Source organism: Dryobates pubescens, chromosome 8, assembly GCF_014839835.1.
Source record: "Dryobates pubescens isolate bDryPub1 chromosome 8, bDryPub1.pri, whole genome shotgun sequence".
Taxonomy (NCBI): Eukaryota; Metazoa; Chordata; class Aves; order Piciformes; family Picidae; genus Dryobates; species Dryobates pubescens.
This window is the reverse complement of record NC_071619.1, coordinates 16,225,814-16,297,658: the sequence shown is the minus strand read 5'-3', so window position 1 is coordinate 16,297,658 and position 71,845 is coordinate 16,225,814. Positions and strand designations below refer to the sequence as shown.

General features: G+C 43.3%; 2 protein-coding genes across 3 annotated transcripts; both read left to right on the top strand.

Annotated features, from left to right (window-relative positions):
* Positions 1–37,923: 37,923 nt before the first annotated feature.
* TMEM72 (transmembrane protein 72) lies at positions 37,924–45,695 on the top strand. 2 transcript variants are annotated; one of them, XM_009897717.2, is made up of 5 exons: positions 37,924–38,367; positions 42,304–42,370; positions 43,365–43,436; positions 44,154–44,293; positions 44,484–45,695. In XM_009897717.2, the coding sequence occupies exons 1-5, from the start codon at positions 38,298–38,300 to the stop codon at positions 44,942–44,944; spliced, it is 810 nt and encodes a 269-aa protein (XP_009896019.1). In that variant the 5' UTR covers positions 37,924–38,297; the 3' UTR covers positions 44,945–45,695. The 2 variants fall into 2 exon arrangements, with proteins under 2 accessions (XP_009896019.1, XP_054019591.1); XM_054163616.1 differs by lacking the exon at positions 43,365–43,436.
* Positions 45,696–58,340: 12,645 nt separating this feature from the next.
* LOC104297724 (lipase member M-like) lies at positions 58,341–69,206 on the top strand. Its single transcript, XM_009897718.2, has 10 exons — positions 58,341–58,357; positions 59,880–59,991; positions 61,057–61,174; positions 61,975–62,173; positions 62,830–62,939; positions 63,653–63,789; positions 64,338–64,484; positions 66,549–66,620; positions 67,920–67,991; positions 68,973–69,206. Exons 1-10 carry the CDS (start codon positions 58,341–58,343, stop codon positions 69,204–69,206), a joined length of 1,218 nt encoding a protein of 405 aa, XP_009896020.2.
* The last annotated feature ends 2,639 nt before the right edge of the window (positions 69,207–71,845 follow it).

Below are 71,845 nucleotides of genomic sequence, written 5' to 3'. Positions count from 1 at the left end.
TAAGAGCTGCAAGGTTCTATAAACCTGAGGAAAAGAACACATGATGTTACTAGAGAAAAATCAGAACTATTCTACTCCATTACAAGTGACAATCAGATGGCACTTTCTTGTGTGATTCCTCCATGCATAGCCCAACAAAAAGCTGTATGAATATTTGGCAGAAGATACTGATTTCTCCCACCTGGCATGTCTTGCAGGTCCAGTACCACCACTAAACCCATCCTTACTCCCAGCATTCTTGGAGCAGGAATATCAGACACATTCACTGTATCTCTGAAATCCCAAGGGGGCTCAAACCTTTGCAAAAATTAACAAGGTGAGGAACAGCGCCTCTCTGCTGCAGCTGGGATGGGGAGAGTTACCCTTGAGTGTAGACAGAGTCTCTCACCCCAGTCTCTGGGATCAATTCCTGAATTCATTCAACTGCTGCATGCATGAAGAAAACCTGTCTGACCCTGGCCTTTGCTTCACTCTCGCCTTAATTGTTCCAGCAGCCTTTTCCAACCCACCTGCCAAAGGCCTTTCAATCCTAGTGCTTCCTGGCCTCCATTCAGAATCCAGACTTGGCACGTTGCAAACATCATAATCAACCACATTAGTGAGGAATTGGGAAGCTGTCCTGAAAGAGACAAAAGTCATCCTTCCTGATCCATAATGCTCATTCACTGCACATGACTGTGCAAGTGAGATCAAATACTACTCAGAGGAACGTGTCACTGAAGGAAGAGGCAGAGCAAGACGATTGCAGGGAACCAGCTTGATTTGTAATTGCACCCAGACCAAGAAATGAACTACTTCATTATCAGCAAATTGAAAACAGGTCTAGCACTGAGCATGGACTTCAATCATAGTAGGAACCCAATGCTGCTCACAGAAAGCATGAATCTGGGGGAGTTCAGATAGGATTTGTCATGATGATAGATGTTGTCCCTAGATATTTACCCTGTGTTATTGAGCTGCTCACCAAATGCACAGAAAGCTTGATAGCCAACATTCACAAAATTCCTATTTGTGCTTCAGCATCACCCTTAAATCATCACAGCTACAGGGCCCCCACTGCCAGCAGAGGGGTCTTGTGCCTTCAAGGAGGGAAACCATTCACAGCCTCAGGGGTGTCCCATTTCTAGGCTATTTGCATGTTGCAAACAGACATCAGCTGATGTTTCTTGTGGTTCAAGGATGTGGATCAAAGTCAGGGCTGGTTTACCAAGGAGGGTCACTGGCTGGTTATTGAGAGCAAGGGCTTAAAAGCCATAAATATTTAATAGCTGCCTCAAAAGCTTGAGGTAGACGATGCCTGGAGGCAGGACATTTTTGGGTGGGCAGTGAGATTCCTTTGCCTGCCACAGAGGCTCTGAAGGCAGAATTCAGCAGTGTCCCCTACAGCCCCCTCACCAGGGATGTTAATGAATTCCTTCAATAGACCATCCACATCTTCCTGTTCTTCAGCCCAGGCAGTTCTTGTTCAGGGCACTGATTTTGACAAACACATAGGTAAGTAAAGTACACCTGAGATAATGTGCTGGCAGGTGGTAGTGTTTTCTGCAGAAATATGAATATTTGTTGACATAATTATATAAATATGCATTTCCCCAATTATCCCCCAAATTTAAAACTGTGGGAAAACATACCAAACTTGATTTTTTTTTTCTTCCCCCCTTAGGAAAATGCATCTTTCATGATAGATCCAGACCTGCTTCTGGCAGGTATCAGCTTCACAGCACACAGAATGAGATGAGGCAAAATGATGTCTCGAGAGAACTCTACTTAAAATCTCTTTCTGTAAGAGGATAAATGTAAGCTCTGGCAGGGTTACAATAGGCAGAATATAAGATATCTGAGTCTCTGCAGTACTACAGACATCTCATACCTTAATGTACATGTCTGCCTCGCCACACTCCCAAACCCCTGGTGCAGTCTGACCCCATTCCTTCGAGGCTCAAACCTCAATGCACACCAAGCAATCTGTTTCCATTCACAGCCAAGGTTTGCTGAGCTGCCAAATAAGCCACTTCCTTGCCAGGTCATCCTGAAGGAAAGTGGAAGCTGTAGATTGCAATTCCCACAAAACAATATCCCTGTTTTATATTCGTGTTAGGGACCACTTCAAAAAACATTACCTGAGAGAAGGCAGCCCATGCCCTGCTGTAAGCTATGGGGGTGGTCTGCTGGTGACCCATGGGGACCCTGGGGATCTCCCCAGTCACCCAGCAGCTCACTGGAGCTGCCCTTGGAGACTTCACATGACAAACAGGGCAGAACCTGCATACCACCACTGTGCTAGCACAACCCTTTGTTCTGATGGTGGGGCCAGAAACAGGGCTCCCATGGCCTTGCCACATCAGAGGATACCTGAATGCCTGCAGTAATTGCACTGCTCTGGTCTCCACAGTTGATCACGTCCAAGCTTGAATAACTGTATATCCTCTCTACAGCCTGCAGCATCACTGAGCTGCAAGAAGGGATTACTTCATGGAGCTGGATACTTACTGCAAGTTAACTGATAAGCATATAAAGAATTAGTGGCACATACAGAGGAAATCCCAGAAATCCTGAATTCTAATATTAGGTGACTCAGTCAAAGGAAGGTGGGTGTCTAATTCCTTTGGGCAGCTCTGGAAACCCAGGTTTCAACTGCAAGGGAGGCACTTGAATAGAGGTAGAGAAAAAGCGTGATGTCATCCAGGCCGCTCTGGACATCAGGGGCTCTGGATTCAGTTTCTGACAGTTTGTTTTCCTTTCCCTGTATGTACTCAAGCACTCTTTAATTTAGGTTGAGTGACAATTCCTGTCTCAGAAGTGCTTGGTGAGCAGCCAGCAGTAACCCAGTAATAAAACACCTTCCCGTTGCTGATAAGAGAGCATAAGGGAATTGTACTGGGAAGCGCTCGCGCTGGAGGAGGAGTGCAGGTAGCCTGCAATGGATCAAGCCCAGCTTCTTTACTCCTTTCTCTCTCTCTTAAAACAACCCAAGTAATGAAGCAGCAAACCCCTCCCTTGTTAGTCTTACTTCTTTGACAGCTGGTTTTTGCAATTTTGGATAGAACAGCACACAGCCAAGACATATGTTTGCAACACTGCCTACCTACCATATTTCTTTAGTCAGATGGGAAACCAAGCACCAAGAGAGATGCCACTTTACTCAGGGTCTGAAAGGACCACCTAGGAAAAAACTCATCCCAAAAACCAAGATATTTCCCCTGCTATGATTTCAGGGCTAGAATCAGTTTCTGTTCTGAGGCAAAAGCCATGTGACCACAATACACCACAGCCTAGAGCACAAAAATGACTCTGAGGGCACCAGGACATAGCACCCCTGGGGGCTGGCCCCACACCAGCCAGGATGGTAACAGGCTACCAAGGACTATTTGCAAACAGTGATGCCTGAAGTCAGGTCTCATGGTTGGCCTAAATGCTTCAACATTAGACTCAGCACTTTTAAATTTCTGAAACGCTGCAGATGGCAACTTTGGAAAGGAGAGAGCTCCATTTCTGACTCCAGTGACACAAAAAAAGCCTTGACACTGAACCACAGTTCCTTCTGAGCCACTGAATTTTTCAGCTAGCACATACTAGGGAACTGCTTCAAGATAGTAGATTTAGGCACCTGCTTTTTGGTCATCGAAGTACTTACCTTGTAGCAGTATTGGGGTGTGACCATGAGAGATCATTTGCCAGGAATGCAAGAGTTTAAGGAATTAATAAGTCAGGAGTATTTTTCAAGGGGAGCTAGGGAAAATACATCACTTAATGCCACAGCCCAGCTGCTGTACTGCCTTGCCAGGAAGCAAAGATGTTTTTTTAGGGATTGAAGGAGGAACACTCACTTGTACAGTTTTTGCAGGACAGATGTTGGCAAGAAGGGAACTACATCCCCAACTCCTTTAAAAAAATACTTACATCATCTACTTTTACCTCCTTCTTTCTAAACTTACAATTTTAATCACAGGGATTGTGTGGAAATTTTGACATGAATACAACATTATTCAGAGCTAACTTCAAAACATTCACATCACAGTTCCTTTCACATACACCTGTCTTTTAGTGTCCTGAAGAAGAAGTTGTCTCCAAAGGGAATTCATCCCACGTGGTGGGATCACAAAATACTGCCTACAGATCCAGCATCATCCAATGCAAATCCAAGTCTGGTATTTCTAGGAGCCACAATCAGACCACAGCAACATTTTTAGCCAAGAAAAGATGAAGTAACCAACTTCATCTGGTCCTGTTTTGCTTCAGTAACTACCAATAAAAACCAAGAATGCAGAATGGTCACAGACCTGCTGATATTTTGGTATGTTTCAATTTGTGAAACAAGCTCCACATTTCTCTCATGACTAGCCATGGAATAACAAACAGACTGATCTAGTTTCACTGCTGTTTGGATTGCCAGTTTGATTTGTTCTCAGATGTTATAGGTTACATACTGCTTTACAGAGACATTCAGCAAAGCAGAAACTCAGAGAGCTCCAGGAGCTAAGGACAATTTCCTAAGGATTTCAGTCTCATCATAGATGCAAGCTTTGCCTGAGGTTGCAGCATGGTACATTTCTCTTAAGCCCTTTCCCTATTTTTCTTTTCTTTTTTGGGGTGGTAGGTAATGCCTACTGAGTTCAGCTCCCTGAAGCTGCAACCCTTGCTCAAAATATTAAAAAGGTCTTGCCCCTCTCTTCGGGCATTTATGTTCAGAAGACACACTGAAACACAATTACCTTGAAGGAATGTACCTTTCTGGTAAAGGTGGGTGAGAGGCTGAGGGAGCTGGGATTGTTTAGCCTGGAAAAGAGGAGGCTCAGGGGAGACCTCATTGCTCTCTACAACTACCTAAAAGGTGGTTGTAGACAGGAAGGGATTGATCTCTTCTCTCTAGCAACCAACACCAGAACAAGAGGACACAGTCTCAAGCTACACCAGGGGAAGTTTAGGCTCGAGGTGAGGAGAAAGTTCTTCACTGAGAGAGTCATTCATCATTGGAATGTGCTGCCCAGGGAGGTGGTGGAGTCACCGTCCCTGGAGGTGTTCAAGAGGGGATTGGACATGGTACTTGGTGCCATGGTTTATTCATGGGGTCTGTGGTGACAGGTTGGACTCGATGATCTTTGAGGTCTCTTCCAACCTTGGTGATACTGTGAAATTAGTTGCCACAGTAAAAATACTGATGGGGAGAGATTGAAAGAAACTCCTACATGTACAAATGGTTTCATTTCATCACCTTTTCTTCCTTAGGAAAATGAAGTTGGGGAAAAAAAAAAAAAAGGAGAAAAAAATAAGCAAGAAAAAAAACCACACCAAAACACACACAAACAAACAAACCTTAAAAAGAAACAAGCAAACAAAAAAAATTAAATAAATCCAGAAACAAAACAAGCAAAAAATATCACAGAGAGGGAAATTACCAAAAAAAAAAGGTGAGACTGGAAACAAATCACAGCCAACACGAGTGCTGAGTGATCAACATTTCATTCAATGAATAAAGATAGAATGATGTGTTCTTTCTGTGGCTCACGTGAGTGTGGTGGGATGTTCTACTCTGTGTAGAACAGGCTCAGCTTTAATTCATTGCTTAATTTTTTTTTTTATTGTCAACCTGGATGGCCCTGGAAAGAAAAATGTTTAAATTACAGGGGAAAAAAATAAAAAGTTCACAGATTCAGCTAGCTTTGTGAAGCCATAAAACAGTTTGCAAGGTTCATAAAACCTCAAGAGCCAGAAAATGCTCTACCCCTGATTTCCTCTTACTTCAGCTTTAGTCTCACTAAACACATTGTAGGATGTTATGAGCTCTCTCTTCTAATGGATTGCAACTTTTACACTCAGAGCTGATTACATTACCTTCAACCTTTCTTGACATCTCCATGCTGGTTTGGAGCCTGCGCTTGAGCATAATCACCCATGTAATGGACCTGAGCCTCCTGCTTGCAGGCTGATTGTGAGTGAGCACTGGTGGGGTTAGTTGGCTTTGCTGTGATGCCGAGCAATTGTTTGCACAACAGCATATATGTCTCTGACACATAATTCTCTATTTTTCTTTTCCATTCTGATGAATGAAGAGAACTCTTATTCAGCTCCTGGGCAAGCAGAGTGCATCAATTCCACAGCACCTTCAGCTGAGTACCAAGTGATTTGGAAAAAAAGGAACGCTTCATATTTTAACCCAAGAGGCAAGCTTGACGTGGCCTCCAGCTCCTAAAGGCCACATTTTCTGGCTCAGTAATGTCCTGAAAATAAATAAATAAATTCAGAGGGAAATAATTTACACTGAAATAAATACAGCCTGTAAGAATACTCACAGAACTCTGAATTCCTGATGGATCCTATGACCCAGGTCCCTACATCCCATAGCCTGTGTAGCCAGTAGTTGTCAATTCATGCTTCTGCCAAATTCCATGCAGGCAGTTTCAATCCTCTTATAGAAAATGTGATGGAGTCACTGCAGCAAAAATTCTCTGGTCATTTTTTCTGACTGATATAGCTTAAAAAAATCAGATGAGGTCTTGGGTGTATATAGGACAGAGGGTCTGGATGCAGTCAATAATACATGAAGCTTTCATGGCACTTTCAGGGGCTCAGGCTCATATCACGGTATCACAGTATCACCAAGGTTGGAAGAGACCTCAAAGATCATTGAGTCCAACCTGTCACTCAATCCACTTCTAAAAGGACTACACTGAAAGCTATCTAAGGTTTGCTTTACCCTTTATGAAAAACTGTATGGTGCAAATGTGGGGAGATATCAGATAGAGTCCATGGAGAGAATCCATATGTTCATGGTGGTTTGTGTCATCTTAGCAGCAGGAAAAGGCATCATAGTGGATCTGGTGCCTCTTGGGTCACCCTGACAAGCACAATGGCTACTGTCTTGGCAGGTTCAGAACAGCTCTCCCACAGTGTTGTACAGGCTGGAAAAAAGGCTAGATATATTTCCATCCTGACTCCTTCAGAGCCCATAACGACACAGACTGCCAAATCCTGTCCTGTTCATGGCAAAGGCTGAAAACACTCTCAAGGGCCTTGTCCACACCATCAGTGGTTGCAGCAACCGATGACTGTGACACTGGTCACCTCTGAGCAAGGTTTGTGCATGGGGCATGGGAGTTGCATACAGATTAAAAACAGAGCCCTTGATCCCAGTTTTCTTGGTGAGGGCAATTCAGACTGACAGGGGAACTCAAACACTGCTGCCTCAGCCTTTCACACTGACAGCCCTGCCAACCTCCAGGGGGCTGCAAAGGAAGCCTGTAAGGGAACGGTGCAGGGAGACAGACAAAAAAGAGGCTGAATCACCAATGAGAAAACCCAGCCTAGAATGAGAATATCAAAGGAAAATCCTGCCACTCTTGAACACTGGCAGAGCTACAAACTTCCCCTAACCACCTAAAAAAATAAAATCAAACCCACATTATTTTTATTCAGTTAAGAGGAGTGTATACATTGGGCTGAAGCAGCAAAAGTCTTCAGCTCGAACAGCAAGAGACTGGCAAAGGCACTAGCAACTGGAAAACATCTCTTAGGGCAGAAGCTGTGCAGTCTACAGCCAGGACTGCTGCATCTGCAACCCACAGCACAGTGCAGCCATCCCACTGCACTTTGCTGGCCTGCCCTGGGGCAACCACAACTGCCTGGAAGTCATCCCTCCTTCTTTGGGCAGCATCTGAGGGAGCCCATCCTACGACTACCCTGCACAAACTGGGTACTTACTGGGTGCAGCCTGATGCAAAGGCATAGAGCCTTAACTTTGTTTTTTAACTATTTTGCACAGCAAAAGGACAGCAAGACCTTTTTGAAATAAACCCTTACATGTGTGCTAGGCAGCTATGGTTTAAAACACAATGGAAGTACTACATTCAAATACTTTGCAGTAAACACTTGCTAATCAGTCTTGATGAACAGCAGCATCCTTTTAATTGGAATTTAATTAGTGCATTAGTAATTACAAAGCACACATCTTGCATTAATGTTGGCTTTTCCCACAAAGCTTATTCAGTATTTCTCAAAAGACAAACAAATTCTTCTAAAGTCTTCTGAAGATCCAGAATCCTTCATGCACAGCAGCTCCCATTATGCCTGCAAGAAACCCTGAGGTGTTTGAAACATGGTACTAATCACAGTCGCTGCCAGCAGTCACAGCCCTTTATCCAAATAGGGAATGTTAACTCACCGAAACAAATGTTACTGATGGAAAAGGAACTCCCCATTTTTGCAACCACCACATCCAAACAGGCAGACAGACCCTCTCTGTAAACTGATATGGACAAGTGGCTGCAATTTTCCTAAGTTGCCTTTAAAACATGGGCTTTATTTTCAGTTCAGATAGAAATGACCTTGTGTGACTCTGGTTCTAGTCTCTCCTCCTCAGTCTGCAAATTATTATTCTGTAATAGACAGAAGGACCTCACTCAAATTACTGGTGTGCTGTAGCCAATGCGCTATTTCTTGGAAAGAGCAAGGCTGCCAGAGTCCAGGACTAGAGTCTGAGAGTGCTCAGTGAGTTACATTCATTACATAGCAAGAACAACTGAGAAAAAATAAACACTTCTCAACTCTATGACTAACTGAAGCTGTAAATTTCAAACACTTATTACAGAGTCACAGCCTAGTAAAACAACACGAGACGTGTTACATATCAGAAGGTAACCTTTAAAGGAGGAGTTGTGCTCTGGGGAAAGTTTTAAAACAGAACAGGATGAAGTTTATGTGCCTTTTTTCATGTGGTTCTTACAATTAACCAAACTGTCACAGAAAATCATCCTTGAGCTCTGGATTCAATCCAGCCTTCTCTAACACACATCCCATCACCCTCCCTACTACTGAAGTATCCATACCATATCAGTTAAATAATTAGAACTGGTAAACAGGTTTCCAACTTTTTTTCCCAGTCTTTGTTTACACATTTCCCCTACACAGGCTGCAGGGATTTATCCCTCTTTTCATTTAATAGAGCCAGACATAACTTTTCCCACGAAACCAAAGCACCAGATTTATCCCAAACTGTTCCTGACACACCTCTACCCAGTGTAAGTAATCTATTACTTAGGCTTTGTGCCTGGTCACTTGAGGCACACGGCATGATTTCTGATCAATGACTACATGGCCTTACTTGGCTTCAGTGTATTACCTTTGTTTCTAAATTAAACAGCAAAACAAAATCTATTTCTTGGCTAAATGCATGTTGGCCACAGGCTCCAAAACAAAATAAAATCACATCAACAATGTAAATCCTCACGTGCAAGAACTTGCAAAATGGCAAAAAGTAAAAGCTGCACAAAAGGACCAGATAATACTTCCGTGTCTGGTTCACCAAAGTGCTTGCACACTTGGTTTCAGTTTTTTCAAAAGGTTTAAGCTTTTCAACCACTTCTTCAAACAGCCATACCGGTCAGCCACTAAGAGAGCTAGGGTTGTATTTTTGTCCACCTTTTTTGGGCATTCAGACCTGGGTCTTGGCTTGTTCTATTATGAAGATACAACTTGCACATTGGTGAGAGGCTGAAGACAGTTCTTGGTTTGAGAAAGTTTAGCTCTGTCTGTTGGGGATGGTCGGTTATAAGTGAAGATCACATTTCATAGTATCCAAAACACTATCGTACATCATAACTACCTGAAGGGAGGTTGTAGACAGGTGGGGGGGCTGGTCTCTTCTGCCAGGCAACCAGCACCAGAACAAGAGGACACAGTCTCAAGCTGGGCCAGGAGAGGTTCAGACTGGATATTAGGAAGAAGTTCTACACAAAGAGAGTGATTGCCCGTTGGAATGGGCTGCCTGGGGAGGTGGTGGAGTCACCATTATTGGAGGTGTTCAGGAGGAGACTTGATAGGGTGCTTGGTTGCATGGTTTAGTTGATTAGGTGGTGTTGTATGATAGGTTGGATGCGATGATCTTGAAGGTCTCTTCCAACCTGGACTGTACTATTCTATTCTATTCTATTCTAATCATCTCTATTACAAGAACAGCTGGGATGAAAACATACATCAAGAGACTATGATGCACATTTTCATCTCCATTTTCTTCCTGGTTTTTGTTTTTCTCAGTCTCAATCAGTGAGAAATATCTGTCTGGGTGAGGAAATATGTAAACACATGTTAGCCCACACAAATATCTGGGAAATGCCTACTCTGTATGCAAAGAAAGAGTTAATGATGGAATGACACAGACACTGACTGTACCATTTGCAGCAAGATAACAATCTAAATTGATGATTCTTTTCCCTCTTAATACATATTATCTTAAAAGAAAAGAGATGTAATGGGTCAACAAGATATTTGTAGCTTTACATCAGTAGTAGATATATCAGTAGATATATCAGTGTAGATATATCAGTAGATACATCAGTATATCAGAGTTGCATGAATAATACCTTAAAATAACAGACTGATGTTGGTTATAAAACACTCACTGCTCAGCCTACTGGTGGAAAACACAACAGTGTGTCTAGCTGTAGCATGTAATTGTGGAACTGCAAGACTAGAAATGTTCTCCTTGTTCTTGAGTCAGGTTGTTGCCTTTCTATACACTGACAGGGCTATTTATTTTGATTATATAGAATAGTTTGAAAGGGCAACTAACATTCATGCTCTCATTCTTAGTTTTGGTTTTGATCCATGTTGGCAGTTGTAGATGTTCTCTGCTCTCCTGTTCTCCAGGTTTTCACATGGAAGTGATTGAGACATGCCAAATTTACCAGCAGCTTCTCATTAGTGGCTCTTCCTTGATTATGACATCTGGTAAGGCTGATGACAATAACAGAATAAAAATGTGAAGTTTAGTCATTTGGAAATGACTTAAGTGAAGGCTGTTTTGCACAGTATGATGCTGAAATGTTAGGAATGATTGAGGCCAGATTTATAGCTCAGGCAGTCTTGCATCTGTATTTCATTTATGAGCAATCAATACAAAAAACACCTATAAAAAAATCTTAATCATTTCCCAACTGGCCAAAAGCTCTGAATATTCTGTCAGCAATAAAATATACAACACAAAATGTTGTTCTTGTTGAAAGGAATTTCCAGTGTATTGTTATATGGCTAGTCCAATAAACCTGTACTAGTTAAGGTTGTCAGCATCCCACTTTTGGATCTACAGAATGATGTTCAACTGCTCATCAGTAGGACAGATTCATAGAAGAGTCCTGGAAAGGACAAGGAGACCACTCACAAACTTTTAGCTGTGAAGAACAGACACAGAATTTGGAAACAGCTTCCTATATAAGAATCTTCAATAAGTAATGGTCATTCTGCAAATTGGCTTGCTGAAGTAGTGCCTCCCCAGATATGTCAGCTCAGCGTGACAGAATCATGCAGAAACAGGGCAAGAGCTGAAAATTTGGTGGCTAGGCTGTTACCAAAGTACTACCTTCCAGAGTTATGCAAAACTCATTTCATTTGCAGTGACATTTTCAAAGTGCTGGACAGTTGATGAACATGCCTGATCAGTTTATGGTACAGTGAAGAAAGACAGATTAAACTGTATTTCACAGTAGTATCACAGTATCACTAAGGTTGGAAGAGACCTCAAAGATCATCAGGTCCAACCTGTCACCACAGACATCATGAGTGCCACATCTAATCCCCTCTTGAACACCTCCAGGGATGGTGACTCCACCACCTCCCTGGGCAGCCCATTCCAATGATGAATGACTCTCCGTGAAGAACTTTCTCCTCACCTCGAGCTTAAACTTACCCTGGCGCAGCTTGAGACAAACGCTACCCAAATATTCTTGCATAGCACAGAGCAGAAAGCTTAACACTGCCACACACAACCCACAATGGTCCAAGGAGCTCAGGCTTATAAAATAAATGAAAGCATTTTATCAAGCCAGCCAGTCTGTAACACACATCCATGTATTGCTTTGCAATGAAAGTTAAGCACCTAATTAAGTACCTAATCACACTGAGTGCTCAGCCACAAGAGAAACATGCATTCAAATGTCTGCTATGTCTTTGGAAGGATAAATAATAGTTCTTTCCCAACAATGTAGCTCTCCCTTGCTTGCACACCATGTAAGGCAAGGTGATAAGACAAAAGCCTTATTCCAGATAGAGCAGATAAGTGTGCTGAAAAGAGACATTTCCAAAAGAGTTGAGGAATCACTGCCAGCAGAAAAAGGAGTGGTTTATTTTTTTAAATTTTTGCATGCATCTGAAGTCCATGGTTGGGTCATAAAACAAGATGCTCTGATTAACTTCAGAATTCCTGTTTGGCAATGTTTTGACCTTAGAGCTAAGAATCATCCTTTTTACCCGCCTGCCAGACCCTCCTACAGGCTGATGTGGAAACTTGATGAGTTTTGGTAGGAAAGTTCTGACAAGATTTTCTGATGGATTGCTGTATCCCCAGAGCTATCCTCCTCCCCATACTCCAACAGTGCATTTGCAAGAAACAATCAGGAAAAAGATTCCAGCAGTCTCCCCTTATTACTCTCCTTTTCTTCTCCTATAGACTGGAAGGTGGACAACACTGGCTACAGTGATGGAAATGCAATGGACCAGGAAAGGGGATTCTTTGAACATTTGCCTGTTGCTTTTAAACTAAATGGGTCACTCTCTGATAAAGAATGAAGTACATATAATAAGCTAGGAAGACCTTTCAGTATGTATTTCTAACCCACACTGCTCTGTTCTGAAGGATTTCCCATCTCCTTTCAGAACCATAGTCACACAGGATTCACTTATCCTGCGCATTGGCTGATGAGTGGTCTGGCTGGATACTCTAGTTGGCTCTGGAAAGTCCTGAGCACAAGGGAGCCTGTTCTGGCTTACCAGCTGCCTTTTCCACCATAGAGAAGACTGTCCCTGCAGCTGATTTCTGCAGGGAAACTGGCAGAGAAGGAGACATGATTTACATCAGTATTGTAAGTGCCCTGTCACCCACAGGCCATTAATGAGCTCCTGAACTGATAGCATGTCAATAAGCAACCCAAGAGCTCATGGCCAGTTCTTGCTTACTGATCAAAAGCTACTGCTCTTGGGAAGACATTTCTGACACTTAAGCATACTATGGTTTGTCAGCAGCTTTCCTTGCTGACATTACCACTATTTACCAGGATACCTTAGGGCACCAGAAGGGAATAACAAGAGTTATACAACATCTCCAAACCAAGATTTAAATATGTAACATCCTACAATTGGACTGACATGAAAAGGGATTTTACCTCATACAACATGAGGGACATAAAATGCACATCTTAAAATGTACTTAATACAGACTCATGACTTAGCAGTCATGAGACCTGAATTTTCCACATTGCCTTGTTAAGTTTCATCCAAATAGAACAAGTTGGACTCAATGGATTAATGGATGGACTCAATTTTAAATGTCTTTTCCAACCTAAACAAATATGATTCTATGATTCTAGGCTGAAAACAATAGTCAGTTGCAGATAATGCAAAATGGCCTCCTCTCCATTGCAACATGGCTAAAAGGATCACTCCTGTCCTGAAGCATGCAAAGAGAAATACATTTACAGACTGTAAAAACAAGTTGCATATACCTCAAAGATCTTGTGAGCTAGTAATATTTGCAAGGCACTTGGAAGTTGAGTGCACTTATTACAAATCAAATGAATGCTTGAAGCAAGAGTTGTGGTTGCACATGTTGAATGTCATAAGGCAGAGAACTGAACAGAGTAGGTAGCCAGGAGCCTGACCTGGTTTTACCAGGCCAACTCTGTACACTGAGATAAATGCCTTCCTGTTGTCCTCATGAATCTTTCTGTGACAGGCTCCAAGTCTAAAGAAAGATTCTCTAGTCCATACCTGAGATAGACTGCCTGAGAAGAGCTCATATGCAGAGCTGATCCTGCAAGGAGCTGAATATCTTTTCTCAGACAGCCACAGGCACCAGACTGCTGAGCAGCAGTCCCAAACATCTAACTGGACTAATTCACACTTTTCTTTATAACCTCCAAATGACATATTATTCAGAACTGCATTTCCTGATTAGGCCACGGTCCAGAAAAAGACCATCCATAAACCTATTGAGTTTAAAGGAGACCCCTGGAGTCAATAACTGGTCTCCTATGCTCAAAATTAGATCATAAGTGCTTTGCTGAATTGATGGTGATTTCAGAGAAAGCAATAGCCTGCAGCAAAGGTAAAGGCCCCAGAAAGACACTAATTGTTGGCAAACAAAAGCAACTATTAGCAAACATGAAAAACGATAATGTCAATATACACAAAGTAATTATGTGTACACAAAACTGCAATATGAACCCTGTGTAGCTATGAATAAAAGGCTTTGTTTGTGAAACTGGCCATTTCTCAATGTTTAGGTGCATGAGAACAAGCTGATACATAAATCAAAGTTAAGCCAGGAGTCCTCATCACTGGTGCTAAGTCTTTGAGAGTCTGGACTGCACAACACCTTTCAAAGATATTTCCATAACAGATGCTGTTTATTTTCTTCTATTTCCCTGTTGGCAAAGACACTGACTGACCAATTTATTTTTCCACTAGTTACAAATTTTCTGGCTGTCCCTTCTGATTGTAAACATTAGTGGAAAAACCCTGCATTTATTTGTTTGGAAGTACTCTCTTGGGAAGACTGATAAAAACACTATTCCTCAAAAACCTGAAGCATAGGCAAACTATGAGATTAAATTACCTTGGTGTTGCCAAGTCCTGTGATTTTCACCCTACCTCTTCAATGTGCAGGGCTTTCCATCCAGAGTGAGTGTTAAGGAAAAGAAATGGGAATCTCAAATTTTGATTTTAGCCTCAGTGCTTACTGAAAGAAAACATCAGAAAGCACCTGAGCAGCTCTGAACAGTCTCTTCACCTGCTGCCTCCCCATAGACAGCAGCAGAACAGGGGCAGCTAAGCAGCAAAGATACTCCAGAGAGAAAAGATGAGATGGGTTTGTATCAGTGCAAACTGGGACCATGGTCATGGAGCACTGAACAACAGTCAGGGAGCTCTTCATATTATAGAGAATCCAATTTTGTTGCATGTTTCAAGCCATTCTGGTCAATAAAAAAAAGCTAGAAAATTTGTTCTGGACAAAGCTGTGGCATTTTTGTTTGGTTGGGGTATTTTTAAACTGATTTTGACAAGAAAATGGAGCTCCAGATTGCTGAATTATTAGCAAAGGTGCAGGATTAACAGTGTTAATTTATCTTTGAAGATGCACATTAGCCAGGAGTAAAGGCAGTTTATTCCTCATCTTCCTTATAAATCTACAACAGACACTGGCATAGCCTGGAGAAGAGAAGGCTCAGGGGTGACCTCATTGCCCTCTACAACTACCTGAAAGGTGGTTGTAGACAGGAAGGGGTTGGCCTCTTCTCCCAGGCACCCAGCACCAGAACAAGGGGACACAGTCTCAAGCTGCGCCAGGGGAGGTTTAGGCTCGAAGTGAGGAGAAAGTTCTTCACTGAGTGAGTCATTCGTCATTGGAATGTGCTGCCCAGGGAGGTGGTGGAGTCACCATCCCTGGAGGTGTTCAAGAGATTGGACGTGGCACTTGGTGCCATGGTCTAGTCATGAGATCTGCCGAGACAGGTTGGACTTGATGATCCTTGGGGTCTCTTCCAACCTTAGTTATACTGTGATACTGTGATTTGAACTAAATAGATTTCTTTTCATTAAACAAGAGTCAAACTGAGCAAATCTGTTGATGAAACACTTGCAACACTTCTGACAAAGGAAAACATGTCTGGCTTCATACCCAAACAAGCTAAAGATTTTTTAACACGTGTTGCTTTCCTGTCTTCAACATCACCTGAGTGTCCTTGAAGGAAACCAGTGTGTAGGTGATGTCAGTTTAGAGGAAAGGGATTTCTGTGTGGGTGTTGCCTTAAACCTTAGTCAGTCTTTGGCACCTTCATCCCATGCAGTGAACAAGGCAGAGGAGATTCTTTCCTCCTGTCAGTTATGTTACTGAGTGCTTGCACTAGAAGGGATTTGCTGTCCTGCTAAAATGTTAACTCTTTTTCCCACCAGAAGGCCTGTTTTGAGACCACTTCCTCCATGTGGGTGATTTCTGCCTGAAGTTTATCCTGTGTGGTCTCCTGCTAAATTCTTTCGTAGCGGAAGTTTGTGGCTAATCAGACAAAGCATTCAAATCACTCACATTTGGAAAAGCCATCCTTGCTTTCCTTGGGAAAGCACAGCTTACAAATACCTTGCTCTAGGAAGTTCACATTTTTTATGTGCTTTCCATCACAGGGAACTCCCTGGCAAAGAGGCACATCTGTTTGCCAATGATTCTGCAATTATCTCCCACAAGTTTTAACTGATGAAAACACTGATCTCTCTTTTCTTCTCTGTAAAGAAGAAAATTCAAGAAAACATTCATCCTCTGGAAGGGAAAGCTTCATCTGGATCTTTCAAACTGCATGCAGGATAGTTCAGTACCAGCCTGCTGTGGGAACAGAGTACTGCATTCCCCAAGCTCCTTGGACAATCCCAAACTTAAATGGTCCCCAGTTCAGAAGCAGGGAGGAACCGACCCCTGCTTGTTTCACTAGAGTGGTGTATGCAGACCACTCTTCATGGACAGGAGGATGGATAGGATTCTGCTAGGATCTGGAGTGCTCCACACAGTAATCCTTTCCTCAGCTGTAAGCATGCTGTATTTCACACTGCAAGCCCAGACTTCAGTAGCAGCAGTTGCCTGATTATCTGATCGGCAAATTGGGAGACCAAAGTCTTCCTGCTGAGCTGAAAATCCAGTTAATAGCCAGGCTTTGGTCATTTCCAGGTGGAATGACATGAGCTGAGGGAAGCTGATTACTGAGTAAATGCAAATAGTTTCAGGGAAATCAGTCCCATCAACTGTCACAACAGCAGTTTGAGAGCAGGCTCCACAAATTCACTGGGAAGTGGTAATGTCCATCATTCTGGGCTTGCCATTTCTGAGGAAGTGATTTACTCTTGATCACTTTGTTTCTATGTTCACACAGCTAGTTTGACTCATTGCAGCCCAGCTGAAGAGAAGCGAAGCCTTGAGCACTCAGGTTGCAGAGATCATCAGCTGTCTCCCATTGCTCCAACATCCTCCTTGTATTGTTCACCATACAGCATTTATACACCCATCCCCACCTGAGCTATACTGAATAAGAAAACAATTATTTTAACAGCAGCGTATTATTCCAGCATAGCCAGTGTTAAGATACAGGTCATGGACTACTGCTCTATGAGATGCCATCATACAGGAAGGGCAGTACTCACTATTTTCTTCCACCTCCACTGCTCAGGACGGTATTCTAAGCCCCACTGTCTGCACAATGCTATTACTTTCACCTCTCTTAATCTATCCCACTCATCACTGTTCAGTCTCAGTATCTCACAAGCACTAATCTCACAAGGTCCTATGAAGGTAGGGCAGAATTAGCCCAAACTTACAGATAAAAGAGCAAGGCACAGACCTGAAGGCCCAAAGCAGGCACACTAAGAAATCAAAGCTCTAGTTCTTTTGCCTTGGTTTTAGACAACCATTTGAAGTGGGATCATCACAGTTCCTCTACACTCTCCCTAGATTAACATTAATGAGAGACATCTACCTACTTCCATCAGTCCTGTGCCAGCTGGAGTGCATACACATACCTAGGAACATGATTTGCATGAAGTCTTTACAATATGTTCCTAGGATTTAATCAGCATTAACCATTTAGCCATGCTGATATTGTAACAGCATCTTTCCAACGGCTGCAACACTACACATCCCCTCGAGACAACCCCAAGCCACCACACAACCCTCCCTTTGTGCACTCAACATACAAGTCCATGACAGTGATTAACCAGCCTCATATGCAAACAATTACCCAACTTTTTGGGCAAGTCCCCAAGACTCCACACTTCACTTTGTCTCCATAAGGCATTTTTATCATGATGAATAACTCATTTTCAGTACTGGGAAATTCCTCCTGGGACAGGTAACTTTCCTGGAAGTAGAAACTGTTTGTGGAGCTCTCATAGACACATATAAAGCAAAGAGGAGGGATCTGCAAGAGAAAGAAGGGCAGAGTCAGTACCACTATAGGAATTTGATCAAAACAAATCAAATGGAAACTTATAGGAAGAAATGGCTCCTAGACCAAAGAGGAGTCCAGGAAAGTGATGAATTTATCATTTAAGACTATCAAATGTACTTTGGACAGCGTACAGGAAGGAATAATTGTCCTTAGCTTCCACATGCATCACATGCCAAATAACTTACTTTAGCAGTATAATGCAGAAATTGCTTGCTGCTATAGCATTTGTTCTCTGTGTCATTGTTTTGCAGATATTTCAACTTCACAGTCTTGTCAAGTGGCAGAAAGCAGTATCCTACTCACACCCAACCTTCAAAATCCACCAAGCCTTTTTCACTCGCTACTGACAGAGTCTGCAGCCAGTGTCACAAAATCTTTCCACGTGCCTCTCCCTGGACAGACAGCATTAAGGTACAGAGTGCAAACACAAGTGAGCCTCTATATAAATATCACTCTATTCCTTGGCATAAAGGTTCACTGAGATTTTTGGTGTAAATTGTATTTTCTTTCAATCAGTAAAGCATCAGAACTGCAGGAAACAAGTAAACATGTTAAACCAAACAGCACATTTATGTCTGTATGCTCCTGGTGTTCCAATTGCCCAGATCAGGAACTCAGCCAAACATGTAGCAGTCTTCTTCTGTCCTCCAAGATGCCTTTGCAGTAGAAGTGATGGGATCTGGTGTTTTTCCTGTTACAGGGTTGAAATAGCCAGGAAAACCATGCCAGTCCTGAAACCAGTGTAAGGGCATACTAACAAAATCCATGCACACTGCTCTACAGACCTGTGCTAAACTGACAGCAGCCTTGAAGGAGAACACAGCTTCCCCAGAGACAACTTCCTCTTGCTGTAAGATCTCAAGGAAGTTTTTTTTGTTGTGGTTTGGTTTTGGGGGTTTGTTTGTTTGTTGGGGTTTGTTTGTTTGTTTGGGGTTTGGGGGGGGTTCTGGTTTTTGTTTGTTTGGTTGGTTTTGTTTTTCACAATTACTTTCGGGGGTTGTTTCTGTTTCATGGGAATGTTTTGGATGCTCAGCTAAAGGGAGGAGCCAATTCCCCTGAAACCAGCCACAACCTCACTGACCTCTCTAAAACCCAGGTGTACACCTCCTTCAATAGCAGCTCTATCACTGCTGTCCTGGAGGAGCCACCACCACCAGCAGAGATAAGAGGCAGTTGTTTCTGAGAGTCTGTTTTGTATTACTTGAGAAAAAATTGTTCCAATCTGTTGTGTTAGTTTTATGAGACAGACAAGTGTCCACTGAGACACAAGGTGTAATTATAGTGCAATTTCAATTAAGAGTCAAACTGTGGTCCTATAAGGTAAAAAGGTCAGTGCTGTATCTAGCAATGCAGCTGGATGGTGGTTTTGCACTTGGCTACAAAATGAAGGGAAATCCTAAATGGGGCCAAAAATATCCCTGTCTTTAGCCATGACTTTCTGCCAAGCATCAATCCCAGAGCAAATTCTGAATGGATATTTGCCTGGATTTACAGTTTAAACAATGTATTATATACTCCTTTGTTTTAGCAGGTTCAGGCTGCGAATTCCACTCTTTCCAGAAAGCTTTTTTCCTCCCCCAGCTTTGATTACAAAATAACTAGCTGAAGTGATTCTCCTTCACAGTGAGAGTTTTTCAGCTGCTGAGTTTCAGATTATAGGAAAAAAAAAAAAAATCCCCAAACTGGCACACCATCCTGATGCAGTTTAAACAAAGGAGCAAACACAGAAAACATCAACAGTGGGAAATAATCTCAGAGCACCTCCTAGGGGACAAAGCCTGAGAAAGCATCTGGAAGGGAATTGGATGAAGTACTATCTAGGACAGCAAATAGTTAGCATAGCATTCAAAAGGGAATGCCAAAGCAGCATAACTTGTTTGAGCTCTAAAATTCCCTGGAAATTTCAATATGCTCAAAAGGTGTGGGACGGTGCTTAACTTCAAAAGTAAAATGCTAGGCCCAGATGAGATGAAAACATACAAAGGTAGAAACTGAATAGATGAGCTAAATAAAAAGGAAAGCAGAGATCAGGTAAATTCAGATGGGGGCCAGGGCCTGGGACTGGGACTGTAGGTGAGTGCACAATAGTTTATCAGGGTTTAGACAAGTGGTTTACTGGAATTCCAAGACATTAGACAACAGGAAAATAATTTTTCTTCGAACTAGATTTTACCCTGGAAGTAAATTCTTCTAAGAATTTAGAATACCTGCAAATTCTGCGTGGCTGCTTTTATGCAGTTGTAGATATTCAGGCAGATTACAGACCCAATGACATCCTGAGTCTGGCTTCTTGCATAGGACCTGCAAATGTTCACACATGTCCACAAACGTTGCTAATCATGAGAACTGCAGATAGCAAGAAGCTATCCCAGCCCCCTTTGAAAGCGTCTCTGCCATCAACTGGAATATTATCTATCCTATTAAGGTTTTGGCAGCTACAAATGGGAATCTGGGTTTGAATCTGGGCCAACTACAAGGTCAGACAAGTGTTCATGTCAGCCAACCATGACATGTCATCCAATTTGAAATGCAAATAACCTTACAGCAACCATGTAGGAGGGAGTCTAGGGGAGCAGCATCTCAGTGTGGCTTACTCCAGAAATAGAAGGTACAGCCTGTGGAAGGAAAGACTGAGTCAGTCATGAAAGCAATGCATTTTACATTGGAATGGAATATCATTGCCTTTCCAAATAAGGTATACTTCATAGGAGTAGTTGTCATTCATCTAAAATCCACTAAACAAAGATTCTTGTGGGCAAGGTAAAAAAAAATAAAATAAGAAAGTGGCCACTGAGATCCATGCCCAGAAGATCTGGGCAGAAATAAAGACTACTTGAAAACTTACATGAGAAACAGAATACAAGACTGAATTTACCATCCCTAGATATCACAGGAAGGAGGCAAATGCTGAAACAATCAAACATGACAACTGGCATGTTGTTAACTCAGTGATGATATCTAAAAGCCTGCAATGGGCATAGGATCACAGCAGCTACTCACATCACCAATGGACCTGACAGCAAATTACAAGTAGAATCAATTTAATCTTCTCCTGCCCTGGCCAGTATTTTCACCCCATTCAACACTGCTAATCAAAAATTGAACAGCTCAGAGTTGCCTCTTGTCCAGAGATAACTTGCTCCCAGGAAACATTTGACAAAGTAGAAAGTGACTCTGTAAAAGATTTTACATGTCTTACTCATCTAGGCTTTCCAGAAAGCTGATAAAGTAGTCTTAAATTCTGAGTAGAGATTAACTGATTTGATCTTGTCCACATTAGTTGTCTGAATTATCAACTTCGCCAAGGCAGACTTGTACCATGGAAAAAGGAATTCACTGGGACAACTGTCTAATGGTTTTGAATACACTAATAATCTGTCTCCCAAATATACTTACATGCAAATTGATACAGCAAATGCAGCAGCAGAGCCATCATTTTGTTGATGAAGGTTTTAGAAGATATTATAAGCAATCCCATCACAGAGAAATGTATCTTACAAACTGTTCATGAGTTCATTGCACTTTTATTAGCACTGGAAATGCACCAAAGGTATGCTTTGTGAGGCAAAGGCAAGAGCAGTTTTCTGGAGTCTCACACCAGCGTGGAAATGTAACCTTGTCAATGTCAGCACTGAGATGGAAATCTTGATCAGCATTGCAGGAACAATGCTCTATCCATCTCTCAGTTTTGATGCTTAGCCAGAAATATAGAGAGAATAAGGAATGAAAAAAAAATAAAAACTGGGACTGTGCATGACTGCCTGCAGCTGCACAGAGCATAGAGGAGAAAGTTGCCTTGTTTCAAAGTGGCTGTACGAAAAGTCTTGTCACTCGGGTTCTGCTTTGGTGATATACAAGCCAAGAGCAAAAGATGATCCTTAGGGAGCTAGAGCAAAAGGGATGGATATAGCAACTTTACACACCAGCAACTTTAAGAAATTAAAGGAACAACCCAGGAAAGTGTTGGCTGGCAGTTCTCAACCTTCTGCACATCACAGCGCAAGCTGCCAGCTGGTTTGGGTACCTTGCCATTTCCAGTTTGATTCAATACAGGAAACAAAACCTTTCCTTGTCTTGACTGCCATTTGAACCTCTCAGTTAAATTCCAAAAGGAAGAACCTTTGGTAAAGATGCTGATTTCCTAACCCTGCAGGACACATACCAAGCAACTCTAGCTAATTAACCTTTTATCTCTTAAGCTCCCTGCCTTTTGCTGGATCACACCATGAAAACTCCACTCTTGTTTTCCATCTTTCACTGTGACTCCAGTACCTTTGGCTGACTCTGAATTCCCATCTCCTCCAGGCCAGCCCCTTACATTGGGCTTCCCTGAAGCCTGACAGCCAGATGTGGAGCCCAGTGTCAGGGCCACTTAGCTTTTCAATATAACCAAAGAGCTGCACCAACAACTGACAGCTATTTGGTTGTATCTTTTTAAATAATTTGTCTTGCATACATGTGATCAACTGAAAAGTCCTCACAGCTGCAAGAAAAAGCAAACAGTCTCCAGCTTGCCCTGAAGAGTCAAGAGAGGAGCCAGGCCTCAGTTTTCCTAACAGGATTATCTGCAGATCACACCAGACATGAGAATCAGTCCAAAAAGCCAAGCTGCTGTGCACAAACAAAAAACTGTATGTCAACCTGCCCAAATTTCCAAATAACCCAGACCCACAATGATGTTCTGCTGAATCTCTAGAGCTCTGCAAACATTTCTTGGACCATCCATCTTCAGCTGTCAATATATCAAGACCCATATTCTCCACACATCCATATTTCAAAGGCACAAGCTGGGAAAGGAAGTGTTGATGACTTCTAAAGCCACAGAGGTACCCAGCAAGGTGTCAGAACAAGCAGCAGCTCACCACCGTTCCCATTAATCCCAGGTTAACAAACCTGTGGAGCAGAGGAGAGCTTGTGGCACTGTCATAGGTTGAGGTGAATCTGCTGATATGTATTTGATACCATGCTGCCACCATGCCAGCTTCAAATAAAAGTGCTGGCAGGAGCAAAGTGTCATGGGGCCTGAAGTTTAGGTTGTAACACAAGAGGCTTCCTCTTCTGGTTGCTGCTTTTGGGTTCCAGGTTTGGGGTGCTGGTCTTTGCTGTGCTGGCTGATGTGTGCTTGGGTGGGTGGAACTGTTTTATTGCTGGCTTTTGCTGCTGCTTCTGCTTTTGCTAAGGTAACTGTATAGCATAGCTCATTAAATCCTTTATCTCAACCCAGAGTTTTTTGTGTTACTTTCCTGCCTGTGTGTGTGGGAGATGGGTGGCTTCCTTGGGAGAGCAGACTGTGTTGATCCAGGACAGACTCCCAGCAACTTTCTATTCCAGACATTATATCTGCAGGACACCAGCAACCTGAGAATACAATAAAGGAAATAATCTAACACCCAAAGCAAGGAATACATGGGGATGAATATATTTTATGCAATTAAAATAAAGCTATCTTTATAAGTCTTGCCTGAGACAGCAAAACTAGGAAAGTATGGAAACCATGGTAATACTTCCCTGCTTCTAGGCAGAGAGTTTAGTTAAGCACAGCCCTGAGCACATCAGTTGCATGCTCAGCTTAGAATCCATTTACACAGAACTAGAGTGTAGCTTTTATCATTTGGTCTTCAGAGCTCTTCAATATTACTAACACAAAAAGAAGTTAGATAGAAGATAGCAGAGCAGAAGCCTCAAGAATAGAAAAAGAGACAGCAACACAGCCAGCACTTCCAGTCTGGTTACAAAATGTGGTAAACAGCTAATTCTTTTGAAATAGTGAAGTGTGGCAGGGATAAGATGATGGATTTACATTTAAGACACTGAAGAACTGTCCAAGAAAAAGAAAAAGTCTTTGATTTACACTCAAGTAAATCTTCCTCTGGATTAATCTGCCCAGCTCTGAGATAACATGTAGATTCTTTTTTTTTACACAGCCAAGCATAAACAAATCCTCCATGTGCAGTGAACGGTGGGGCGGCAAAATGGAAAGCAATTTGGGAGCATGTACTTTCCAAGGAACGGAAAAACACTTTGTCATTCACTTAGGGGCTGGCTTTCAGAAGTGCTGCCAGGGCACTCAGTGTTTGATATAATCAGTCTGCTACCAAGAGCTTCATTTAAGCACAGGGAGCTGCCTGCATCTCTGGGCGATTCTCAAAACAGAGGGCCTGGGGAACATCACCTCACCCACTTCTGCTCTCCTTCAGCTAAATGTGACAGAGCAATTGTGCTGCAAGCTCCAGCCTGATGAAGCTAGGGCAGACTCAAGCAACTGCAGAAACTGGCATTACTGGTCCCCAAGGGATGCAAGGCTATGATGGCAGACAGGCAATTTTTCAGCACTAAATAAAACAAGCCTTCACAACCAGGCATCATGTGCCTTTGCCCCCCATCTTCTGATATCAGCAGCACCAGTCTGAAGTTTCACTGCTCTGATGTGGAGCAAGACACTGTGCTGCAACATAGATCAAGGTAAGATGGATTCTGGTTTAATCTGCACAGTTATTACAGGTTAAAAAGTCTGCATTTCTGTTCCTGAATTTTATGAACAGTAAGCCTAACTTTAGCAGTAAGGCAGCACCCCTTGCCAGCCTTGGCTAGACTCAGCTCTTCACCCTTCCACTCCAGCCTCTGCCCCTAGGCTGCTGGGGGCTAATTGCCCACTCAGCCTCTTTCCTCGGTGGGCTTTGCCCAGGGAAGGATGCAGACACAGCTGCCCCTGGCTGGTTTGAACACAGCCTTTGCAGCAGAGCCCATTGCCTGCAGGCTGTGAGCACACAGGTGCTGAGCTCAAAGGGGGGAAAAGATCTCAGTTGCCCAACTGTCTGCTTCAAAATCCCTGCTGTGTCTGTTAGTTTGTTTTCTTCAGCAGCAATGTTTTAGGAACAGCTGGGCACTCAGATTCCCCTTACCCTGGGACTGAAAACCAAGCAAACTCAGACAGCACACACAGCTGTTCCTTCATCTAGAAAGAACAGTGTTTTGCATCTGGCTAGGCCACTCCTCAAAAGCACGGTGAGGAAAAAAAATTACTCGGACAATAGTCAATTAACACAACAAAAGACACTCGGAAGTACTTCTTTACATGCCTGCTAAATGCTATCCCTGCAGTCAGTCTTCTAGGTCTCTAACCCTGCTCATTTTCTTCAAGGAAAACATTTTTATTCTCTTCTTGGCAAATCTCAGGCAGCACTTTGCATTCTAAGGACACAGACTCCTCTTGGGATACCTAAATAAAGCCCAGGTTAAAAATATGTGTTCTTCAAGCAGTTTTTTCCTCAGTGGTGCATCCAGCAGATTCCTAGCACAGGCAAGCAACTTTGGCAAGCAACTCTGTGTACTGCCCTAACAGTTACTGAGTTCACAGCTGCTGAGCGGCAGTGTAACAGGTTTTGGCACTTGGTCTGATGCGCTCCGACACAATTTCTCACGTGGCTACCGTGAGCCACCTCACAGTTGGAATCAATAATCCTTATACACCTTTGTGGAAACTGAGGAACAGACCTGTGCTGACCATTCCAAGGCCACCCCACCTGCTCACAAAGGCAGGATTGGAAAGCAAACACAGGTCTTTCAAGATAATAGCTTCAGCAACAAGCCCCTTGATCACAACCAAGATCACTAGGATAGCAAGAGGCCCAGGTCTTGTAGCTCTACAGACCATTTGTGCAGACATGTCAGCTGATGAGGTGCAGCTGTAATTGCTGAAGAATGAGTTATACTGAACGTGAGATAGTCAGTTTGGTTGGAACCTCCAAAGGCAAAAAGCATATCCAGGAGGCAGCATAGCAGCTCTGGGCACAAGCACCCATACCTCCAAACCCAGACATCAAGTGAGAACAGCAACAGAAAGCCAGGGCTTATTTCTTGATCCTTCAAAGTCCACTTCCCAAACCACGGTAGCTGCAAACAAACCTCTCCCAACAAAACTTCCTAGAATCCCGCTGTGCTCCCATAGGTCACCCAAACCAGCCACACCCACCCTTCACCTAGAGATGACCTCCTCCCTGGCTCTCCCACATGGTCTTGGTTTTTAAAACCCCAAGTGCGATTTTGCCAAGTGCAGTCTGGGATTCAGCAAAAAGGCTGGGGAAGAAGCAAGCACATGGATACCAGCCAGCAGAAGAGTGACAATATCTATTGCTAGCCCCAGATCATATCTTTAAGCACTGGGATAATCCCATAACAACTTGCTGAGAATGTTTCTGGAGGGCATGATGGCAAACTGTGCCTGGGCAAGCTGCAGCAGCACACGGTGTAAAGTGAATTCAGTGATCAAATACAAATATGTTGTACTCTGGCACACGGTCTGTTTGCATAACAGCGTGCAGAAAATGTTTTCTTTTTAATGGGAACAATTTGTCAAAGGGTTTGTGCCTCAGAGCGAGTTGCAACTTTATGCTTTAAATGAATATGAATGCTTCTCCTTTCTAAATGGTTGCTATCCAGAAACACGGCAGTGTTAGCTCGTTCAGGGCATCTCCTAAAGAGTCAAGAGCAGAGAGGAGACAGTTCAGGCAAATAGCTTCTTAACAGTTCACAGGCTGAAAGTCATCTGATTTGTTTTTTAAAAGGCCTTCTATAATTCAAAAATCATGAGGTAGAGTTGGAGAAAGAGGTAAGAAAAAAAATCTATGCAGCTTTGGAGATTTTATTCTTATTTTTGCTGCAATTTTGACTCAAAAATGCATCACGAGCTGTAGCACAAAACCAGCATGGTTGTGTTCACAAAAGATCCTCTGCTGAAGTCCGTCCACCTGCCACCTGATCTTAACTGAGAATTTCTGTAATAATAAATGGTGTTTTCAATGCTGGTTTTGGCCACCATTACACAAACATTTCCTGTGAAGAAGACAGGCAAATCTGGGACAACTGACTTCCTTTTTGGCACAAAACCTGGTCTGAAGCCATTCCTCAAACTCAACTCTGTTGCCCACAAGTGAATCAGATCTTTTTCCCCTGATGCCTTGAATAGGTAATGCCAGCAAGGGTAAAAGGCAACAAAGCAGCTGCACCATGGCCAGAACAACAGAGCAAAGGTCCTGTCTAATGTTTCCTTTTTCATAAGAATCCTCAGCTGAAAAGCAAATGCTGCCCCACAGCATGTTTCCAGGCAACCAGCAGCAGAACAGGAAGACGCAGTCTCAAACTACACCAGGGGAAGTTTAGGCTGGAGGTGAGGAGAAAGTTCTTCACAGAGAGAGTTGTTAGCCATTGGAATGGGCTGCCCAGGGAGGTGGTGGAGTCACCATCCCTGGAGGTGTTCAAGAGGGGACTGGACGTGGCACTTGGTGCCATAGTTTAGTAGTCATGAGGTGTTGGGTGACAGGTTGGACTTGATGATCTCTGAGGTCTTTTCCAACCTTATTGATTCTATGATTCTATGATTCTAAGTTTCTAGCAAACCAAAGAAGACAAATACATACATGACACAAGGGGTATGGGAGAAAGAGGAAGGCATGATCAGCTCCCAGCTATCACTACATGGCTTTTCCTTCTATGAGGGTTTGCACTGAAGAAACAGCAGAAAATCTACTTGGGGCTCACATGATTAGTGGCCTGACTTGAAGCACTGCACATAGAAACATCAGGCCTAAGGCTGGTCAGATTTGCATGATAAACAAAAATTATAAAATCAATATAAAATTGTATATGGACAAATATAGAGACAGCTTGAAGTCATAAAATGGGGTGGATGAACCTGAGTTGGTTTTTACAGTTGCTGGGCAGGGCAAAGCCAAGTTGCATTCAAGTGCAGCCTCCCCTGAGAAAATGTTTAAAGAAGAGCCTGAAAATGACCCAAGTTCACATCCAAAGGTGAGCTGAACTTCTGTCCCTTTTTCCTGCACCAGGAGACATCAGCATTCATGGCCATACATCCAAGCAAGCCCTGGAGTTACCTCTAGCCTCCTCAATTTTCACTCAGATCCCCCTTCCCTAACCCCCATACATCTTATTCCATCCTCTTTTTATCTTATTAAGCCTGTGTTGGCCTCCCAAACATGCTAAATATAAATGTGTGGACCCAGCTATGTAAATAAAATGGCCTGTGTGGTAAGCATACAGGAGGGCAGGGAGCCTTTCCCACGGGTGGGAAGGCTGATTGCCAAGCAAATCCCAAGCCCTGCAGTCCTGCACAGAGAAAGGAAGCCTAAGATTTAGGAATGGTCACAACGTTCCTTAAAGCAGCTGACCTTTTTCTCTACCTAGGGTGGGAAATGCCAGTTACAGGCAGTGCTAAAATCTGCCTCTAGCACCAGAGGATGAAGATCTGGAGGAAAGAGGGTGAAGGGACAGAGGTTGTGTAGGTAGGAATTTTAATGGACAAGTGGTATGCAACCAGAAGGGGAAGGATTTCTCCAGTCTTTCTATTGCTGATATATGCATGTATCAGTGCTGACCATGGTGAGTGCTGTGTGAGGGCAGCTCTGGGCCTGCTGGGAATCATTTGAGCAACTCCCTTGTTAATCTTTCCTCAAAAAGAAGCATCTCAGACTGGAAAAATACACCAGAGGAACAGTTTAGAAGACTGCCGGACAGCTGCCTTACCATCTCCCATGCAGCATTCTATGGTGAGAAGAGATCTAACCCTGTGTCGAATGAGCAGATGTGTCAGGGGCTGCATGTAATGTGTTGGTACCGAGTGTGCGTACTGAGAGCTCTCACTGGTGCACACCCTCTGCTAGGTAGGATCCATGGTGAGTCTCTTCTTCTGACTGAAGAGACCTCATTAAACTGCTGGCTCTAATATAGTCCTCCATGCCTCCCCATAGGTGAAAAGGGGCAGGAAGAAAGTGGACATGTGGCCACTTAAGAAGGTGAACTCACAAGGTGGGACAGCAGTAAGAGTTCACCTAAACTCTGGAGACAGCAGCTGATGTCATGAGATCTGGCTTGCTGTCACACTAACACAACATCAAATATTCTTCTACTTTTCAGCAAGCAGAAGAGCCTGTGCCAAGTTCAGGAAATGGTCCTAAGTGCAAAGTGAGGTACAACACTGCCAGTGATCCTCAGAATCACAGGGGATGATCAAGCCAGGAAAATAAAACACATGGCCACCAACTTCTGCCCATTATCACATACTCAAACCTGGAGATCAGATGCGCTGGATAAGCTCAGGTTTACACCCTAGCTTTCCAGCTGAGGCCAGGGCAGCTTCTTCTCTCCCTCCAAATCTCACTAGCCATAGCAGTCAAATGGGTTTGCAGAGAATGCCGTCTCTTTTCTGATTGAATGGCCAGAGCCTAGGCAGGGGCACAAAGAGTTGGTGTTTAGGGTCCTCCCCAAGGCCTCGTCTAACCTCATCTGACCTTTGTCTCCAGAAGGTCTGTCTCCCTTGCTTCTCCTTGCTTTCAGCTTCCTCCTATTCTCAGCCCCAGCTAGTAGTGATCTGACAAACTTCTGGGTTTAAAATGTATACAATTGATCTTTTCAGACTGCATAGCAAAAGAAGTGTCAAATCCTGCTGTCCTTGCTTGCTTTGTGGCCTTTTGAAGTCACCACCAAGTAAAATGAAGCCCCAGAATAAATCCTGCTAAACAGGAATATTTTCATAAATACCTCTTCTACACAGCTTGCAAGTACTTGAGCCTCATTTCTGTATCTCTGCAGCCAAAACCATGTGTTTTGTGTTGTTCCACAGAAATCTCTCTGGTTATTTATCTGCATAAACCCTTCTATAAATTGTTCATTTGGTCTTTAAATGCAGCAAGCAGGATCTTTGATGTATGTTTCAAGCACCAGGTGAATCAATCACTGCTGTGCACACCTTTGCTCCCACGCAGGGAGAAGTTGCCAGTCACCTTTGCCAGAAGAGAGGGCAAAAAGTCAAATGGTTTTGATGGATGGATAAATGTCTGTGGGCTGAGCCACATGCACAGAGATTGTTTATACTAGAACACCCTCCTCCTACTAGCTGATAAACTCCTCCTCCTCCAGTCCTATGATATATACTCCAGACCAAAAAAGCCTGTGCATGAATATTTGATCCCTTTTTTGAGCTCCTTTTACACTGCCGCATTTCCTTCTGTGGTGGCAATTCCTCTCTGTACAGAAATAAGTAAAACATCAGCCTTTTTCTGTGGTGTTAAGGTACTACATGAGTCTTGTTACAGAACTGCTCCACACAGAGGTGGATCTCACTCTTCATCATCATAGCACAACTAATAACATTTGTTCTGAGTCTTGTGAATGAGTCATGTTCATTTAGCCTAGAGTTTTGCTGACTTTCTTGATTGAGAGCTACCCCTGAATTTCACAAGGAATGTTCAGACTCACTCAGAAGCAGGCAAGATTCATCACCCTCAAATGAGCTGCTGACATGATTTGTGATACATTCTGGATCAAGGCATCACTCTGCTTCAGTGTCTCCTTTCAAAATAGAAATGAGTCAGGGCAACAGGGAAACTAAGCACATTTACTTTGTGTTGACACATAGCGCTCCTGTTGGCAGTGTTGCCAGGTCTCAGTGATGAGTGTCAGCCTGTGCATACAGTACACTATAACATGTCATGCTTCTCCAGAGAGAGAACCCCTTGTGAATGCCCTCTCACCTCTATGCATGGCTCCTGCACCATTGCTACAAGTTGCTGTCTCTCAAGGTGGCAGCTCATACTGGCTATGTTTTTGTAGGGGGAGGGCCTGGAGAGATAAAGAAGTTGGAAGATGGAGCCTTAGAAAGGCTGTGAAGCAATTCAGACACCTCCTAGTGTGACAGCCCAGATCTTGTATCCACTGCCAGCTACTGAGAAAGAAAGTGGCTGGCCCTAGGAATGGGCTGCAATCAGCTGAACTGCTGATTCAGAGAGAATATGTGATTGGTTTCATCCTTTTGAAGCCACATACCAATAGGCTGCTGTGGAGTATCTCATTGGTAATTTTTCTGCCTCTGCACTGCTGCTGCGTAGTTTTCTTTGGTACCCTTTGGGCTCTGTGTTTTCTTGTGACCTGTAGTGTGAGGCTGGACTTCCTTTGCTACAACCCACTGCTAGAAAGACAATTCTATTATTAAAGGTGAGGATGGGTCTTTCAAGACCTTTATTCACCTCCCTGTTTGATCACTCCACTCCCATGGGACTTCTGGCGGGTGAGGAATTTCTCAGTGCCAGTGGGAAAAGTGGATGTGTGCTCACACGGATCACATCCTTCTAAGGGGCTGAAATCCATCCAGATAACAAACTATGTCTATACAGCAATCCTAAGCACAGCCTTTCCCATCTCCTCTGCCTACCTATGTCTGTCTTACCAATCACTTACAGCTGACTCTTAGACAATGTACACTCCAGCTAGAATGGCTTTGTCATGTCAAGCTCATTATGCTCTGAGAATGTTTTAGACTTCAACCCAGATGTGCTACTCTGTGGAGGAAGGAAATGGGTCTATTTTTATTGTGACAGATCACTGAGAGTCACCAGTGGCAGCTTCAGCGTGATGAGACTCTCCAAGTCCTGCAGCAGGCTGACTGCCTCATGGTGGGGGATTCCTGCATGTGTGGGCAACATGGGTGGTCTGTGTGACATGTCAGCTCACCTTTGAACACGTCTGGAGTCCCTGAAGCCTGGAAGTCTGACCAATCCCACACTCCTGCAAGAGAGAATGGGAACTAAGGGCCACTAGAGTATATGCAGGGACTTGCAGAGGGCATAGCCATGCTTCAAGATGACATATGCAGCTCTTTTTGTGTCTCACTTCCCTCTTTATATGCAAAGTTCTAATCTCCTGTTATCCACTTGAGAGCCAAGATAAGGGTCCTGAAGACCAGAGATTTCCAAAGAAGGACAAGGCCCTAAGTCCCCCCCACCAAGACCATCACTGAGCTCTGCTCCCTTTTCCCCACACAAGCCTCAGCAGCCCCATTACAGTGAGGTTTCTCCTTTGCCCTACTCCTGTTTAGCACTTGCAAGGACTGAGCAGACCCTGGCGAGCAGCTCATTCGTTGTGTTACATCTCAGCACAGCAGAGACAGTCCCAGTGGAATGAGCTTATGCCTGCAACTTGGTTCACCAGGCACATCCCTGGTGGCAGGAGCAGCCAGGTCCCTGGCAGCTCTCTAAACAAGCAGCTTGAGCATTCTGCTGGCTGGCATCCCCTCCCCCTCGCTTATTTGGAGGAGCACCACTGGTCCTGTCAGGGCTTTGCTGCCTCCACAATGCCTTGCATCTCCCAGTCCCATTCCTGTTTCAACCCTCCTAAGCATTCTCACTGCTGTCAGCAAAGAAGTTTCACAGGCAGCTGAGAAGTGACAAGATCAGAGGCATTCATTTCCATGGGGCTTAGCCTTGAACTTAGTGCCTTGAACTTAGTCTCAGCTCCCCCGACGTCTCGTCTCCTTTGTTCCACTGCAGCATTTCTGGTTTAGCTTTGCTGTTATCCCCCAAAGATTATGAGTTTAAACCATACAGTTGTAAGTAATACTACTAGTAACAGCAAATACTACTACTAATAGCAAACAAGTATTTTTCACTTGAATTTTTTCTTTTCTTTATGGGTTTTGAGTCTCTTTTTGCAGCTTTTTGTCTGCAATTTTGAGAGCCAGAAATGTGCTTTCATGGGGAGTCTTGCATAATCATATGGTTCTAGGAACTGGGCACCAGCCTCTGGGATTGGTCCTATTGAACTGGACAGCTTGGTTTAAGACACACAGATGGGTTTTCATACATATACAGGCACATGTAGGTGACATCTTGATTTCAGAATCACACAATCACATAATTCTCCGCCAAGTGCTGTGCAAAATGCCTGCTAGCTCAGCACACAAGACTCAGCCCATGCAGTTTGAATGAGGTGGCATAAGAATGTGGATTGATCCCAGTCATCCTCATGCAAAGCAAAGCCCTGGGGAATGGCCAGCCAGGAGCCCCTGCAGAGGACCCTCATCCAACTGGTTCCTTGTAAGTCTGTGAGATCACTGTAAGTATACTAAATGTGTTCCTACATGTAGTTTCTGTCTATGATTGCCTTTGCCACAGGGGCAGCAACTTCTGTCCTCTGCCCTGGGAGCATCCTAGTGTTATGAGCTTTTCTTTATGTGGGACACCTGGATGAGAGCTCATGCATGTTCATTGCCAAGCATAATGCAGTGCCTCTTTCTCCTCCATGCCAGCAACGAGAAGGTCCACAGGAGAGGCTGTGAGCACAAAGGCTTTTCACCAGCCCCCCCAGCTCACCTTCTCCACTGGCACAGCCTCTGGGACTGGCTGTACTGCAAAGGGACAATAAGGGCAGTATACTGCTGAGCCTTGACCCCATCCCTGTCAGAGTGAGAAATTCCCAGAGGAGTGGGTGAGTGTTCAACAGCATATTGGGCATCCTTTGATCACATACTATAAAGCAAAACAGGCTAGTCATTGATTCACGTTCACTGCAGCTCTGGGCTCCTCCCAGCCCCTTCAGGTCCACGTGGTGTCTAAACCAGCTCTTCTTGTTCAGATAGTAGGACTTTATGGTATCCTTTCACCACCTCCTCGCAGAGGGCTGGCTACAGATTGCCTCTGGCAGAGAGCAGCCAGTTTTTCAGGGCAGCGGTGGGGTCCTGCTGTCCCCTGCCGGGCTTTACCAGCATGACTTGCAGCACTGGCCTGGGTTTGAAGACTCCAGAGCACATGATTTAGGGATTACACAAAAGGAAGATGGGACACACTTATGATTTTCAGTCCAGCTCAGCTGTTGTGTTAGAATGAGCTAATTGGTACAACTCTGGGGTTTGTACCTTTTATGGGTTACACCAGTCTGTTAGACATGCTACATTACAGAATAGTGCTGTTGTAGATTTCTTGTTACTTTTCCATAGACACAGTTGTGAAGGCTTTGATGGGATGTGTTGTTACCAGGGTGGATACAATCTCTTATCAAAACTGGATTGTTGATTTTATTGATTACTTTTGCTATATTGTTAATTTTACCTTGCTTGCTTTTATGTATGCAAAGAATGTTAGAAAGGTTGATCAAAAGTGTGGTTTTATCAGAAAAAGAAAAAGTGGGAGATGTAGGAGAAGGGTTGGTTTTGGATAGCTTTGGGACAACTATGTTTTGTCTTGAGTCTAGGAATGTACACCTCATCAGTAAATAAGAGAGAGAGCAGGCAGGATTTGGCTGGATATGTTAAGAAGCTTGTTTGCTAGCATTAACCCTATTGCACACTTTGCTTAAGCACATGTCAGTGGAAATGTAACCAATTAGAGTGTGACAGCACTGCATTAGAAAAACATACAAGTCAACTGTGTAACTGTGTAACAAACGTCTTTGCTGGTCTTCACAATAAAGGTTTTCGCCTGGAAACATCTTGGCTTGGAAGCCCTGCTTGTTTCATTACAAACAGTTGACCCTGCATTACCACATCAGGATGCTCTTGCTTCATTCACACTGGTTTGGAAAGCTGTAGGCCACTGGTGATAGAAAGCATAGAAACGTTCCCACTGAGTGCAAGGAGATGTTTGTACTCAGTGAACCCACAGCAGCAATTCATTGATGCTTCCAGTCAACTTGGTCCATCCACCATATATCAGCTAGCTGTCATGAAAATCCATTTTCTCTCCCCACAGGTGATTTGGTGGAAGGACAGCACAGGGAGGAAGCACGTGGAACCACTGCAAATGTTCTGGGCAGCTTCCTTCTGTCTGCCTGTTCTTTGTCAGCCAAGGCAGCGTGCTGGTGTCACCTTGTCTCAGATGAACACATGGATGGAAGGAGATTCCAGCTTCACTGCTACCGCTTAGAGAGGGGACAAGGCTGCCAAGCAAGGCTGCTTGACGTGGTTGTTATAGTTAAAGGCTAAAATCAAGGAGGCAGTAAAAAAAGCAGATACACATTTCTAGAGCATTGTGCAAAACAGTTTGGGAACTGTTTTTTCAGGATGGGCATAAAATGAGAATAGCTAAGCCCACCATGTTCCTACAGGTTTCTGTCAGAGTAAGGTTTGTGGTGCCCTACACCCTGTGAGGGGAACCTCTGCTCACTGTAGCACTCTTGCAGCATCAACATTTTGCAGAGCCACGGCACAGGTGTGTGCTCCCTTGCAGCTTTCTAAGTGCAGTCACTCAGGACAGATGCTGTACTGTGGCCTTGGTCACAGAAGAATGGTCTGATGGCCATTACACAGCAAAATGACTTGAGTAAAGTGTGAGGAGGGAGAGAGGAAGATGAGGACTAACATCACCATAAACACCTAACATTGAAGTGAAATCCTCACAAGTCAGCCCATATATCACTGGAGGCAGCCCATAAATGCAAATCCTGGCTGGCAGCCAAAGTGCAGATGGCAGCCTCTGTGCAAGAGAAGAGACTTAATGTGCAGTGGGGTGTGCAGTGGGGTCCACGGCTGTTCATGTCCCAGAACAGGCTGTGCTGGTGCATAGGTTTTGCAGTGTTGGTTACAGGCTATTAAACCCCTCTAAGGCTGTAAGTTTCCAGTCCTCTTCCAACTGCATAAACTGATTCCTAAAAACCTCACCAAAACACACTCAAATGGCACACAGTTTCATTGAGGGTATCATCTTCCCACTTGAACAGGGCCCCCTCTACCAAGGAAAATAGGGTTCATGTGAAGTTGCTTTGTAAATCAAAGAAGCTGATAAAGGAGTGTTGGTACAAAGCAAGTCTGAGAATATCTGTCCTGAGCTCCTCTCCTGGTCACTGAGGTGAGAGAAACACTAGTGCACTGATGAACAGCAAGAGAAGACCTTGTTATCCCAAATTAAAAGTCTTCCCAGGCAGAGGACAAGGACCTTCAGAGAGGCTGACATAGGCCCACTCAGAGGATGGAGGTTGGGCAATAGCTAAAGGAACATGGAAGGGAGACAGGAGATTTAAATTGTTAACATATTAATCTGCCTTTCCCAAATAGATTCTGTTCCTCCATCACCACCACCACCCATAAATGTGTGTTTATTTTAAACCCTGGGGCTTATTGCTCTCCAGAAAGGAAACACTGCTGTCAAGGGCACTTAGACAAGGTCATTTAGTTTCTGGGTGAGAGCTCAGTGTAGTTTCATAAAAGCTCTCGAGTCACAGCACGGCACACGGCACTGCCCATGTTGCCAGCAGGGACCCCCACCATGGGAGGAAGCAGCAGCTTGCTCCATTAGGAGGTGCTGGGTGCTGCTGAAAGTTGGGTGCTGACAGCTTTCCGGATCCCACTGTGGTCTTTGCTTCTTCTCTTCAAGCCTAAGCTCCTGGCTTTAAGTGGCTCTGAAGAAATCTTATGTCCTCCTTTATTCTGTTTGCTTTTTAAGCAGTTTTCTAGCTTTTGTATTTGTAAAGAAACACCTGAAATTCAATACCTCAATGTTGAAACAAACAAGAGAGCAAGGGGAAAAGCATCCTGACTTTTTGCACAGCTCTTAAGCTGATTTGGTGATTTCTGGAAGTGGAAGGTACTTCTGGAGCCTGAAGCAATGCACCATGAGAGGCCACAGCAAACAGGGCAGTGTGGTGCCCTGCCTGAGTGCTTCCTCAGTCTTTGTGGGACCTTCCCTTCTGATGTACCTCTGTTTTCCTCTTTGTGTCTCTCTTGCAAAGGAAGCTTTGACACACATCTGAGTCATGAGTTGTGGAAAACCGGTAGCTTCTTTAAACACCCACAGCAGTGAGAGAGGACAAGAGGAAACAGGAACACCCAAAGGCAGTACTAATGCTGCAAAGCAAAGACACATTTTGAGTCTGCACCATTCAGCACCGCACTTCAGGATGCTCTGGGAGCCCTTCTTTAGTGGACTTTTCTGTTGGAATATGTGCTTTGTCCCCACACCTTGTCAGCATTGCCTGCTGCAAAATCCCTGCCATCCTCCAAGTTGTACATGTTCAGAAACACACTGCCTGTGGTTATTTACAGGAATTAGGCAGCCATTTCATGAACTCAGGCATTTTCCCATCCTGGGGAAATCCCAATCTGAAATGCAGCCCAAGATACTGTGGAAGTAAAGCTGTCACTGTGCCCTTGGACCAAGTCATCTCTACCCCTGGGACACATCAGTACAACACATGCTGACCAGGTTCTGCTTTGAGATGAGGGATCACAGGAATCAGGCTCAGATGGTTGCTGCCTCCCTGCAGGGCTGCCTGTGCATGAGCTGAATGTGATTCACCCAGTCGTTTGCTCACATCACTGATGGCTTCACAGTAAGCACAGAGAGGGGCAGGGGCTACAGGGACTCACCCGGTGCCAGATGCAGCACAAGGTGAGTTCACTGACCTGTGAATCTGCAGCCCTACAGGCACCAGGCATCCTTGCTGCCTGCCAGGACTGTGATGTTGCTACACCCCTCCCAAAAGCACTGTAACGACCAGATGTTGCTCTTGACACAGCCTCTTCCCCAGGCAGCAGCAGGTGGGATGCACCAAGTTCAGCACAGATGAATGCGGGGCTGTGGTCCAGAGAGGGACAGTGCATGGCTTCAGACATGCCCAAGGCTGCTTATATCCAGAGGTGGTATGTCCTGTAAAGATAAACCAAGGACCTTCAAGCTGTCTACCAATTCCAACATAAAGAGAGAGGTTAGGGAACCAACCCATTCCACATATCCAGACACTTGTGTGACCCTGGTGTCATTCAAATGGCCCTGGTGACTATAACACAGAAATGCATTTCACTGAGGTTCCCAAGAAAAGAAATAGACATCTCCCTGCTATGGTCAGCCTGGGTCTGTAGGACCCTTGGGAACAGATCTGATTTCCTTGTTAATGTGGTTGCACATCAGCTTGGACACTGCCTGAGCCATTCTAGTCAGAACCTGGCAGAATCTGCATGGTAAGCAGCAGCTGTGGCGGTGGGCTCAGCTGCAGGAGGCAGCAGGGCTGGGGTGCCCTGGGAGCCTTGCAGCTTGCCAGAATGTGTTGCTCTCTTGCCAGTACCAAACACTGCCATTCTCACAAATAGTTAACCTGCCAGGATCTGCGCAGCACTAATGACTTCACATGCATTTAATCAGCTTGGGCTTCCAGAGCCTCCTTCTCAGGAACAGGAAAGGCCATGCACCCCGAGTGCAAATGCTCCCAAAGCCGCACCCCCCCCTTACAAATCATTAATCACTGCTAGGCCAGCAATGCCAGCAAGCAGCAAGCAAGCAGGAAAAGGCCAAGACTCCACAGCCCCGGCAGGAGCAGCTGGAAGCAGTGCTGACCGGTTCTCTGTGGTGGCAGCTCGCTCTCCGACCACCCTCTGTGGGAGGACCTGGTGCAGGTGGCCAGTCCTGCGTGCACTGCCCTTTCCTTCAGGAAGGTCTCTTGGTCCTGGTTTTGGGAAGCTCTGACTGTGGCTGGGGGCTGCTGGGCTACATGTGAGGCAGGAGTTCTGAAGAGGAGCTTCTGCCTGGTCGGCACTGCAGTATTCATCTCTTCACCATGCGGTACAAGGCGTTCTGGAGTACCCTGGAGTACACCTGCCGACTGCTGGGCATCACCACTGCAGCAGGTAAGAGTGAGCTCTCTTTTTCCTGGGCACTACAATGCACTGAGAGGTGTCAGGACCCCTGAGCTGTCTCCCTGCCTTTGGCCAGGTGCAGGCACTGCCCCATCCTATAAAAGGGACAAGGAAACTTGCTCGCTTTTGCTTTGGGACCCAGGGAGGAAGAGTGCTTGGTGTCTGGCCAGGCTTTTTCCAAATACTGTGAGAGGCATAGTGAGACATCAGGCAGGAAGAGCCAGCACTCAGTATGGCAGAGGACAAACCGAAGCACAAATGGAAAAGAAAACAAAATAATATTCTTGTAAAACAGACGGGGGGGGTGGACAAGATGAGACTGAGAAGCAAAATAGTCATGGCTGCACAGAACTGCCAGGATGCTCTGTGGGATGTGAAAATGCAGGAGGATCTCCCTGCGCTGTGTAGTGAGATGTCCTGTGCAAGGCAGGCCGGAGAAGGTGCAGCCATCACAGCACACCTACTGCTGAAGTATCTCTCTGCCTCTATAGCAACCCATCAGGAAGCAGGCTCAGGAAGCAGTTCAGTTTATAGCTGCAGTACAAGCATCATAAATTCACCCACCTGGCTCGTTGCATCTTTTCACCCACTGTTAGGGGCTGCTTGGGACTAGAATCCTCTGGGTTTGGTGACACATCTGAGTGCTCTGTTTCAGGTGAAATGCAGGTGATTTGAGCCAGGTGTCTCAAGCACAGCCTCACCCAGAAGGACTGAACTGTGGTGAATAACCTTCTCAATATGAGGCAACTCCAGATAGGGCATGGGGAAACAGCTAACGTAGAGGCCTCAGGGGTTCCCTCTGACATGGCTGCTGACTCACTGTTATGGGACAGGACAGACAGTGATCTCTGCCTCAGCTTCCCTGAAGTTGAGATCAAAGTGCCTGATTTGCCTAAAGGCTGGAGGTATGAACCAGATGTGAGAGGTGACTTGAGGTAGTGCCTGTTGTTCCTGTGTCAGACCCCCTGGAATTTCAGATTCACATACTGCAGAGTAGGTCACAGCAGGCCTTGCTACCTTTGCATTTCCTTCATCAACTATGCACCCATGAAAGACACTTTGCTCAGGTCAGGGGCAAAGTAGAAAGCACACAGGTTAGCCGAAGAGATTACAGGTCCCCAAGGACACTGGAAGCCCAGCAGGGACACTGGAGGCAGTGCTCTGGAATGTGCTTTAGACTACAGCTATAGGGCAGAGACTTGAGTCTCTGAGTTCACACAAACTCCCAGTAGATAAGTGCACACCATGGCGAGACAGCAACACAGAAGGGCTGGGACACAGCTTTAGCTAGGAAATGCAAATCTCTTCCTTTCCCTATCATTATTACCCTCAGGCCCACATGAGTCCCCCATAGTCTCTCTTAAAGTTCCAAAGAAACTCATAAAGACCTTGCTGGGAGAAAATATGAACTCATTGCCAATGGAAAACTAAAGCTAGAACAGTAGAATTCAAAGCATTTTATAATCTGGGAGTACTTTAGTGGAATACAGTCTCTTTCCTGATTGTTTTCTGTTTTGCATCGCCTACAACTCTTTCTCTAGCACTTCCAGAAATGAGCAGTGCAGTTGTATCTCTGCTGAGCATCACAGACTATTTTGGGGAAGTATAAAGTATCTTGCTTAAAGCTGTACCACAGATCTCTATGCTTTTTCATAGCTCTGATACACTCCCAGTATCACCTGATTTTCCCCAAAGTCCAGCAAAGAATGGGAGGTCCCTATGTTTTACTCTTCTATGTGTCTCAATGGAGTAAGAAAACAGCTTGATGCAAGGTTCAGTGCCTGATGAGGTGTGTGAGGTTTTTCCATGAAATGGAAACCATACAGAAGAGAATCCCATGGGTGTTGTTTGGGATAAAAATAAGAAAGGGAGAGGAGAGTGTATCAGCCTCACTAATTGATTCTCAGAAAGCCTGCCCAGCTCCATAAGCTGCTTGCAAACATAGGATACCCACATAATATAAACCTCCCCTTCCACCAAGATCTTGGAGTGTAATGGCAGCCTGCAATGGTGGGGCTAAAGAGTTTCTTACGTGGGAGAAATCAGACAGCCCTACCATTGACAGGGCAAAGAGAGATCAAACAGCTCTGCAATATGCTACAGTGTTTGGGGCATCTCTGTAGTGCAGAGATTTTAAGACTTGTGATTTCTGCATCTAGGGGAGGGTCCTTACTTATTTCCTAATTCTCATGCTTTCAAACATCTAATTCCTAATCATGTGCCTTTAGCCACATGGTTTGGAAAAGATCCAAATCAAAGCTGCAACTAATCCAAACAAACACCTCAGAAACAGCCCTTTGCTTCTTGCAAATTTTTCGTGCCAACTGCTTTGTGGAAAAAGTAGAAGCTGTACAAAATGAGGAAACCTCCCCATCCAGAGCAGAGACTTGAGCATAACAGCTGAGCTGTTGAACTCTGCAATTATCCCCAGAGCACAAATGAATAAACTCCACATTTGCAGAGGAGATTATAAAGAAGAGTTTTCAGTCATAAGACAGAAAAGGACAATACGTTGCATGCATGATTACAAAGCTCACACATCTTCACAGCCCTCTAATAAGGTTGATTTCCCTGTGCATGTGCTCACGGCTGCAGAGGCAGCCTCCATGGTGGCTCATGGGTTCCACACTTTTCCCTAGCTAACAGGAGCCAGTAGCTCAGGTGACAGAGGGAGCAAATGTTGCAGAACCCTGGCAAAACTTAGCTCAGCCAGGGCTGGAAAGCTGTGTCCTCAGGCACAGACAAACCTTTAGCATTGACCCACCTCATAAGCTTGATAGACACTGGTTTGCATCCCTGTTTGGGAGCCTGGTACTCTTCTCCAGCTGGGGAAACCCACAGCTCAGAATAATGAAGCCAACCTGCACCTCAAACTTTTTGCAATCATGCATTGTGCAGGAATGGTGGTGAACTTCCTGAGCACCAGTGGATGGGCAGGGACCGCTTGGTGACGTGGAGACATCAAGCACAGATAGGAGTGCAGTAAGTGCCTAAAACAATACCCTAGACATGAGAGCTGGGCTCTGGTCAGCTCCTTGCCACTGTCACTTGTGCACAGTGAACAGACAGTTGTTGATGCAAAACACTGTTTCTGCTCCATTTTGGAAACAGCCTTGTGGGTAACTGAAGGATGTTGAAGGAAATTTTCCATTCCCTAAAGCTATTGGCCCCCAGTGGCCAGTCCAGGGAGGATTTTAGCCTCACTAATACTCTTAATCCCCCTTAAACTCACTCCCCACTGTGCTATGCTGGCTGGTGCACTGAGGGGACGTTCATTCCCTAGTTTTAATCTCCATGCTTCCATTATGTGTTTTTCTGTTTGGCTAGCAAAGGATCTTGATGCCATGACTACAGCCCTTTGTGAGAAGGCAGCTGGCACAGTTCCCTACCCTGCTGCAGCCACATGTTGGGTGCAGCAGGCCTGGGCAAGTGGGGAGGGCAGGAGAGTGAGGCTAGCAGACCCTGGGGTTGGGGGGGGGTTACCTAGACAGAGAGGTTCCCACAATGGGACTGGACAGAGGTGGATGGAGCAGTGGGAGTCCCTGTTGCAGTTATGGTGGAACTGTGTGGCAAGGGGTAGAAGTCATGCAGAACAGTGCTGCTTTTCTTCCCTGGGTGTCCAAGGCCAGCTGATATCCCTAGAGCACCTCTCCCCAGCCCATTCTATGGCACTAATGCCATGATGGGGATACAGCTGGGATGGGTTTCTGGGCTGTATGTCAAGACCAGCATTCATCTCTGACCCCTCTGGGTTGGTGTGTCAGCATGAATCACTGCTGCTGGCAGTGCTAACATGCTTCACAGCGCAGTAGGAATAGCCTTACCAGCCCCTGGGGAAACCAGACCATTGATCCTGGGAGATGGCAGGACACCAGAGACCTGGGAACCAACCTTGTAGTCAGCATCTTTCCTACCTTCTTTTTCTAGTGCTGATTGGTGTGGGCGTAGAAACTCTTCAGCGAGGACAGTTCAAAAGCCTGGCATTCTATCTGCTGTGAGTATTTTTCCCCTTAAAGTCAAAGCTGATGGGGTTAACATGTTCAACCCTTCCACCACACACAGCCCCATACTAGACTTCAACAGCAGCATGGAGCAGTGTCCAAGGCTTTGGGCAATTCAGGTCTCCATATTTAGGTTTCAGAAAAGTAAGCTATTTCTGTTAGAAAGTGACGCTACTGCATCTTTGGTATTTGATATTTTCAATGACTACATGAATGATTATGGGGTCTATGGTGCCACTTGATTTCAAGAGGCTCTTCAACATCTTTAGAAGACCATAGTCAAATTATCCTTCTCTTCTACTTTTTTAGTTCTTTGTTTAGTCATTCACTTGTTTCTATTCATGGCAACAAATTCTTTGGTGATCCAGTAGACATTCTAGGTCAAAGACAATTGTCAGTTGTGCCTTTTGCACCAGAAGAGCTTGCAATATTATCATGCTGCCTTTGAGAGGCATGCTTAAGAATCATAAATTTGGCTTACCCTGAAACCAAACCAGAGATTTGTGAAGAATACATAGCAGCATTTAGAAGTGTTGAAGTAAGAAGAAATACAGAAATGCAGCAATGAATACAGATGGAACATAGCAGATGGATTCAATTGTCCAAGGTCATTACAAACCTAGCGAAAATGTTGAAATCTAGAGATACAGGAGAAATTTCTACCTGCCAAATCTCAGAACTCTCAGAACTAGATTTGATTTTTTTTCCCCAGTTGGACTAGATGACAGGTAAAAGTCCCATTCCAACATTCTAAGATTGTTTATGTCGCTGTAGACTCACACAGGCCAGAGGTGACACTGGCTGCAGGTTGACCCTCTAGAGGCAGAAGGACTTTAAGCCCCTCCACAAAACAGCTGAACAGGGGATGTCCAGACCCCAGCACAGACTCTTTTGAATTGGATATGAAATCCTGGCTCTCTATGCCCTTTCTGGCTTGGAGAGCATACTCAAGCCCCATCCTGTCTCCCTGACAGCTCCACCTTTCAGTTTTTCAGGGGTTGCAGTTGCTCTCTGTGAAGGTTTCTTCTTTATCAGTTTGCTCCTGGAGATGTGCTTCACGTGAGTAGACCCCAGTCTTCTCCAGTCTTGGTGGGATATCTCTAAGGCAACTTGCCCCTTAGAGGCAACACAAGGCCTAGTTAATCTGCAAATGCCAGATTAAAGGTCCTGCCCCTAATGCCATGGCAAGTGCACTCAGGCAGGGGGGATGTAAGTGGGGCCATGCCCATAGTCAGTTAAGCCTATATTTTAATTCAGACCTCTGGTATAATTTGCTGAGCATCAGTATGACAAACCCTGGTCTGCAGCATCTGCTTTAAACAATATGAAGCCCTACATGAGACTGATGTTAAAGGAAGATCCAGATTCCCATTGTGTGCTGCAGCTCCATCCCAAAGACAGGGCAGAAATTTAATTTAAAATCTAAAAAATCCTTATGTACTTCTCAGAGAATGGACACTTCTGCTGTCATCTAGCATAAACTCAGAGCTCTGAGAGCTTAGAGACAATACTTTACTCCATCTAATAGACACTCAAATAGTGGCTAAGTGGGCAAATGCACTAAGGAGAGTTGGCCTGAGATGCTGACCTCTGGCAGAAGTAGCCCCTGAACCCATCCTCCCATGGAAGGGACTCAGGCTTTGCCTACCTTCCCTGACCAACACACTGGTTTCCTGGAAAATCAGACCATCTTCACATCTTGATGCATGACAGATCCAAATCTTTTTGCTGTGTGCTTGGTGCCCCATCCCACAAGAACTCTGTTTCTCTCCTCAGATATGAGCCTGACTCCCTGGCACAGGCCTGCTGGAAGCGGGCTAGACATCCGGGGAGCTTCCAGAAATTCCTGGGATACACACTGCTCTCAGTGGCTTGCTTCCTGCATCCTGTCCTCATCTGGCATGTCACCATCCCTGGTGAGGAGCCTATTCTGGTGTGGGGAGTAGTGCAAATGGAAGAGGAGCATGTGTTTTCGAGGGCCAGAGAGGGTGGGGAATTGTGGGGTGCTGGGCTGGTTGTGGATGGTGCTGAGCTAGCTAGACTAATCAGTGCTTGGTGAGAACTTCACCTTGCTGCAGCCCTCAGCCAACATGGCCTTCTCCCCAGGGTCTATGCTGGTGCTCACTGCCCTGGCCTATTTCCTGTTGAGCAAGAGGAGGAAGAGCACAGGGCACAAAGAGATGCATCCCCAGGCAGGCCAATATGTGGACCCTTCAGCCACTGTGGCAGCCCCAACCATCGCTGGTGACACTGAGCAGACCTACACCTTCCACGCGTCCCAGAGGGAGCAGCACCACTCATTGCTGGGTCATATGAAGAGCATCCTGAAGGGCAGCAAGGACAGAAGCCCAGGCCCAGTAGCTCCTGTCCAAGAAGCGGCCCCAGCAGCCCCACGCAAGCAAGTGCACTTCCAGGAAAAAGTGGTGCAGATCATCCCCTCTGTCAGCGAGAGCTTGGAGGATGTGGAGAGTGAGGCTGAAGAGACCACATCGGACACAACACCCATCCTCACCCCTCCTGATGCTCCTGTGATACTCAGTCCCCTCAGCTCCACAGGCCTCTTTTGAGCCCTCAGCAGGACTGAGGATAGTACAAGCCTGATGACCCTGGCACTCTAGCATTCAAAAGGCCCTGAGAGGTGGCCTTTCTTGCCCTCTCTGCCTCCAGAGTGACAACCCTGTCACTGCCTCTTCAAGGGTCTGCCCACAACACATGGTCTCACCCTTTGTGACAGAGCAAGTGTGGTTCCCAACCCTGCAGTACCATGCCCAGGGGATAGGTTGTTTTTTAGCCAGGGTAGTGCCAGGACAGTAAAGTTTCTGCTCCTACAGCCTTATGCATGGGCCACCCCTCTGTTACAGCACTAAACAACACAGTGGTTGCTCCTGCCTAACATCACAGCCATGGTGTGTACCTCCTACGTGGCTGCAGCAAACAGGAGGAGGGGAGACTGCCATGTCTCCAGAGCAGCCTCTGCCGGGGGTTGCTGTCTCCCTTCTGCCCTTGCTGCACATTGAAGAGCTCAGAGCTGAGATACCCTCAAGCACAGGGCACCTTATACTGTATGTTCCCTCACAACACTTGCACCAGCTGTAACAGGCCTAGGGCATCCAAAACTTTATTTCAGAGTTGGGCTGAGACCTGGCATCCACTGAGTGCTAAGTGCCCTCCCCTGAGGCACACTCTGAGCCCAGCAGGGAAATCATCTCTGGCTTTGGGGGGCACCTACACAGGAGCAGGGAGGACCCTGAACTTCCTGGTATCCACTGCACAGAGAGCACTCTCAAGTTAGAAGAGCTTTGGGATTATGTAGCCACTCAGATCATGAGATTCAGCGCTGTGCTGGCACAGCAGACTGCGTGTATATCCCAAGGTGTGTTAACAATTGGCCTCAGAGGGCAGAGGCAATAATAAAGTTTCAGTGTTGTCCCACTAGTCCCCTCCATCCCATCTTATCCCTGAACCCTTCAGCCCTGACTTAATCCCATCATATTTTCTGCCCTTTGAGAAATGTTCACATAAAATCAAACCTTTCTCTCCTGTTCAACTCATTCTCTTGGCTCTCCTCTACCTGAGGTCTAAGACTTCCAGATGCCATCCGTGCCTGCAGATACCATCCTTTTGGTTGGCTTCAGGCAACACTTTTGGCTGTACATGGGAAAGAAGTCATGTGGCTGAGTTTTCTTAGAAATAGGACATGAGGCTACACTGTCACCACTGCTAAGATGAAGTTTTATCTACTCCAAGCCCAGACACACAGCCTTAGGATGAGGCAGTGGTAAGGAGAGAAGACCCCTGAGACCTGCTAGCTATAAGGTAAAAGCCAGTGGGGCTGGCTGTGTTTTCTTGGAAATACATTATCTCTTCTTTTTAAAATCTCAGCTCTCTGAGTCACAATCACCATGTTCCTTGAGGAAAGAAGAGTAATTTAGAGCAAAGTGCAAAAATGGATGAGAGTTAAAAAATCAGAAGGCAATTGAGATAAGAACCCAGTACTACTTTTTAATAAACTGGTTTTAAGTGACTCCTAATTTGGGAGGTGGTTGAGGAAGAAAGTGAAAGATACTGAGTTACAATATTTGATTGCCTGTGTTTGATAATGAAGCACTTTCCACAAGAGCATCTTATAAATGGTTGCACACACTTGTCATTCTTACAATCAGACATAACCAAAAAGCTTTTTGTTGCATCACCAACATTTAAAATAATAGCTGGTATCAATATGTTATAGACACAACACATAGATTAGAGACCTCCTCCTCCTGGCTCCACAAATTAATCCTCCACCCCATAATTGTGTGCTGGGGAAGAGTCACGTACACATCTGCCTCTGGGGAGGTTTTACATCTGCAGAACTGTCTTCAGAAAATTGTGTTTGTTTACAGCCTAATGCACAACTGATAGCAGCAAACCCAGGATCCAACCACAGCCCCACCCTTGAGCTAGAGTATTCATCACATTAAGAAATAAAAATAAAGCTGTTTTCCTCTAAAGCTGGTGACCAAACAGCACACCCTTAACAACAAAGGTCCTGACTCAGCTGTTACAGGGTACCCACTCTTGTCAACTCTGCCCTAAAAGGTTGTGCTTGGAAATGGCTTCCCGGCACGATCATGCATCTGCTGTGCAATTAGACCCACTCTCATTAGCAAAATCGGCTTTCTGCATCTTCTTTGAACATTGCCTAACTAATTATGCACATAGAGATAAGGCTGATTGAAAAGGCACTGGTCCCAATAGATCAAGCAATCCGCCAATGAGAGAAAGATCACATGTCTGCAGCCTCCTCCTCTAGCCCTGAGCAAAGCTTCAGAGCAGCATGGGTGAGGACAGCTGTTCCACAACAAATTTCATCCTTCATCCCTTACTCAATCAGTCTCATGCCCCTACCAGCTGGCAAAGGGATGCTATGCAAGCACCACTGGAGCAGTGAAGTGTTTGAAGAGCAAATTTTATTGCTCTGTAAAATGCCTAAAAAAGGTTGCACTAGTTCCAAGTCTGCAGAACGAGGTGTAGTTTTCAGGATTGTCTTTTGAAAGTGTGGTGTAGGCTTCTCCTAAGAAGCAAGGCCAGGAGAAGCTACAGGTGAAATGATTGCTCAGCCTTCCTGAAGACAGTACTAGAACTGGTTACTCTTTCTGAATGCTTCTTTGTGTTGGCCTGGCTCCTCTTCAGCCACAGTTAGCTATCTGAGAAGATGAAGGCTGGAAAAAAAAAAAAAGAAGCTGCTCATCTTTTCTATATTATTAATTGCCTGTTCAGTTAAGGGCCATGACTGGCTCACCCTGGGATCTGGCAAGAGACTGCATCAGTGACAGGGAAGTAGATGCTCCAAGCTGTGCCCCAAACAGGTACAATCTCAACACAAAGGCTGAGCTGATGCCCCAACTGCCCCTGCCAAGGAGTCCATTTGTATATTCCCCACTCTGTTCCTCACCGCTCATCCCACCCTTGGTGCTATCTTCTAGCTCCATCAGCTCACAGAGCTTGTCAGCTCAGAGGAAAAATAAGTAGGAAAAACTAAGTGGGTGGCTACCTTCTTGGGTAATGAGCAAAATAAATCAATGAAAGGAAGGGCCAGCCACAAAGTGAATCAAGTGAATGATAAAAGCACCCCTTTTAGAGGCAGGAGGCTTTTAGAGCAGCTCAACTGCTTAAAGAAATGCAGCCTCAGGCTTTCTTTAAAATCCCAGTGCAGAGAAAATGTTCAACCTCAAGGGGTGTCAAATGGCTTTGCAGAGAGCTCAGAGATTATTTGCTAGAGTGTACATGTTTCTGTTGACCACTCTCCCTACACCTAACAGTGAGGGACTATCCCAGGGACTATTAAAGGCACCAGAGATGCTGTAGAGAGTTTTTATAGGCATCTGGATATGAGAAACTTTCATAGGTAGAGGTGAATTTCAGGAAAAGAAAGAGGAAGAACTTGACATTATTAACTGTGTAGGGCAGTGCTATTTGAATTTGAGCTGCTTGAACTATAAATCCACAAAGCACTACATGAATGCTACTATGTATTTTTTTCCTGATTACAGTTAATTCATGATACATCTAATCAATTAAGATTAATCCTCTTCGTTAGACTTCATAAAGCTATAAACTTCTGTGGATTCACATACCGAGAGGATACAAGATGAGTTGTCCAAAAGAAATTACTCGTGTAATGTAAAACTCTGTGAGGTAATCCTGGCAGAAATTATTTCCTTCAAAATTTCCTCCAAAGATTTCTCAGCATGAGGAAAAATTTGCTGTGCACATGCGCAGTAGAAACACAACCCTCATCACAGTTCACTGAACTAGTATGCTTCAAGCAGTTACTCCATTTAAAGTTTTATGTGAAGGTGAATACAGATTTCAGTGCAGGGCCTGATTACAACTTCTTTCCACCTCCAATGCATACTAGTATGAGGAGCTGTTCACAGCTCCATGGGCAGTCACACTACCTGCCCCACCACAGTGCTCTCACTTCACAGCATGTGCTTAAAGGGTCACACTTCAAACACTCCGTTCCTGTGAGCAGTACTCCATTTGAAACATGGTTATGAATGTTTTACCAGTACAACAGCAGTGTTAGGAACATAGAGTACATTTGGAGAGAAAAATGTTCAGTTTCTGCAGCATCACTACTTGAAATTAGAAATTCCCTGTTCATATCTGCACTGCACTGGTATTGGTGTCAGTGTCATGGGCGGCTCCTAACTCAATATTGAGTAATAGCCGCATGCAGCAGAGGACCTGTCTCCACTTGATTCCAAACACTGCTTGCTTACGCACCTGCAATCTTTCCACTTCTCTGCCTTGCAACTTCTCCCATCCCATTCAGGAGAATCTGCCACGTGCTGAGGCAGAAATGCAGCTTCTGTTTTGGCTGGACTCCTGAATTTTGTGCTGTGCAGGAAGTTACAGGAAGCAGGAACCATGTGCCAAACCTGCCTGGCATTCCTTGGAGCTGTCAGTCCTCTTATCTTCTCAGCATAGTGTGTCTAAAAGCACAAATCTGGCTATGTCAAGCTTGCATTACACTGATGAAACTACTGCACTTAGGTTATATCCCAGTGAATGATTAAGGTACCCTTAGGAAACTAATCCTAGGAAGCTATTCACTCAGCATGTGACTTACTGAAGCTTGTTTTGTAACTCTATGCAAAGCACCACGAATATGATTTTTCCAACCCAAGTCTGTAAATCACAGACTAAAATGGAAATTGCTATTTCGGACTGACACACACACACACAAAACCAAAACCAGAACAACAAAACAACAATAGGAACAACAAAACACACCAAAAACCCACAAACAAACAAAATAAGGAAACAACCCAAACGCCACCACCACCACCACCAACAACAACAACAAGAAAAGCAGCATCTGAGAAAGAAAGGAAAAACCCAGTATCTAAAGTTGATGCACAGCACAGGAGGAAGCTATGAACAGCATCTCAACACTAATCCTCATACCACTGTCACCTTTTCCTTCTTATCAGACTCTCCACCCCAAACTTTTCCACCTCAGAGCTGGCCTCATTCAGAAAAGAAAGCTATGTATAAGAAAAATCATCTTGGTCAATCCATGGTAAACAAAACTAAGAGCTAACCTCTGCAGCACATGCTTTTTAGCTACACATATACATACTCTATATGCTGTAAAGTTTTATGCAAGAACAATGATCTGTTGCATGTAACGAGACATACCATGACTAGCTAGGTAAAATAGCCTTACCCCCACAGTTAATACCAAAACCAAATATATCTGTATTGGGGGGGAAGGAGGGAAATATAAAATCAATAAAACAAACAAACAAAAAAACCCCAAAACCACCAGAAAACCCCAAAGAAACAAAACCCAACCCAAGCCTAACCACAAAACCCTCTAACCTGCACAATATCAAAGAACTAGACAAAAATCTCCAAAATTATCTATCAAATATTCTGAAGTCCAAGAATAATATCAAACCTAAGTGCTCATACTATTATTTGTAATGCTTGCAGTAGCTATGAAAAGATGTAATTGAAATTATAATGGAGTTATAAATTAATACATTTACTAAGATTTGATTGAAAGGTTGGTTGACTTTTCTATCAAAATTGCTGCTTTTGGAGTCATGTGAAAATATCAGACACTCAGCTACTGTTCACAGAGATACTACAGTCATAAAGTCTTGAAAGCTGGAAGCTCTTGGTGATCCTGTAGAGCTTATACATGGCTTTGAATGCAGAAAGCTGGCTAATCTGTGTTATCCAGAAAGGGGGAAACTGTTTAGAATTCCACTTCTTAAATGCCCTCTCACTTTTCATTCATTCTTACTTTTTTCTGCTGTCTTCAGCAACCAATAACAAACATTTCATGGACAACAGATGTTCTCAAGTTGAACCAGCTTGCACACATCAGTCATCACAGAAAGCTGCTTCTACATCTGAAAAATCTGTCTACTGTTTTGCATTAACCAAGTGAAAGTTACCTGCAAACCCACTCTTCATTATGTACAAATATGAAGCAGTCATATTTGTCTTTAACAGATAAGGCTAAAACTCATCACACGCTTCAGTCATGATTCAGCAAGAAACTGGTTGAGATAAATGAATATATACAAAGCCTAGGACAAATCCCAGAGTCAGGCAGGATGGCCAGGGACATCTGAAATAGAATACTAACACTCATACTTGGTTACTTCTTCTTGATGTTCTAGAGAGCGATTGCCAGAGTGTTGAGTATCCCCTTACATTACTACACTCCTTTTCTTTGTCCTATAGGTAGCAGTGGCCAAAGATAAAAAATAAGCAGACAGATGAGCAATTACAATTCTGCAATTCTGCATTAAATTTTTCCCCCAAATCCCCTCTCAGGTGAATGGTCTTATAAGGAAAAAAAAATAGCAGTTTTGTGTAGAGGGTTGCATGTGCATAACTGATACGCACACACACCTTGGATTTATGATTTCACCCACTACACGGCTGGTCCACCACCTAGAGAAGCTGGTTTACCATAAGCAATTATCTAGGTCTGCCTTTGGTTTTAATTTCTAATAAATAAACTCCAAGGCTGTAATTCTCTCCAGTTCCCAAAGAAGATTACAGACCAGTGGTCACAGAAGCTGTCTCAGAGCTGACCTACCCCTGATCCTGTCCCCATCCCTGGCGCCAGTGGCAGCAAACAACATTGAAACAGCATTGCACATGGGAAAGTCATCATGCATGGGGAAGGCATCATGTGAGAAATCTGCTGAATTAGGCAATCCTGCAGTGGGGAGGGAAAGGCTGACTCCTTCCACAGATCATCCTGATGGCACAATTCAATGTGTCTCGATAGCACATAATGAATGACAAGCACAAGATATAGTGACACGGTTCACATCTCTAGAATCTGGAGCAACCTCCAAGATGCTGAACATGCCAGGTGAGAATTCACACTGTGCAAAATGGTAATGTGTCCTTCCCTGTACATTTCCAAACCCCTGGAGGCTAGGACCTCCTATCCATTTTTGTGTGTCTCATGAAGTTTTTCTTTGGAGAGGTCTAATTTCTGTTCTTCCTTTGTTGAAACCAAACCATGCACAACTGTGCAGAAAGCAATGGCATTGAGTTCAGGGTGCTTCCAAAGCTAGTGCTTTCTGCTTTCTCATGAAATTAAAAACCAGGTACCTGGTATATGCAACATGTACAAAACTGCCCCTTAGGGTATGAGTCTGTAACATCAGGTGGTCTATAATAGAAGAATAACTCATTTGTCTTTATAATTTGAGAATAACACTAGTCTAAAAAAAATGTTTGCAATGGCAAAATATTTGCAAGCCCTTTTCAAAACATGAAGAAGAGCAATCCAGCAGCAGTATAGAACTATACAGTGATTTTATTCAAAGCCTTCAGAGAGAATGCCTTAGCTCCCTTCTTAAGGAAACAAAGCCCGGGAGATTATACTCTCTGCATGTTCCTTTGTAAATTTGGAGCCCTGTGGCCATTTTTCACTGACAACAGCATAGCCCTCTGCAAAATAATTAAAGTTTCATGTGTTTTATGAAAAAAAAAAAAAAGAAGAGTGATGAACAAGTAGAAGAGGAGGAAGAAGAAGAGAGATGCCCAAATTACTGGAAATATTCAACTGGAGCTTGCAATCAACTGTAAGGTACAAACTGACAGGAAAAGAGTGTTGCTACATTTAGTGCTCACAGAATGGCTTTTTAAACACAGAAAAATTCTGATAGATTTGAATGAAAATGTTGACAGCATTGGCTGCTCCAAGAATTTATCTAAGTGCCTGTTAGAGTTCTGTTTAAATCTTTTTTTCAAAGCAAAACCTCATCAGTGACTTCTTTATTTCCAGCGGTCCATTCTCTAAAGTCTCTGTCAATCCTTTAGGGCACGTGAGTGAGGAATTCAGCCATAATGTTCGCTTACTGATCATCAGATCAAAAAGAACACAGCTTGAATGGAAATATCCTTTAGACACTGTTCAGGCAAATATTGGGGACAGTCTGTACACAAAATCCTCATAGCCAGAGGTGTCAGCTGAGCAGCAAGAAGGAAATGAGCCCTGAAGGCCAAAATTACTTAGGCAGAATGGCACAACAGTGACCAGTAATTCCATGTCTTACTTGTAACACCTGGACACCAGTTATTTCAAGATTCCAGGATGACCTGAGAGAGGCTGTGGGTTCAACAACTACAGAGTGATTTGGCTGAGCAGTGCTGCAGTGGTGCTGCAGAATGCAGTCCAACTTCACCAGCTGAGGGGCATGGTGCAGCACAAGGAGTACAGATGCTAAAAGCAGTGCTGCTTAGGGCAGGTCTGAGCAGGTGTCCCTACATGCTGCTCTGTAGGGATGCCACCAGCTCAGATCAGAATTATCCTGAGGATCACTGCACCCCAACTCACTGGACAGTGAAAACATGAACTAGTTTTCCTGTTGGCTTTCAAAAGGAAAGTACAAGCTACTGGCTTTTCAGACCTGTTTCTTCTTTAACATTGGGGCTTCTCTGATGCAGATTGGCAGTTCCACTAGCACAGAGCACCCCCACTAAGGCACACGTTGTCCTACAAAGACCTGGAGAAGTCATCACTTTTCAGATGGCCACTGTTACATGTGTCAGGGAGCAAAACAGCCAGGAACCTACTCTGTAAAAGGATCTTCCTGTCTCAAGACACTTCACAAAATGAGGTCATTCTGACCATAAAAAAAGACATGGATTTTCTTTTTGAGGGTGAGAACTATGACCTTATCTGATACTGTCTTAATGAAAGAATAATCCCTTGCTGCATGGAAACTTTGGATGTCTAGTGCAACATCAAATGGAGCAGAGCTTGAAAGTGGTCTGTAAATTTCATTTGTCCCATTTCTGTGCCCTGTTGTGAAACTAACATTTTAGAAGTAAACATCCCTCACCTAGCAAGAGAAATAAATATTGTTGACAACTAAAATAAAATGCATCACTTTGGGGTCAGCAGACACATTTTCTCTTTATAAGGGAAAGCTTCAAAGGCTGCATTGGATAGCAGATTTTCTATTTAAAATGCATTTCTATAGCTAAGGCTAAACCACTTTGATCATGTTCATTTTTGGCTACAAAAGATCAAAACAGTGTTCTAAGTGTTATGTGTAAAGCAATCATCTTAATTTTCTAATTATGTTGTATTTTTTTTTTAATTATTTTATGATGGACTATTTAATATGAGAAAAATAATGGCAATGCCAAGAGTAGAGCAGCAAGTTTTAGTAGTAACTATCTTTGTTTTTTAAAGAAAAAGGACCTCCACTGTTTAAAAAAAAATTCCTACTGTGTAGGGAAAAAACTCAACCAAAACCAACTGTTTTACAATTTGGAAAGACAGATTATCCAAGCTATTGGCCTTGTGGAAGTTAGTGGGAAGTTGTTTCTATAGGGGGGAAAAAAAAATCAACAAGCCAAGACTGAGTTAATTAGCAATGGAATTCATCTTTGAAAATATTTTTTTCAGTAGAAAGCAGGCAGGTAAAAAGTTGTTCACAGGAAGAGAGTCAGAGGTCCCAGCTGCCAGCTAGCACAGGACCCAGCCCTGACCTCAGTTCACTGCACACACTGTGCTGCTGCCAACTTAATCCCAGCCCAACCCAGTTACTGATACAGAAGAATGCCAGCTTGAGCAGTCTCCCTCTGTCTCAGAGCAAACCCACTACTTTGATTCCTAGCTCTAAAAAAAATTCTAGTCACTCTGCCCACAAACCCCCTGACCCATCCTTAAAAATAACTGTAGCTCCTGCTGATGCCAATGCAAAACTGAGCAGAGCAAACTGCTTAACCCAACCCTAGCCTCATTCATTAGTCCATCTTTACCAGTGCTTAATGGTACAGCCTTACAAGGACTGCATGGGGCACAGTGAGTAATGCTCACTGCTGCACACTGAGTGTAACTCCTGCTTAGCGCTCATAGAGTTTCAAGTTGCTTCTGCCAGAGGATTTGAATTCACACTCCCATTAATTTAGCAACAAGTGCAGGAGAAAGAAATCATACTGAATTTCACTTTCTACAGAGCTGTATGCAGACCTGTGAACTCTTTAAATTTTTTTCTAATTACAGCTGATACATATGGGGATGAGGAGATACTGCTGTGTACATTACCACAAAACTAGCATGGGGCAAAACATTTCAAATAGTTATGCAAAGCTCATGAATTGCAGCAGAGGTGAAGAAACCCTGGCTTGCATACGTTGCGCAAACTTCGGCATCAGCCAAAACGGAAATGCTTCTTGTTTTCAGAAGCTGTGTTTCCTTTTGGATAAGTCAACAGAGGGGCTGGTGCTGAGCTTTTTGATTGCAAGTTGCCCCTTCTGTGGGTGGCTGGGGCTTGGGGAGGGAAGGACAGCACTGCCTGGAACATTCTCAGACAAGGTGTCAGCAGTATGAGCAGAGGAGACAAGCGTGCAGCTCTCGCTAGCCCTTCCTTTTGACACCTCTTACGTTACCTTTGTCACTTGAAAGATTCATAATAATGTAAGTGCCAACTCAGAGCTACCTCACTCAACACTTAAGAATGCTCAGCCCAGTTTCTGGGAGCCCTCCATGCCATTTACCCTGATCATGAGCATCAGGAATATTTCTGCAGGCCTGACAGAGCTGAGGAGAATCTCTAACTCAAGCAGCATCTGTTCTTACTGGTGCTTTGTGGTTTTGTACTTGCATCTCTTTGTGTGTGGAATCCACTGGATGGACTCTCCTCCCTGTTAGGAGGCATTGCTGGACATGACGGCTGTGCCTGCACTCTCCAGACATACCTGTGCTGAAAGCCAACAGTGCCAGAGCCAAGGCCGGTGTGGTGGAGAGCAGATGTTGTATCTATAATGTCAGAAACCAGGTATTGTCCCAGGGATGATGTGGAAAATGCACTGCTGGACTGTATTCTTAGTGTTCTGCTCACTCTCTAGAAACAACTGCTTCACTGTTACGGCATGAAATTTTTTTAAGTCACATGAACATATGGAGAGGTTCCTTCTGTGTTTCCTTCCATGTGTTCCCTTGGAGACTCCTGGATGGCAATTTGCACAAAACCAAGTCTATCTCTCAATAAAGCCTCCTTTAGAGGCCCTCCTTAACATACTCAAAATAGTGAAATGGTTCTGATAACTATTGCACCAGCTGACTGAAGACGCCAAAAGGACATATTTGATCCGTGAAGAACTGCTATATTCGGCTGCTTGCAAATACCTTCCATTCTCAAGTCACTTTCACAGCCAAGTCTAATTCCTGAGGCAGGAGGGAATAAAGAGAGCAAAAGATTTACAGAAAATAGCAAAATGCTGAGAATTCTATCCATTGCTGGTTTTTTTGCTGGTTATTTGTTTTTCTTTTTTCTTTTCTTTTCTCTTTTCTTTTCTTTTCTTTTCTTTTCTTTTCTTTTCTTTTCTTTTCTTTTCTTTTCTTTTCTTTTCTTTTCTTTTCTTTTCTTTTCTTTTCTTCTCTTCTCTTCTCTGGAAGGATCTGAGGTTTCATAAAACAAACACACAGTCAACAATTTATTCAAAGGCACTTAGTTATATAAGGGCACCTAGACAGACCAGTTTAAAGGTCATATGCATATGACTACATTTATGAAGCACTGCAGCCACACCTCAGATGCCAACATTTCAACCTTTAAACATTTTCACTAAATTGTACACCTGTTTAAAGTGTAACTTCCCCTGAAACCTGTCAACTTACAATAGTGTGCATGTCTGTGTTTAAGAACACAACCTAGTGCTTGCCCTTGTTCATCTTATTTCTTTGTCTCAGTCACATCACGCACATACCGTCACTATCCTACAATGACAACTTCATCCACTACTTTTCTGTTTATGATATGATGCCATTTATACATTGTCCTTTTACTCAGCAAGAATGGCTTTACACTAAAGCATGAAGCTGGCTTTGTTCACTGTAAGTTAGCAGCACATCTTGGTGAGTTAAAATAGTGTGAGGTACTCAAAGGCAAGTACACATTTAAACACTTTGCTTATGGGATTCATGACACTGAGACTTTAAAACTATGTTAAAGGAAATCAAGAGACAACAACCCACTCCATGTGTAGAGTCAATATCTGAACACATTCCATGTTTTAAACCATCTTTTTGAAAACCTTTACCTGCCTTAATTCCCTGCCAGAAGTTAAACTTGGGCCTTTATGTTTCTCTTTGAAGGCCTGATACCAAATCTTGTAGGCACGGGCCTTCTCCAGAAATTTTCCTTCATATTTCTTTCTGATTTGAAATATTAAAGAAGGCAAGTTCCAAGGATATATTAAATAATTCCAGTCCTAACCACAGCCAGTATTGCAAGGAGAAAGAATGCAAGCTATGAAATGAATAGAAATATCAAAGCTTGTTCAAAACCTCGATAGGTTCATGTAAGTGTGCAAGCTAATCTGCACTGCTGGATCAATGGTATCTGTAAGACAGAAAGAATATTTGGAGGAAAAGGAGTATGGATCTGGATAAGAAAGAATAATTAGTTTCAGTGTTTAAAAGCATCAAGGTGGATCAAGCAGAATGAAAAGTCCGTTAACAAAAAAAAGCCTCAATCATATTTCTGTGAAGTTTGTATCTTAGTAAAAGCTAGGACACCAGTGTGGGAATATGGCTTCATCATGCTTGTACTTCATACAAACAAGAGTCTCACAATGCTCACTGTCCTGAAAATCTAAAAACTGCCTCAGACCTACTTGCTTCTACTGCTGGACTGTATTGGCCCACTCCTAGAATGCTTGAGCTTGCTGAGACAAGTGGCCATTGTGGTAATGTTTCCCAAGTCCGTATAGAATATAAAAAAGCATTCTAGCGTCATAAATATGCATTTAGGACCTGTTCTTTTTATTCTATGGCCATTCTAGAGGTGAAATATAAATAAAGGAAAATCTCCTGAAACCAATGCAGAATTACAGAACAGCAACATAAGTATGAAAAGAATTTAAAGTATTTTTAAAAATAACAATATTTTTTAAAAAAAGTAATAACTTCTATAGAAATATCAGAATCTGAATTCCTTCCATCCTTTACACATAACATGAGAGCAAGCTATTTGTTAGGAAAAGAGAAAGTAGTTGCAGGTTTGTTGACAATTTCATTAGGTATGATAAAGTATATCTATGAACATATTTGTTTTCAAAATTCCTGATCCTACTCTGCCACTCTACAGAGACTGGTATTCTCCTTAAAACTCCAGCAACCTGTGATAGTAAGAAGAGCCTTGTTATAGCTGTGGTGGCTAAGGAGAGGATAAACACGAGAACTGAGGATAAAAGGAGTCACCTTTCTCTGGTGCTGCCTTAGAGGAAAGCTGAAGCGATCATAGAAGTAATGACTAGTGAGAAAGAAACAGATATTTATTGTCAGCGTGCCGCATGATTGGGGAAAAAAAGGGTGCATGACCATTATTTTGGAGCAGTCTTTACCCAGCACTGCTTCCAAGCAGTCAGGAACTGTTTCTATTCTTCTGTCATCTCAGTCACTCAGCTGAACACATGATTTCTGGCATAAGGTCAGTTATACTTCAAGTTATCTCTGGCCCAAAATTAATGAAGACTTTGTGGGATTTGTAAAAGACAGTATCAAGACTGGGCTTGAGGAGCTGCTTTATTATTTGAGACCAAAGATATTTCATTGTCTTATATTATTTGTAAGTCACATAGGTGAAAGGATGGCTATTTCTTGAAGGTTCCTTTTATTTAAAGAGCAGTAGCATGACTCAGCCTGAATTTAGGTAACTCTGAGAAACCTGGAGAAGCATGAGAAAGGGGCAAGTGTGGCAGTAAGAAAGCAGAGTCTTTCAACCAGAAGAAAGGAGGATAGATCAGTAAAATAGTTTTTTAAGTATCTGTGTCTTTTTTCTACAAAAGGAGCTAAGTATTTAAAACATATAACTATATCAGAATGTAGTATTGCAAAGTTAGAATATAAATTGTTGCTGTCTCTTGATTGCTAAAACAATAAATGCAATGGAATTCCTTTTTTTTTTTGGGGGGGGGGGGATGGCAGATTCAGTCTTAGAGATCCATCATTGGGACAGCAGAGGTTTAGGTGTGGTCTCTGAGGGTGTGTGTATTGTAGACAGAAAATGATAATTTAAACATTCTTCATTGTCTTTGAGCTAGGTATTCACAGACTGCAAAGATGGTATGTGTGCATCTAAGCTGGCTAGTTTCTTCCCTCTTTTTCTTTTGTTGTGGTGTTTTGGTGGTGGTGGTTTTTTGGTTGGTTGGAGTATTTTTTTAGGGGGTTTAATTCTTTATCTCCTGAACAAAACTGGATGTCATGAGGTCTGTGGTGACAGGTTGGACTTGATGATCTTTGAGGTGTCTTCCAACCTTGGTGATTTTGTGATTCAGTGATTCTGTGATGTCCATGCACTCAGCCTCTACCTACATTTAGCAAAGCTTTCTTTTCCTTTCTCCATCTCCATCCTGTGCAGTGGATAAAGTTTGCCATTAGGTAGGCTTGCACAAATTACGCTAGGCAGCTATAAATAAGTGTTTTATTTGGGTTCCTAACATCTTAAATAATAAATATTTCACTTTGGGGTTTTTTAAATTGCTTTTCCAGCTATCAAACAACTTGCTTGTGTCCACTTTGATAACTCCACTGTGACAATGACTGCTTCAGTTATTTGATGATCTGTAACTTCAGTATTCCACAAAGTCAGCCAGAAATATTTCCTAATTAATCTACAGAACAAATGCATGGCAGAGTAAAGCAAGTGACTTGCTTCTCAGTTAATAAAATCCATGTCTCCAAAACCTTTGCTGCTTTCCTTGGATTCACTGATACTTTTATTCTCATTGAGAGCAATGTCTCGGTCCAGACCTCAGCAGAAAATCCAGATTCCTGTCATACTCTCCCAGATAGGCACTGAAAGTCAGCTTTGTTCCACTTAATTAACAAGTGGGGAGTACCAGCCTAGTTTCTTTCAGTAGCAGGCTTCCCTTGTCAGAAAAGCACAGAACCTGTCTGTATTACAAGTGCAGCGCAGAACTACTAACAGATGAATATACTGTTTTATTCAGAGAGAAGATATGGCTGTTTGCCGCTGTGACATATTTGTTTCAGGGGATTACTTATTCAGAAGAACTTAGAAGAATGAAAAGAGCTGTGGACCCTGAAGCATTTATGAATATTGTAAGTTGCTTGTTGCATGTCTCATAGAAGAGGGGTTTCTAGGTGTTAGAAGTGAGAAGATAGATAAGCTGTCTTTAACTCACCCTCTCTAGTCACTCTATATACTATTGCTTGCTCTTCTTTTTTTGCATGTGCAATAGCACGTCTTATGTTTAACAGAAATGAAGGCAAACACTTTTCCTTAGTAAATCTCCAGAGTTTGTATCCTTTTAAATGCCAGTTACCACTTTGCTATTGCTGGCACTGTCTTCTGTCTGAAAGAACAACCATCCAGAAAGCTAGCATTTCTTCATCAAAAAGGAATCTAAATAATGATTGGCTTGCTTCCTCCTCCAAAACATCACCTCCTGCCAAGCAAGCTTAGATTTTAGTCACCTGTTAAAATCTTGGATTTTTTTCTGTCCTGCATGAGGAATTACATTGAATAGTTGTCTGAGTACAAGTTATTAAAAAAAAAGTTATTAAAAAAAAAATCCTTTTTGCCAAAAGTAATATTCATTGCAGAGCTTACAACTGGCTGTGCTAGTGATGTCACTTGTGACTATGCAAGTGGCCGATCCTGTTTTTTCCAGCACTTTTTCGGTGTTATTCATTTGCATAGGTACCAATCACAAAAGGGCAGTTGTGAAACTCTGAATTACTCTGAAGGTAGTTTAAATAAAATGGTTTCTCACTGCGTTGCAGCAGATTAGGAGCACGCACTCAGGAACCTCTTCATCTCATCTATGGGACATCGTAAGCTCCTGCTATGGTGTTGTAGTGATTCTTCTGCCATCGGAATGCAAGGGCTTGTGCTTGCGTGACAGTAATATAACATAGCTTTTTTTATGGCAGATTTTAACTGAATAGTCAAGTCCTGGATGGAATACAAAGAAGGAAGGAAGTCTGTTGCCATTTCAGGGTTACAATATCCGATCTGGTACTGCTTTACTCACATGCTCAGTATATGTAGGCTAAATTCCCAGTGGTATCTGCTCCCTAACATTTCTTCATTGTGCATAACTTACAGATACAGTACATGAAATCCACTTCTGCAAGCAAATGCATTTGTACTTTCTCTTCTAGAATGATCTCATTGCTTACAAAGGGTATCCTTGTGAGGAGTATGAAGTGGCTACAGAGGATGGTTATATCATTACCATTAACAGAATCCCTTATGGTACACAGAATCAGGGAAACCCAGGTACACTTCTTTAATATGACATAAACTCAGTCTAGATAGTGCACTTTCTGGGAAGAGATACCTTATATTTGTAAAATGTCCATCAAAGCTTGTATAGATGAGCACAATTTTAGTAGAGAATTCCATCTGCCATAAACAGCCTGCAAGATCAACACCATTTATGTCAAGTAAACCTATTTATAATTTAAAAAAAAAAAAATCTGCTATCTGTGAAGCATCTAACCTCACAAAAAGAGTAGATGAGCAAAAGGTTATTAAAAGAAGAAGTAAAGGTTGCAAACCCCCCAGTTATCCTCCTCTGAGAGGGTCCTCTTCTGTTACAGCTTTTAATTTTGCTTTGGTTTTGCTTACACTTGGTTAATAACAGGGAGTGATTCACACTTTGAGTAAAGGAAGCCTCTGTAAACAATCCCACACTTTCATTCTAAATATCAGTGCTGAGAATCTCAAGCTAAAGCAGTAGAGCTATACAAATAATGACCAGCAATTGCTAAGATGGTTTTTTGCTAGTGTCAGACAGGTCTTCCCACGAATCCTCACAGGAGCTAAGAAGTTCTCTCTTTATGCAAAGGAACATTTTGTTCTTATGACTAGACATCTCCCTATAAGTTAGTGCAGAAACAACATAGTATCATAGTATCAGTCAGAGTTGGAAGGGACCACAAGGATCATCTAGTTCCAACCCCCCTGCCATGGGCAGGGACACCCCATACATACAGGAGAGCAAATTCCCTGAACTACCAGAAAAATCAAGACATTTTAAAAGTCGCTTTTTTGTTTGTTTCTGATTTGCTTTTCAGCTCTGAGACCTGCTGTATTTCTCCAACATGGATTACTGGGAGATGCTAGTAACTGGGTCACAAGCCTACCCAACAATAGCTTGGGCTTCCTTCTAGCTGATGCTGGCTTTGATGTTTGGATGGGAAATAGCAGAGGGAATCGCTGGTCCAGAAAACATCAAAATTATACCATTGATCAAGATGAATTCTGGGCTTTCAGGTAGATTGAACCATTGAAGGGTATCTCCATTTCTCATCCTTACATATTTATTTAAGCTCTCCCAATCAGGGATTTACATATGCTACCTTTTAAAAGCATTTGTTACATCCACTTTTGCTGTGGTACCCCTAAACACGTGTGAGCTTTAATGGGGGGGGGTGGGGGGTGAGGGGAACTACTTTCCTCTAATTACTGCTAGAAAAGGTTCTTTAAACTACAGATTTAGCAGCAATTCTAAGCTGTTTAGAGGCACTACTCTGCATAGAACAGTAACACTATAATCACAGAAGGAGAAAACATAAATCATTTCTGCACTGATTTTAATGGACATTTAAAAATAGACCTTTTGTTTAGAGCCTAATTGCATAAAATGTGTGATTACATGGAAGGAGCTCTCATCCTGTGTGGAACATTACAATTCAATATGATACTTCTTGAAGTTATAGCCCTTCTGTTGATATCAAGGGAGAAAACACCACAGAATATCTTGAGCAGTATATTCCATATCCAGTACCAGAAAGACACAGATCCTACAATATCTGAATGGTTCACTAAATGGTTCATGCTGTTTCTTTGCTGACGAGTCTGTAATAAAAATGAGCATTCAAATGGATTTTTAATTTATGCATGCATCTCTTTCAATCTCCTGCCAACAGTTTTGATGAGATGGCAAAGTATGATATTCCAGCAGCAATAAATTTCATTGTGGAGAAAACAGGACAGGAAAAGTTGTACTATATTGGCTACTCACAAGGTACAACCCTTGGTAAGTTACACACAACGGAGAAATGTTTCAGGAAAACAGGAATAAAATGTGATTTGAGATACTGAATGTAGCTGGGGTATCCATTAACTCTTTGCAGGTGTGAAAAACACAGTATAAGCTGTTTTCAGCATGTAGGCATTCTTTATTCATTATAAAGACAATAAAACATAAAGAGCCAAAAGCAGTGCTGCTGTAAATCTGTCGACTAGGAATTACACTAGAAATTACTGTGGGTCATGCAAATTGTTTCCTTTCAAGATGTTTGGGTGTGCCCTACTGCAGATGGTCAATTGATCAAAACAAACAAAATAGGAAGTTGAGTACAGAAAGGGAAGTTGGACATACACACACACACAAAGAAAGAAACAAACAAAAAAAAAGAAACTCAGTTGACCAGAAGAAAAACAACTGTTGCTCAAAATAGTATATGAAATGCATGAATGTATGATAAAAGTGTGCTCTTGTGTTTAAATGGGTTTGGGAGAAAGCTGCAAATACAAAATATAGAAAGAAATTTCTTTCTGAAGAGGGAAATAAAAATACAAGCTGGCAACACATGGAGAAGAGGGATTTCACACAAATCTAAGCTGAACCGTAGCCTCTGGACAACTAAGGTTGCTTGTAGCTTTGAAATCAGGGAGTTACATTTATAAATACTGAAAGCAATCTAATGTACTCGTGATGGTTTTCTAAAATCTTTTTTATTTTCTCAGCTTTCATTGCATTTTCAACAATGCCAGAGCTGGCTCAAAAAATCAAGCTCTATTTTGCATTGGCACCTGTCACTACTATTAAGTATGCTAGAAGCCCGGCAACAAAACTCCTCCACCTTCCTGAAAAATTGCTGAGGGTATGTGATATCTTGGTTTCAACTGTTTAGCCATATACTTGTTTGTTCAGCTTTTGAAATGGATAAACAGAAAGTAGAGGGCTTTATGAAATCTATTCATTTGCATGTGGGTAGGTTTACCTTATGATTGAGGCCTTTGGAAGTTCAGAATGGACATTAAAAACTTTATCTAGGGCAATAGTGCAACACTGGGGCAGGTCACCCAGAGAGGTACAGAGATGCAGATCCTCAAAGGCTTCCAAAATTCCTGTAGACAAAACCGCAAGCAATGTGCAAGCTTAGAGATAAAATATAAATTAGACTTATCATTTAGCATATCTCTTTGTTAAAAGTGGTTTGACACATCAGCCTGAGCAGACTGATGCAAGGGAAAACCACTGAACTTCTTACTGAAAACATAATCTGGCAAATGAAAAGAAAAAAAAGCAAGTGAGAAGCACTGAAAGTGCTGGAGAAGAGAAACAGGACACAAACAACTTTAAAACCCAACAGCACAATGTACATTTAAATGTGCATTCTTAAATGAATGTTACCTTTGCATTTCACAGAGTTTGCTTGGCAAAAGAGAATTCCTTCACCAGACCGAACATCTGAGAAAGATAATGGCCCCTGTTTGTAGCCACCGAGCTTTTGCCAGGCTTTGTAGAAGTGTCTTCTTCAGTCTGGGTGGCTGTAACCTGAAAAACATTGACAAGGTATGTGCAATTCTTACCAGCTCTACTGAGAGTTTAAGCTTCTACTCTCAAAATTTACCTTCTCTACTGTGATTTTTTCTATTGTGCAGTGTCAGATTACAGGGAACAGTCCCCACTACTAGATGGCAATATCTTCTGGGTGCCCCCCCACTGCCAGGGGACCACTGCCTACTCCTCAGAATAGCGCTTGGCATCAGCCTTACAGTGCCTGATCAGCTCTAAACAGCTGATCAAAGCTTCCCAAAACTGCAATCAGCTTTCTGCCACACCTCACCAAGAGCATTGCTCTTGGTTCACACTTTGACTACTGGTCTCGCTGCAAATCATGGCAGCATGCTGACACACCAGGGAAGAAGAAATAAAACTCCCAACTGCTTCATGTTTCCAAGGCATCCTGGGGTACATCAAGAAGAGTGTGGCAAGCAGATCAAGGGAATTTCTCCTCCCTCTCTGCTCTGCCCTGGTGAGGCCACATCTGGAATACTATGTCAAATTATGGACTCCCTAGTTCAAGGACAGGAACTTGCTGCAGAGGGCCCAGAAAAGGGCTACAAAGGTGATTAGGGGACTAGAACATCTAGACTGGAAAAGAGAAGACTCATGGGGAATCTCATAAATGTTTATAAATATTGAAAGGGTGGGTGTCAGGAGGATGGGACCAGTCTTTTTACAGTGGTACCCAGTACATAACAAGTTGCATCTGATCATGAGGAAGAACTTAATGGGTGACAGAGCACTGGAACAGACTGCCCAGAGAGACGGTGGAGTCTGCATCTCTGGAGACAATCAAAATCCACCTGGATGTGTTCCTGTGTGACCTTCTCTAGGTGAACCTGCCTTGGCAGGGGTGTTGGACTTTGTGATCTCCAGAGGTCCCTTGCAACCACTACCATTTTGTGATTCTGTGATTTAGTGAGCTCTTTGCAATGGAGAGAGGAACATATGTATTCCCACATGCTCACCTCCTCCAAGCCTTGGACCATCAGGGCTGTGCTCAGAGACACAGGATATTTAGGGGGTACCTAAGAAAGAGTTGTCAGACACTGAGCGTTAAGACATACTTGGGAAAGACATGCTATGTACAGCTGTAGGCCAGACAACCTGGGTTTGAAAATGTTGGAACCACATCATCATTTCAGTTGGAAAAGACATTTATGATCATAGAGTCCAACTATTATCTAACTCTACCAAGTCTGGTGCTAAGCTATGTCTTTTAAACATCTCCAAGGATGGTGATTCAACCAACTTCCTAGGGAATCTGTTCCAGTATTTGATAGCCCGTTCAGGGAAGAAGTTTCTTCTAACATCAAATCCAAACCTCCCCTGGTATAATTAGAGGCTATTTCCTCTCATCCTATCATTTGTTACTTGGGAGAAGACACCAACACACACCTTGCTGCAACCTCCTTTCAGGAGAACAATGCAGTCTCCTCTCAGTCTCCTTTTCTCCAGGCTAAACAACTCCAGTTCCCTCAGCTGCTCCTCATAAGACCTGTTCTCCAGTATTTTGTTCCAGGAGAGTGGACTTGATGATCTTTCAAGGCCTCTTCCAACCCTTAACATTCTGTGATTCTGTAATTCCAGCATGTTTCAAAAAATAGCACAGAGCATGTTCTGTGGGGAAGGATCATATAGCAGATGGTTAAGAAGCCCCTGCAGGACTTATTTCAAACAGCCATACATTCATTCCTCAGGCAATTGCAGTTCCTTTTGCTGCTCTGTCCAACAGCAATTCTCTCTCACACAGAATCTGTTACAGACTCCTGAAAAAAACCAACATGTAGTTTGGGGTATAAATTGCTGACTTGCTAGTCTGTCTTTTCTACTTGTAAATTCTTTTCTATTCTCAGTCATCCTGGAAAATGTTCTGGTCAAAGGTTGTTCTTTTGGTGTCACTTCAACCCTCATACATCACCACGTATGGAGTAACTCTGAGTTAGTCTCCAATCATGCCACTCCAGTTTCTCTTGGTTTTATTGATAGATGACACCACTGTGGCAGATGTTTTGATGTACAACTGAACATAAAGGAATAAAAGAATACTTACTAAATATTTTCTTTCAGAACCTAATCGATGTGTATATTGCACAAACCTCAGGTGGAACTTCCGTGCAGAACATAATCCACTGGAGTCAGGTACTAGCAAACTCCTGGAAGACAAAATAGATACTCATGTCTGGCTGAGTGATATACTATGGCTACAATTGATATCCTGCTGTGAAACCTTTGCTAACTTCTTGGAAACACATGAAGTTCGCAGTTTAATTCTGCTATCTCAATTCAAAACACTGTTTTTCATGGATCCTTCTTTTGCCAGCAGGATAGAAATACCCTGTGTGATAGAGGTACATTCAGATTTGTGCAGAAATGTGTGCAGATCTATGTATCACTCTTCTCCTTGTAGATCCAACACCTTTTACAAACTGTGTCCACAACTCTATACAAAGCAGTGATGAGGAAAGCTGCCTTTCTGTCTGTAGTTCATACCTAGGATTCAGTAAGTTTGGGCTCCAGCCACAGAAGCTGCTGCATGCAGGGCAGGTTTCCTGGCAGCACTGGAGGCTCTGGAGCAGATCAGAAGCAGCTACAAGTACAGTCAGCCTGCAAAAATGTTAATAATGCACTTTTCAAAACAGCAAACACATGGATATGATAGTGATATATGCACAGGCTTTTACTTCAAATCAATATTTTTGGCTGTGAATTGACAGAAAATATTAGATTTGATTAATTTATTTCATAAACCACAGCACAGACTCATAAAGAAAAAGAGTTACAAAGGCACAATGGGGGAGCTCTGAAAATTGGCTCGGGTTTAATCCAGCATGTACCCACAGACTGGCAAGTACAAACATGCATCAGTAATGCTTCTAAGCCTCCACTGGTTTTGCTCTTATTACTATTAAAGAAGTTAGCAGACATCTTACCTTCAATATTAAGGTCCCATTTCATCTTGTCTTTCGTAGTAGTGACAACCCATCCTGTAGGACAAAGCCAAGGAGCACAGGGAAAGAACTAGAAATGGTGAATTCTTCAAACCAGAGAGGGAAGAGAAAATACAAAGAGCAGCCACTCACAGAGCTGAGTGATGGCAATGTGACTGTCAGAAAAGGACTCAGCAACAGTAGTGAGAACTTGCTGGAGGCAGGTCTTAATAACAATTTTATGAACTAGAAGAAATTTCCTGGGAGAGCAACCCTAAGTCTTTCTGCAGAAGCTGTGATGGTTTTTTGTGATTTTTTTTTTCCTGGCAAAACCATCTGACTCTTTTTCATCAATTGAGACACTTAATTAAATCACTCTTGGCTCTTTCATAATTCTTAGAAGAACTGCTGTTGAGGCTTTAGATTAGAATCAGAGGCTCAACAGGGAAAGAACCCACAACTTTGCTGTGTGATGGCTTTGTAACTAGTCTTCTCTTGTTCATCCACTTAGGAGGCTCGCTCAGGGAAGTTCCAAGCCTATGACTGGGGCAGTTCAGAGAAGAACATGGGGAAATACCAACAGGTATGTTTTGGTGAAACAATATTATCACCCTTGAGCAATACACAAGCACACAGGAGGAGAGCAAGAATACAAGTAGATGAAAGTATTACTACTTTCATCAACAGAGAAAGCATGCAAGCACTAATGGAAATGATTTTTTTTAAAGGAAAGAGAAAGAGCAAGAGAGAGGAAGATTGAATTTTTGCAATTAAATTATCAATAATAATAAGAGGAAGCAAGGGCAGGAAAAGACAGAAAATGAATTGTGAAAAAGAAGAGTACGTCTTGTGAATAAGACCTAAGTGGTGTCTTGCCTGCTACCAGGATTTAAACAGTTACCACTGCATGCAAGCTCAGGGAAATAATATTAGCAAGAGGACAACTGAAGAGTTAACAGCTATCCCTAGATTCTGGCAGCCATAGACAAAAGGACCTTTTCTTCAAGCAATCCCTGAGGAACTTCTCCTCCATTCACAGCTCTAATCCCATCCTTGACTCTCATACCCTTTCGGTCTCCACAGCATTATGAGTTACCTACCTGCCATTATGAGTTACCTACCTACCTACCTTCTAGGTTTTGTGTTATGAGAAGTAATTGGATAATTATTTCCTGTGCTTTTTCTATGTAGTATCACTCTGTGCTTCACTTCATCCTTGTTATATCTTGTGTTTTCTAAGACATGCATGTCTTCTGCAGCTGACCAGGACTCCAAAAGGATAGAGACAGCGCTTTATCCAGAGACATGCTGGCAACAGCATTATATGATTTTCTGTCTTGTAACCAGTTCTTTCTCTATGAATTCCTAGCTGAGAGGGTATCTCAGGAGGCATTTTTCCTTTGCATGTGCTATCATCCCTGAAATCATAGTCAGACAAGGAAGCAAGGGCACTTTGTTTAGATACCTCTACTTTGAACAGTGATAGAAGAAAGCCCCAAATGCATGTTTAAAGTTTTCTGTGCTTTCCTGGACATTCATTCCAGCACTGCTTTGTGTTTTGCAGGCTACTCCTCCTCTCTACAATGTAGAGGAGATGACTGTACCAACTGCAGTATGGACTGGGGGACAAGACTCACTTGCAGATCCCAAGGATGCAGCCATTTTACTGTCTCAAATTAAGAGGCTCATCTATCACAAGAGGATTCCCGAATGGGCACACTTGGATTTCATCTGGGGGTTGGATGCACCTTTGCGCCTGTACAATGAGATTATTGATCTGATGCAGAGGTATCCTTAACCCACAAGCAGGAGTCAGACAACTCATTCAACGTCACCTGCTTTCACTGGATATGAACAAAACCTTCTTTTGCATCAGATGGTATCTGCTGGAGTCAGAGAAAGGGGTTCTCCTGACGCATTTTTTCACAGCACATACCACTGCAATGCGTTCTGCATCCTGATGGTGTACTTTTTATTTTCTGGCATCCTTGTGGGTCAGAAACCATGTCTTAACTGATACAGTCTAGATTCTGAAATAACTCTATGTGGCTAACAGAAGACAGGGTTTTCATGCAGCCTGCTCTCTTCTTTCAAGACTAACAGTAATCCAAGTACTGAATTTCTCTGAACACAGTAAATGATCCCAAGATGTTTTCCATTCATCATATTATTTCTCAGTTTATTGGGCTGAAAGGCATAGTGTAGTGTTAGCCAAGACTAATTCTAGCAGTTATGGTATTGGTTCACTTTATTATTGGATGAGATGATGACTAGAAAATAAAACCTGAGCTCACAGAAGAAGCTTGCTCCTGAAAAGAAGATCGTTTGTCTTCATTTAAAATAGGGCTGTTCACTTTTTTCATGAGGGAAAAGGCACAAGGGGCAAGGGACACAGGGAGGGTAGACACAGCATAAAACAGTAGCCTGTCTTGTGGTTCAAGCACACACCTGAAAATGGGAAAATTGGGTTCAAGCCCTAACCCCCCCACGACTCCCTTTCGTGTTCTTCCCCCCACCCCCTTGCCAAGATAGAGGAATAATGGCAGACTCAGTCTCTACTGAAAACACTTTCAGGACCTGTGTATATGAACTATCCAGGCTGCAAGAAAGTTGCTGATTTCATCTGGGCAATGGCAGTACTTCAATGGGACACTTTCATTCAAAATTCTTCATTCTCATTCTTCATTCCATGAGGCCAGCAGATATCTCACGTCTGCTCTTTGACATGAAAGCCATTGGCTATCACAGAGGAAAGCTCTTCTAACATTCATCATGGCTCTGAGATGCCTCTCTGGGGTTTAAACACTAAAATGAAAAGTACCCAAATGTTACTAGAAAGAACCCATTGTCTCCATCCCATGGGTATTTAGAGCACTTTGCCCATTAGTGGGAAGGGTCGCTTTGAAAATAGTTCTGAAGAAACAATCAAACTGTCTAATTTCTTGAGAGAGTTCTGGCTGTGTCAGTCTTGTTTCAAATAGGTAGTCATGCACAAAGGTACTTACTTGACGGATAACTTCCATGGTTCTAAGACTGCAGCACTCTGAGTTATGGTCCCTTCACAATAAAATGCCATTAGCCCCACTGTAGAAAGAAACACAGTGCATCTAGGGGTTTCCTTTCAATGTGACACCTTCATCCTCAATCTGAATCAAATATTTATGTGGGCCAACTTTGAGATGCTAATCAGGGCAGGTACAGCTGAGACTGGTGACACTGGTGTCATTATATGTGTCTCACTCTGTGAAATGGTTCATTAGCCAAACAAATTAACTTGGCTGGATGTCTGGTGCCATTTCTGTCTCTTTCCCTTCCGAGGCAAACAGCAGGCCTGGTTTTCCTCCTGAGTCCACTGCCAAAGCCTGTCCCCTTTCCTTGTGCTTCACAAATGTAAGCAGAACTTGATTGAAAAAGAACAGCTCTGCTCCAGACAAGGACGTCCCTTACACCTAATATGAATTCCTGGGGGCAAACACCCTCCAGAGTATCAGCCTGTCAACTAGCTCACAATTTGTAGGGAACTCACATGAGGATTTGAGACATACTTTATGAGTTTTCAATACTTAAAATGGGAAATTCAATAACAATATAGCAGAAAGATACAGACTGAGTTGTGCAGCTGCCTTGCAACCTGGGAGAACATAGAGCAGGATGGTGAATTTTCAGTGAAATCAGTAAAAACAAGTTGGACAAACTGAATTGGAAATGTCATTGGCACTTGAGGAGGGATTATACCTCATGTTGCAGGACCTCTTCTGGGTGGTTAATTTTTGGTTTCATGAAAGTTGTTGTCACTTAGAGACATCTAAGCAGCCAAGTTGCAATGTTTTTCACTAAGAGATTACCAAACTACCTTTGTATGTAGAATAGAATAGAATAGAATAGAATAGGAGTAGAGTAGAATAGAATAGAGTAGAATAGAATAGAATAGACTGGGTTGGAAGAGACCTTTGAGATCATTGAGTCCAACCCATCATCCAACACTATCTAATCAACTAAACTACGGCACCAAGCACCCCATCAAGTCTCCTCCTAAACACCTCCAGTGCTGGTGACTCCACCACCTAGTTCTATCACAGCAGAACTATGTTGCAGCATCACTGGCATCCTGTTCTTATGTCACTCCTTTCCTTCCCCCACTGTTGAAAGGATGCATTGTATTTGTAACTGTGTTCCCAGAATCATCTACCTTCCATCTGGTGTTCTTCTAAATGTTCATCAGGCCATGAAAGACAAGTTCTTTTGAAGACACTTAAGAGTTAATTGGCTGAAAAGCCTGGTCCTCATGTAGGAAGATTCCACTTTGTTTGAAGCCCAGCTGTCAAAGGACACTGAATGTGTCTTTCTGCTCATGGTCATCCACACAATATCAGTGAGGACTGGGCCTCCAGGCTGACTATAATTAATTCAGAAGTTAAAGATCTTATGAGATAGTAT

What these genes read in the sequence shown, in the direction of transcription:
- TMEM72 (XM_009897717.2), top strand. Translation starts at nt 38,298, where the DNA reads ATGCGGTACAAGGCGTTCTGGAGTACCCTGGAGTACACCTGCCGACTG. An exon ending in GGGCATCACCACTGCAGCAG is followed by an intron (nt 38,368 to 42,303) that starts GTAAGAGTGAGC and finishes TTCTTTTTCTAG; the next exon opens with TGCTGATTGGTGTGGGCGTA. An exon ending in AGCCTGGCATTCTATCTGCT is followed by an intron (nt 42,371 to 43,364) that starts GTGAGTATTTTT and finishes TCCACCTTTCAG; the next exon opens with TTTTTCAGGGGTTGCAGTTG.
- LOC104297724 (XM_009897718.2), top strand. An exon ending in CTCACAAGGTACAACCCTTG is followed by an intron (nt 62,940 to 63,652) that starts GTAAGTTACACA and finishes TTATTTTCTCAG; the next exon opens with CTTTCATTGCATTTTCAACA. An exon ending in ACCTGAAAAACATTGACAAG is followed by an intron (nt 64,485 to 66,548) that starts GTATGTGCAATT and finishes ATTTTCTTTCAG; the next exon opens with AACCTAATCGATGTGTATAT.